The sequence below is a fragment of the Haliotis rubra genome, unplaced genomic scaffold (genome assembly GCF_003918875.1).
Source record: "Haliotis rubra isolate DU_JTF1 unplaced genomic scaffold, ASM391887v1 Scf1230, whole genome shotgun sequence".
Taxonomy (NCBI): domain Eukaryota; kingdom Metazoa; phylum Mollusca; class Gastropoda; order Lepetellida; family Haliotidae; genus Haliotis; species Haliotis rubra.
The window spans coordinates 106,340-178,428 of NW_025765149.1; the positions used below are offsets into that span (position 1 = coordinate 106,340).

General features: G+C 43.1%; 3 protein-coding genes across 4 annotated transcripts; all 3 read right to left on the reverse strand.

The window, feature by feature from the left end:
• Positions 1-4,853: 4,853 nt before the first annotated feature.
• Positions 4,854-15,639, reverse strand: LOC124266121. The gene is made up of 7 exons (XM_046700935.1): positions 14,945-15,639; positions 14,393-14,465; positions 12,468-12,731; positions 10,381-10,549; positions 8,038-8,165; positions 6,357-6,519; positions 4,854-5,095 (listed from the first exon to the last, which is right to left on the reverse strand). The coding sequence occupies exons 1-7, from the start codon at positions 14,960-14,962 to the stop codon at positions 5,008-5,010; spliced, it is 903 nt and encodes a 300-aa protein (XP_046556891.1). The 5' UTR covers positions 14,963-15,639; the 3' UTR covers positions 4,854-5,007.
• Positions 15,640-17,550: 1,911 nt separating this feature from the next.
• On the reverse strand, positions 17,551-27,058 carry LOC124266120 (hemicentin-1-like). Of its 2 annotated transcripts, XM_046700933.1 has the most exons (6): positions 26,969-27,058; positions 25,701-25,961; positions 22,494-22,772; positions 20,724-21,002; positions 19,646-19,795; positions 17,551-19,075 (listed from the first exon to the last, which is right to left on the reverse strand). In XM_046700933.1, exons 1-6 carry the CDS (start codon positions 27,054-27,056, stop codon positions 18,759-18,761), a joined length of 1,374 nt encoding a protein of 457 aa, XP_046556889.1. In that variant the 5' UTR covers positions 27,057-27,058; the 3' UTR covers positions 17,551-18,758. The 2 variants fall into 2 exon arrangements, with proteins under 2 accessions (XP_046556889.1, XP_046556890.1); XM_046700934.1 differs by lacking the exon at positions 25,701-25,961.
• A 22,983-nt stretch (positions 27,059-50,041) lies between these two features.
• On the reverse strand, positions 50,042-53,396 carry LOC124266128 (soluble scavenger receptor cysteine-rich domain-containing protein SSC5D-like). The gene is made up of 4 exons (XM_046700940.1): positions 53,336-53,396; positions 51,652-51,805; positions 50,751-50,914; positions 50,042-50,301 (listed from the first exon to the last, which is right to left on the reverse strand). Exons 1-4 carry the CDS (start codon positions 53,394-53,396, stop codon positions 50,042-50,044), a joined length of 639 nt encoding a protein of 212 aa, XP_046556896.1.
• Between the last annotated feature and the right edge of the window lie 18,693 nt (positions 53,397-72,089).

The following is a 72,089-nucleotide window of genomic DNA, read 5'->3' on the forward strand; positions in this document are numbered from 1 at the left end:
TCCCAGCAGGTATTGTCTGACACTCCAAAGACAATGACAAGTCCTTCTTTTTCCAACTGTGAGTAGTTTTGTTCTGTGCTGGTCAGTTTTCGAGAAGCGTATGCCACAGGTCTCTCTTCCGAATCGATGCGGTGCTGCAGCATAGCTCCAACTCCGTATGGTGAAGCATCACAGGATAGTACCAAAGGTTTATTCAAACTGTAGTGCACCAGGAAGGTATCGTTGATTAAGAACTCTTTTGATTCCTGGAATGATTTTTGCTCCTTCTTTGACCAGTACCAGTCCTTGTCCTTCTTCAGAAGATCATACAGTGGTGCCACTGTACTTGCAAGGTTAGGCATGAACTTTGCATAGTGATTCAGCATTCCCAGATATGACCTGAGTTCAGACACATTCTTGGGTTCTGGTGCTTGTTGGATTGCCCTGACTTTTTCTTCTGTTGGATGTATTCCTTCCTTATCCACTTTGAAACCAAGGAACTCCACCTGTTTCAGGAAAAACTTGCACTTGTCTCAGTTTCAGTCCTGCTTTTTTTTAGTACTCCTAGTACTGCCTTTAGGTTGGACATATGTTGTCGCTTGTTGTGGCCAGTGACACATATGTCATCCATGAACACGACCACTCCTTTCAGCCCTTTGAGAACCATCTCAATTGTCCGCTGGAAAGTGCTGGTGCTGTGCTCACACCATATGGTAAACGTTTGAACTGATAAAACCCTTTGGAAGTGTTGATAGTAGTCAATCTTCTTGACTTCTCATCAAGTTCCAACTGCTGATAAGCATGTTTTAAGTCCAATTTGGTGAATTCCTCACCTCCATTCAAATTAGCTAACAGCTCTTCCACCTTGGGAATTGGGTAAGTCTCCACTTGTAGAAACCTGTTGAGAGTTGTTTTGTAGTCCCCACACAGCCGCACTTCTCCAGATGACTTCAGGACGGGAACAACTGGAGTGGCCCATTGTGAGTACTTCACTCTCTCAATAATATCTTCCTTTTCCATTCTATCAATTTCTTCCTCCACCTTTTCTTTCAGCGCAAGTGGTACTGCGCGAGCTTTGCAGAATACTGGATGGGAGTCTGTTCTGACATCTAATGTCACTGTGCATTCCTTGAGATGTCCTAGACCTTCGTCAAACACTTCCGGGAATTCTGGGAACAGTTGACCAATGCTGTCTTGGCCCATCCCCGAAGATTTGATGTTGTGTGTTGAGAGAACACTTTTCCAAGGTTCCATGTACTTCAACCAGTTTCTTCCTAACAACGATGAGCCATTCCCGTCCACCACCACTAGAGACAGTGTTCTCATCTCCGGCTCTGTGTCAACCTTCACACTTAGTTTTCCCAATACTGGAATGTTAAGTCCTAGATATGCTTCTAGTCTCCATGTGCTTTCAGTCAATGGCATGTTTGGAAATGTTGACTTGTAGACTTCCTTATTGAATAAGGTAACACCTGACCCTGAATCCACCTCAAACCTCATCGGATTTTCATTTACCATCACAGTCTTCTTCCACTTTCCAGTACCTCCTTCCTGCAGTACAGAAGAAATCATGAACAGTTCCTCAAACACATCTTCATGTTCTGCTTCCACGTCTGGCTCCTCAACATCAATGTGATGAGTAGATTTCTTAGGATTACCCTTGGGCTGTTTCCTTTTTGTATCCTTTGTTTTAGCGCTCCGGCACGCACGGAAGATGTGTCCAACCTTTCTACAGTTATTACATTTGGCTGAAATGTAAGGACAATTTGGTGGCAGATGTTCTGTCGAGTTGCACCTTGTGCATGGTTTGTACTTGTCACCTTTATTTTTGTTTCTAGGTGGTCCAGTTCTTTGAGATGTTGACAACTTGTTGATTGAGGAGGTGCTGCCTTGAATCGCCTTGGCTTCCTTGTTGGCTGTTTCCATCGACAACGCTATTTGATAGGCTGCTTGGAATGTCATTGTAGCTTTCTCCTGTAACAACCGTCGTCTAATTGCTTCACTGTACACCCCGGCAACAAATCTGTCTCGTAACCACATTGTCAAATGTCCATCATAATTGCAATCTTCTGCAATTCTGCGCAGGTTAGCCACAAACGTATTTATGCCTTCATCTGCTTTACGAACTGTCCTATTGAATGTACAGCGAGCTGTTATAACGTTAGGAGGGGGGTGGAGATGTTGTGAAAGTTTGTCTATTACATCCTTAGATGTTTAATCACTTACTTTCGCTGGTGAAAATAAGTCACGTGCCAATTTGTATAGTTCATCTCCCATGGAAGAAATAAATATGTGAATAATTCTTTTGTCATCCACTATATTATTGGCCGTCATGCTCGATTGGAGACGTTCAGCATACGTTGGAAAATCTTCCTTCTTACCTGAAAATTTGGGAACAGGCACACAAAAAGTGTTGACTGGTGCTGTTTCTTCATTCTCCATGACGAATATCAACGCACATCCTGATAAATGATCCTTATCGTAATAAGAATAAAAAGTCCAAATCAGGAACACGTGGTTTCACTGTTTGAATGTCACACTGGCCTATTTCCACACTGCTTTGATCCGTAGATCGTTAAAAACGTTTAAAGAACTCGTAGTTCAACTTGCCGTAGCTTTGTTAGCGGGTATCCCATCCTCGTCGCCAATTATTTTGTTGTGTATTTGAATCTTATACACAAGGCCGTGGCCGAACAGAACACAAAATATCATGACTTCTACGTTGAGCGTTTACTCAGGAAGTGGGGGCTACAAGCAGGGGTCCCCAAGGGACGAAACTCTAATCAGCTTGCCGCTACCGTCACATAAGGCTGCAGGAGTTGTCTCCCATACATGTATCTGCCACACAAGCCCATACACTACATTCCCCAAGGTAGACCACCAGCTCTACGTGAACCTGTCTGTGGTGATGCTGTACCTGGTTGTCTGTGTGTTCCCCAAGGTAGACCACCAGCTCCACGTGGACCTGTCTGTGGTGGTGCTGAACCTGGGTGTCTGTTTGTTACTCAAGGTAGACCACCAGCTCGCTCCACGTGGACCTGTCTGTAGTGATGCTGTACCTGGTTGTATGTGTGTTCCCCAAGGTAGACCACCAGCTCCACGTGGACATGTCTGTGGTTATGCTGTACCTGGTTGTCTGTGTGTTCCCAAAGGTAGACCACCAGCTCCACGTGGACCTGTCTGTGGTGGCGCTGAACCTGGGTGTCTACGTGCTCCCCATGGTAGACCACCAGCTCCACGTGAACCTGTCTGTGGTGGTGCTGTACCTGGTTGTCAGTGTGTTTCCCAAAGTAGACAACTGGCCAGCTATTTCTCCGGACCTCTCCCCTATCGAGCGCGATTGGGGTGAAATGGAGCGACGTTTACGTCAAGCCCAGAATCAACCATTGACGGTAGCTGAATTGGGACAAGAGTTGGTTCAGACATGGGACAACATTCCCTAAGCTTTCTGCAATCGCTAAGTGTCATTTATGCGTCGTCGTTGTCCAGTCTGAATTAACGCCTACACACACGATATTGAATTCGTGAACTGACTTTTAACACCAGATCTCTTCAAGGGCGTGTCTCGATCCCTAGTGTCAAATCATACAGATTTCGAAATTATACTGTCAACAGTTAAACTGTGATTAAGGAAACGACCACAAATCATGGTATTATCTTTTTGCATTAAAAAAATGGCACAATATCAAATAATGCACTGTAACTTCATTCCAATAGTATACCTTGTCTCTTCACCATATGTACATGTATATCTAATTTACCGTCATGACACAGGTCCGATCTCGTTTGTCACTTAATTGTGGGTCAATTAATCTGCATATATCTAGTTTCACAAACCCAGTTGTCTACTAGTATAGAGTCGTTTATAACACGAAGGATCAGCCTTTTGAATATCTGAATATTTTTGCGATTGGGTAATAGGATACTAGCATTTCACTTATAAAACATTTCGGCCATATTTTTATTTACGTAACTTCTTTTCTCCAGGCTCATAGGGTATTCTGTACATTTTTGATCCAGTTTCGTACCAATTAGCATTGCTTCTAGAAATAATACCAAATTTAGTTACGGGCAACGATGAGGTCTCCTTGGCTTTACTTTCTATCTATTGTATCTGAGGGCTAGAAATCATCATCCAAAACGGAGCCAGAACACGTTTTGACAGGCGAGCGGATCTTCCAAATACAGCCGGGGTCACGGGGATGATGTACCTTTTAAGTAGTTCCGGAGAAGAAATAGTTCCCTCTTTAAAAGGCTGTATCTCAGTCGTTCTTGGGTCTACGTTCAAAACAATTAGTGTTCTGGAATCACCAAGGACATCATCTACCATACTGGCTCTTTTTGGGCAGAATTCGACATTTTGGGTGCAAACTACTCAGAAAAACTGAAAAGAAAAATAACTGCCAAACGGTACGTTTTAGCGACTTGACCCGTCCAGGCAAAATTGTTGGGTATTCGATTGTGCATCTGTGCAAGAAATTTGGATGTGTCGGAACAATTAGTTTTTGAGATATTTGCTGTCAAACGTTGAAATTTTGGAATTAATTTTGAATTATCGCCCCTTTGCTATTGGGCCAAGAGCCTAGAGATTTTTAAGGGGAATATCTACACCTCGGTGCGCATCTGTGTGATTTTTTGTAAGTGATTCAGAGCATTGGTTAAGGAGTTATATTTGGTACAAAAATCGTCGGAATAATAATAATAAATAATAATAATAATAATAATAATAATAATAATAATCCGAACGATTACAATAGGTCTCCTGCCTAGAGGCAAGGAGCCCTAATTATTTAAATTTTGTCACATACTATTTTGCTATCACACCAGAAGGAAATCCTTATGACCCAAAAATTCGTAATGTCCCGTAGCGCATTGTTTTATTTCTCATAACAACCCATAGTGGTGCACAAATAGGACTTGGTAATACACTGTGTAGGATACACGATGACTTTAAAAAACTGACGAAATCCTTCATTGCTTTCTGGGAGTAGAGGAACAGTCACACTATTCCCGTGCAGCTGGAAAATGTCAAGAATATTCCAAGATGACACCAGATTCAGATTTTCTTCCGTCGATGTTTGTCCTTCCTGAAATCTTTCTGTCATACAGCACTCCCCTGTGGAAGTAATTTTCGCTGTTTAATATATGTCAACTTTGACGCCGACTTTCATAAACGTGTTGCTGTACTGTATGGATTATTGACCCGTTTCTCTTCGCCTCTTTAATGAGATAAACCTGGAGACCTGGGCCTAGATTATCGAAGTTCTCATAACTAATAGTGAATGAGTTTAATTTTACGCCGCACTCAGCAGTATTCCAGGTATATGGCTGCGGTATGTAAATAATCGAGTCTGGACCACACAATCCAGTGATCAACAGCATGAGCATCGATCTACGCAATTGGGAATCGATGCCATGTGTCAACCAAGTCAGCGAGCCTGACCACCCGATCCCGTAGTCGCCTCTTACGACAAGCATGGGTTACTGAAGGCTCATTCTAACCCGAACCTTCACGGGTCTCATAACTAAGACAGGTCGTGAGAAGTTATGTCAACAGTTAAAATAATCTCAGCGCGATCATAAGAGCGATTTCCTTGAATAAGGTAAGGTGTAACTATAAGTGCGCGCAACCTTAGTTACGACAGGTATATACCTATCTTAGATCTAAGCTAAGATATATTAAGTTTTACGATCGTTTCGAAAATAGCCTAAGACAAAGACAGATGCAACTACCTATGAAAATCTAGATCCAGAATTAGTATGTTTCTTCAGGAATCATGCTTGTCGTAAGAGTGAGTGAGTTTATTTTTACGCCGCATTCAGCAACATTCCAGCTATATTGCGGTCGTGTGCGAATAATCGAGTCTGGAACAGACAATCCAGTGATCATTAGCATGAGCATCGATCCACACAATTGAGATACGTGTGTCAACCAAGCCTGACCACCTCATCAAGATAGTCGCCTCTTACGACAAGCATGAGTTGCTGGAGATCAATTCTAAGCTGTATTAGGTGTCAACAGACAATGACAATTTGTTGTGTAGTTCACTTGATTGGGTATCATCCCGTAACACCACCCAATCTATTGCGTTACATGCTGTATATCTCTTAACACCCAGCACAGGTTGCTGGAAGAAACCTCATTTGTACAATTTCGAACAGCTGAAATTTCAAAAGGCACACACTCACCAATTGTCTGATGTATATACAAAGTCCACCGAACGGCTAATGAGTTGCGGAAACAAACAGATCGGTTTTGTCTGTTTCCTCATACCCACAAACCAGGGTCTTAGTGGGACACAGTTAGTAGTGGCGATTCTTTTAACGAAACGTTTCATTTAAAAATTTATTCAATATGACTTTCTATTGTTACTTACGCGTTTCTTCCAATCAGTGCAAACGTCGTCAAACCGATCAGTATGATGTTAGGTTGCATTCCTCCTGGGATCATATTCGCTCTTTTTGCTGACCCGTCCGAAAAGTCAAAGAAGTACACAAGCTGCTTGCCCATGTCAGTGACCAGCCCATATACTACATTGTCTGGAAAAGTCAAATTATTATAGATTTAATATCATGCTTACAAAACACAGCTTGTCCCTACGACAAGCAATGACCATTTTAATATAACCTCCCAGTCACCTCAAAATAAACTTAGAAGTGAAACCTGAAATTGACAGATAGGAAGTGAGGTTTGTATGGTTAGGTAGGTTGGTTTAATTAGTTAGAGTGGTTTGGTTAGTAATTTTGTATGGTTGATGAATATGCTTTCATAAACTAAATGGGTTTAGTTAGTTAGTTTGGTTTCGTTAGCTAGGTTAGTATGTTAGGTAGATTAGTAGGCTTGCTTGGTTAGATAGGTTGATTAGTTAGTCAGGTAGATTAGTAGGATCGGTTCGTTAGATAGATTGGTTAGTTAGTTAGCTAGGTAGGTAGGTTCGTCACGTCGAAGACCCGGGTTCGAATCCCCACATGGGCACAATGTGTGAAGCCCATTTCTGGTGTCCCCCGCCGTGATGTTGCTTGAATATTGCTAAAAGCGGCGTAAAACCAAACTCAGTCAGTCAGTCAGTAGTAGGCTTGGTTGGTTAGAAAGGTTGGTTAGTTAGGTAGATTAGTAGGCTTGGTTGGTTAGATAGGTTTGTTAGTTAGGTAGATTAATAGGCTTTGTTGGTTAAATAGGTTTGTTGGTGAGGTAGGTTAGTAGACTCGGTTGGTTAGATAGGTTGTTTGGTTAGTTAGGTAGGTTAGTAGGATTGGTTGGTTAGATAGGTTGTTTGGTTAGCTAGGTAGGTTAGTAGGATTGGTTGGTTAGACAGGTTGTTTGGTAAGGTTGGTTGGTTAGTTAGGCTGTTTAATAGGTAGCTTAGTTAGGTGAGTTAGGTTCGGTAGGTTAGTAAGCCTGTTAGTGTGTATGTATCAAAGCTCATGATGTTAATCATTAGCTTAAGTCTCATATACTTCGAGAAAACGAAACCTCTTCCCCTGCCCGATGCGCAAACGTTTCTTCTAGACAGAACTAAGTCATGTTATGGCGGATCAGTGGCGTCTCCATCGCCCTCGTTGACAACGGACAAGCTAGCCATTAAACGTCTTGTGTGTAACATCAACACAAGTCCCCGGCAGATGGGGGATATTTGTGGCCTCACATTTGCTTGTGTTAGTCAAGTTGAATCTAAGTCGATGTAACACGTGTTCTGATAGGATGGATACAAGGGAGATAATTCGTGTTGCGATCTTTTGCCGCTAGGAGATTTTACGAGAACCGAGAAATATGGCCGTATTAGAACAGAGGTTCGTAGGAAGATATGACAAGTAACCTCTATGGGAAGAGAATGGAGAACAGTGGCATTTAGGAGCTGAAAAGGAACACTTTAATGATAACTTATACTTGTTAACGTTGTTACGATCAACACCGCACTTGCAATGGACAAGTTGTCTATTCTCAAGAAGTGTTAAATTTCAGAGAACCGTAGAGTTACAACCAGCCGAGGAACTGACGATGACATCATTGTGAAAAATGATGTCTGCAAGGCCAAGACATACTGCAGTGTAACTCACCTCTCGGGTCGTATGCCAGTGACGCGGGGTATTGTCCAGGTAGTCTGATCTTGTCGCACACCCATCCTTCGTAATCCACTTTCCCCACATAGGCAGTGTCTGGCCACGTGTAGGCGATATACAACTTCCTGGAAAACGTCAACACTGGTCTTAATGCAATATGTCAAATCATATGTTTGTATGGATTGAATTGGTCAGATTCGTTTGTATCATGGCATGTCAGTTGACTGACGTCGTCATCACCATCATCACCATCATCATCATCATCATCATCATCATCATCATCATCATCATCATCATCATCATCATCATCATCATCATCATCATCATCATCATCATCACATTCATCATCATCATCATCTGTATTTCCTCCTTTTGGGGATAATAGGTATATCAGACAAACAGTTAAAGAAAACGTTAGTAGATAACAAATAGAGAGGGTATTTCAACTTCATACAAGACAGCATATTGTAGCGAAAACGTTCAGTTTAAATGTCACTTTTCGTGGCAATGCAAGTAAGGCGTTGATACACCTTCACGGTGTGTGTCTGCTGATAACAGGTTTGATATATCGCCATCCAGTGACTACAAATCCTGCACACACATCATGGAATCTGTTACTTGTGTCTGCATCAAATTGTATGTCACATTGTCTTTCAAGTATGTACTGGAGTAATGTCTCTTCATCTGTAGTGCTTAAAGTTTCAAGATCTCAATTGAAACTACCTGTAAATGACGAGAAGGTTTGATCATAGCAGTCTCTGAAATGGTTGCATGATGTTAACACATGCCTGATTTCATCAGAGTATGGATCCCTGCATAGTTCACACATTGTGATGGGTCACAGCCAAATCTGATTGTAGTCAAAGGTAGTAAGTATTGCAAATAAGTCTGAACGCTTCAGATTATCCGTTGGCAAAACAGTCCACATATTCAAATCTACTTGTCAGTAAATCATCTGAATATTAACCTGAAACCTTCATTAATTACGGTCATTTGATTGTTAATTAGCTTGATTTTAGGTCTCTGTCAGGGAAAGGTACTTGTGTGTGAGATAGTAACACGAATGTATTCTGGGAGGTAGTGTGGGAGGTTGTGGGAGGCAGTGTGGGAGGTAGTGCGGGGGTTAGTGTGTGAGGCAGTGTGTGAGGCAGTGTGTGAGGCAGTGTGGGAGGTAGTGTGGGAGGCAGTATGTGAGGCAGTGTGGGAGGCAGTGTGTGAGGTACTGTTTGAGGTAGTGTGGGAGGCAGTGCGGGTGGCAGTGTGGGAGGTAGTGTGGGAGGTAGTGTGGGAGGCAGTTTCGGAGGCAGTGTGGGAGGTAGTGCGGGAGGTAGTGTGGGAGGTAGTGTGGGAGGTAGTGCGGGAGGTAGTGTGGGAGGAAGTGTGGGCGGTAGTGTGGGAGTAAGTGTGGGAGGCAGTGTGGGAAGTAGTGTGGGAGGTAGTGTGGGAGATAGTCCGGTAGGCAGTGTGACAGTTAGTGTGGGAGGCAGTTTGGGAGGTAGTGTGGGAGGCAGTGTGGCACGTAGTGTGGGAGATAGTCCGGTAGGCAGTGTGGCACGTAGTGTGGGAGGCAGTGTGGTAGGCAGTGTAGGAGGTAGTGTGGGAGGTAGTGTGGGAGATAGTCCGGGAGATAGTCCGGTAGGCAGTGTGGCAGGCAGTGTTGGAGGTAGTGTGGGAGGTAGTGTGGGAGGCAGTGTGGGAGGCAGTGTTGGAGGCAGTGTTGGAGGTAGTGCGGGAGGCAGTGTGGGAGGCAGTGTGGGAGGTAGTATGGGAGGTAGTGCGGGAGGCAGTGTGGGAGGCAGTGTGGGAGGCAGTGTGGGAGGAAGTCTAAGAGATAGCGCGGGAGGTAGTGTTGGAGGTAGTATGGGAGGTAGTGTGGGAGGTAGTGTGGGAGGTAGTATGGGAGGTAGTGTGGGAGGTAGTGTGGGAGGCAGTGTGGGAGGCAGTGTGGGAGGCAGTGTGGGAGGTAGTGTGGGAGGTAGTGTGGGAGGTAGTGTGGGAGGTAGTGCTGGGAGGTAGTGTGGGAGGTAGTGTGGGAGGCAGTGTTGGAGGCAGTGTGGGAGGTAGTGTGGGAGGTAGTGTGGGAGGTAGTGCGGGAGGCAGTGTGGGAGGCAGTGTGGGAGATAGCGCGTGAGGTAGTGTTGGAGTCAGTGAACAACATATATCCTTGAACTGATGAGGTGCATTATCACACAGGTTCCCGTAAATTCCTTTTGTCTTGGAACTAATGATTTTGACTTTGTGATTGTCGTGATTGACAGATTCACTACATGTTTTAATAAATGCACACACTGTTCTGTATTATACCTCAGAAAGCGATGACGAATGGTAATATATACGTACCTGTGGGCCCTGTCGACATCGACGCTCCCATAGTGATACATCTCCAGAAGGATGTTCTTAGAGATCTCTTTGTTCTTGAACACAAGAAGTCGACACTGTCTCGTGTTGGTAACGCTCAAAACAAATATAAGTCCAGCACCATCATCGACAGCCATTTCGACAGTTAATTCTAGAAATGGCAATAAGAAGCATTATGAAAATGCTTTCAATGTATACTTCTCAAATGAAGTAACAACACGTCACAATTTAATTCTGGACTCAGAAAAGTCCAGAAACTCTCCGCACTGTGGGCACTTTCTGACAAGGGGTTTGACCAAAGTAAACAGGCAGTTGTTATGAATATATGCCAAGGATGAATAATTTGAAAAATAATAATTCGAAAACTTTAAATTTAAATTCGTCCATGGGCGAGAATGTTTAATTTTGCTCAGAATTCATGTTATGGAGGTTGTATATGAATGAGTGTATGTTTATAAGCATCATTTCACAAATTTTAACTCATTTTGACTTAATTCGACTAACTTAGAAAACGATATTAAAAAATCTTGCCCATGGGAGAAAAATATGTTGGCCAATGGGCGAGAATATTTACTTTAACTCAAAATACATGTTTTCCATGTTTTGGAGGTTGTAAATGAATGAGTGTATACTTATGGGTATCATGAAACAAAAGTCAATTCATTTTGACTTAATTCGGCTAATTTAGAGCGATATTAAAAAATCTCACCCTTGGGCTAGAATATTTACATTTACTCAGAATACATGTTTTCTATGTTTTGGAGGTTGTAAATGAATGAGCGTATGTTTATAAGCATCATGACACAAATTTCAATTCATTTTGACTTAATTGGGCTAATTTAGAGCGATATTAAAAAATCTGCATTATTTACGGTACCATGGGCGAGATTTTTTAATATCGTTCTAAGCTTGAAAACTCACACTGATTATGCTTTGTATCTGGAAAATGTATCGGACCATTTCAATGTTGTAACCAGTGTTTAATTGTGTGAGAAGTACAATAGAATTATAGTAGTATCCTTTATCACTTGTTTTCCGTAGGGGTATAATCTGGGCTAGGGGGATATACTATGGCCTAGTTCAGAATATACCCCGGGGTATAAACTAGGCTAGCCCAGATTATACCTGGGGTATAGTCTGGGCTAGCCCAGTTTAACTCTGGGTATAGTCTGGGACAGGGGTATACTCTGGCCTGTTACACCGGGCGAACGGGGGCGAACGAGTTAACCACTATGCTACCCCATCAAGCATGTTGTTTATATTGATTTGTTAAACTCGATAACATATTTCACAACGGGAGAGATGTTTCACACTGAATTTATCTCAGAATAGGTTTCTAGGTTAACAATAAGATTAGTATTAAGAATGCGTGAAGGAAATGGTTTATTGCTAATGCTTTCAGCAAGAGGCGTGAAGTGAACCGATTAGTTGGTACTGATACAATATTCTATCTCTGTTTTTTTCATATATGATTAATAATGCAATAATACAAAATCTACGTAAATTCACCCAAAGGCAAAAACCTGACTAACTGCTCGGTGTCTTTGAGAGGTATTTGAAAGGGATACACCTGAGGTGAGAATGTATGGATGTCAACTTCATTTCATAATAAATAATTTGACATCCATAAATTCTCTCGTGCAGCTGCAAGAAATGAGAGACATCCATATGCTGTCACTTATACCTGGTCAGTGTTCCTCATTTGTTTCGGGGGCGGAGGGGTAGCCTAGTGGTCTCACGCCTGTAGAGCCCTACATGGGTACTTTGTGAAGCCCTTTTCTGGTGTCCCATGACGTGATATTGCTGGAATATTGCTAAATGCCGCGTAAAACTAAACTCACTCACTCTCTTTTCTTCAGTTGACGTAGGGGGGTGGGGTAGCCTGATGGTTAAAGCGTTGGCTCGTCACACCGAAGACCCGGGTTCGAATCCCCACATGGGCATACTGTGTGAAGCCCATTTCTTGAATCCCCCGCCGTAATGTTGCTGGAATATTGCTAAAAGCGGCGTAAAACACAACTCAGTCAGTCAGTCAGTCAGTTGATGTAAATAAATGTCAATGCAAGTACCTAATCTTCCATGTCCCACAATCGGTGTTGGCTCGGTAGGATTGCTGCGGCTGACGTCGTAGTAGCTGATGTTGTAATGATGACCGTCAGTAGCCAGATAGTAGACTCTCGAGTTGTCATCCCCACCTGCTATTTCCTTAACATATTCCCTGGTATTTTGCCGGTGTCTCACAACCCTCCATGACCGTATAACTGGTGCATATACAAGTAGTTCACTGTCTTTCAAAAGATATATGTGGGATTCCGCGTTCTTCCGAGTCCCACCTGAAAGGTACAAACAATATTAACTCTCAGTATTCATTTATAAGTATTGTTTATCACTGGGTATATTCTGGATTTAACATCTGTGTAGTTAAATGTCGTTTATCATATATATTGTGTAGTGTGTGGGTTGGGATTAGGTTTGTTATCGTTATTGAATGTATATACTGATGGGCAAAAGAAACTTTCTGTTGCAAAATCTTTGTACTTAGCACGTGCCTATGTCATTGCTTCACAGATAATGACTTGCAACCTTCTATTTCTTGTATTAGTATAATCAAATTGAACGAGGAGAAAGTTTATTTTGCCCGTCAGTATATGTACGCGTGAAGATCCGGGTTAGAATTGATCTTCAGTAACCCATGCCTGTCGTAAGAGGCGACTTACGGGATTGGGTGGCCAGCTCGCTGTCTTGGTTGACTCATGTTATCATATCCCAATTGCGTAGATCGATGTACATGCTGTTGATCACTGGATTGTCTGGTCCAGACTCGATTATTTACATACCGCTGTGATGTAACTGGAATATTGCTGAGTGCGGTGTAAAAGTAAACTCATTCAATCAATATTTAATGTATGTATTCTGACGTGTTTGAGTGGATAGGAAGCCTTTATCTTCTTGTGTACTATAGACACGCCTAAGAATACGCCTCCAGCACGCCATTGCTGGTCCTGGGTAGAAGTCGGGCAGCACGTATGTGGTGGAATCCGTCTCTGTGTTGGCAGAGACAGGGGGTGACACCATTTACCCCAGCTTCACGGAGACAGGTGCTAGCATGGACATGGTTCTGTCAATCGCAAATTCAACCTTTTCTCATCACATAACGTTTCATCTAGATGTTATCGGTGTTTAGAATCATATTAGCTAAATGTTGGACATGTGTTTCGAATGTTACGAAGTGAAACATAGTTAATCAAACATTAACGACGAAGTCTCTGCATGATCTCAAGCAGTAGTAAATATGAACGGTCAATGCCCGAAGTGAGTGAGTGAGTTTATTTTGACGCCGCTTTTAGCGATATACCAGCAATATCACGGCGGGGGACACCAGAAATGGGCTTCACACGTTGTAGTGAATGAGTGAGTTCAGATGTACGCCGCTTTTAGCAATATGCCAGCAAAATCACGTTGGGGGACACCAAAAATGGGCATTACTCATTGAACCACGTGGGGAAATGAAACCCGATAATCGGCGTGACAAGCGAAAGCGTCAACCGAATATAACCAGACTTGATTATGTCAGAGACAAATTAGCCATAAACATTATTGGAACATATAACTGTACATAGGTAATGACATCTTCTTGTCCCGAAACTTTGGCCATGTCTTGCCACCATCGACCGTCAGTTACACCATTTACATAACATTCTTAGGCGTTTTGTTTGCCTGACACTTCTCTTCCTGTAACACCCCCAACCCACCCACGCACGCGCACACGCACTGTAAACACACATACACACATTCACTCACTCACGAACACAGGCACGCTTATTGAAGTCACCCTATTCTATTTTCAAAAATGTAACTACGTCAAAACCTATAACAAAACAACGTCTTGACCCTACAAAAACTGCGTAAAGCGTTCAGACAACTTGCAAGTCATATTTCTTCATTTACTTCCGTTGTATCATACGCAGCGCTTAAAGAGAATACGTTCACCTACCAGGTAGGGTGTCGAATCTTGGATTCCTGGTCCCAATGGTCTTCTGTCGTCGACGGCTGTCAGGGCAATGTGTCTGAGATACAACAAAAGATACATGCTGTATAGGGCAACTCATAGCAACATGTAAGATCTTTATTTAGTATAAATCACTCTATTTCATCAACTTTAAAAGGAAACATTCATCCGGAGACACACAGAAAACTTATGCAGGTCCTACACATTCACCAGTCTTTTACGGGAAAATACTGGAAGCAACGAAAAGATAATTGAAATAACGAGGACATACAGGAGGCAACGAGTATATTCAAAATGTAAAATGAAACTTGACGTAACGAGAACATACTTGAAATTTCAATTTTTGGAGAGAAACTTGAAGTAACAAGAAAATAATCGAATCAACGAAAAAATAAGTGAAGTAGCGAGAAAATACTCGAAGCAACGACACATTTGGCTCAAAGAAATATTTTATACTGCAAAAGTGACAGCATTATGCTTCGGTATATTCTCACCTCACTTCAAAGTTTACGTTTGACAATAATAACAGTGCTTTACCTCATTCACGATGATCATATACGTTGCCGTTGAATTCAGTGGTCGACAACTGTATTTTTAAAATGACATGACAAGTCATGGGTGACTAAGATTGGAGAGCGACACTTCGGAAGTCTCTGACACCACTCGACACACAGTTTAGGACCAAACGGAGCTCGAACATCATCAGCGTCCAGCGTTGCAGAAGATGAATGATTATGGATTACTATTAGCGCAACACAGCGGACAATTGCCTTGTACATGTTTCCTCATCTACATTCAAACAATTCTCGAAACCTTGGGTGAACTTACTTTGAGTGACTGATACCAAGGTGACCAACATACCAGGATAGCATTATCTCTATTATGTGTGTCTGGAAAACTGTTTAGACCACTTGTGATAGATATTATCCACATATTAAATGTGACCTCAAAGGCGGAAAATGTCATAAGCAGCAACGTGAACTGATACACATTGTACATGTTTTCTCTTATGGAAAATAAAGCTAATATCTTGATAGAGAAAGATATAGTTGGCAACATAAAAACGTATATCGTTTCCCAGTTGTGTGATCGCCAGAATATAAACTGTCACAAAGGCAAGAAGCAAGAAGCAAGCTTGAATTTTATGAGATTCCTCGTGATTAAATGTTTTTACGCTTCTATTTTCATCTTTAAGAGATAGTATATCTGACTTGTCAATCGATAATTTCATTAATGAAGGGCGGTGGGGTAGCCTAGTGGTTAAAGCGTTGGCTCGTCACGCCGAAGACCCGGGTTCGAATCCCCACATGGGTACAATGTGTGAAGCCCATTTCTGGTGTCCCCCGCCGTGATGTTGCTGGAATATTGCTAAAAGCGGCGTAAAACCAAACTCAGTCAGTCAGTCAGTCATTAATGAAACATCACTTACGGGTTCGTAGTCATGCTTTCGAAAAGAACCCTTTTACTGACTGCATTAGCCGTTTGTTTTTGCGTAAATATCAGATCTAGGACAGGGCGCGACACCGATTAGAAGCAAAAGCAAAATACTAGGGATAAACTGGGACAAAATGGGGACGTGTTCGACTAAATGAAGGCATCACGCCCAATATGAATAGTCCTGTGTGCAGAAGAAGAGACACCTAGGCTTTCTAACTGAGTTCTCCGAGAGCACAAAATGTAATGTACTTTGACTGAGTAAAACAAATATAAATTAAATGCACGCCAATTCGTTGACATTGAAATGCATTAGGTATCCAGTGTTAACATTAGGAATATTGCTGCAGAACTCATACATTTAGTTTTCAATATATTTAGGTAAGTTAGCAATTTCTTTTATAGCCACCGAAGCTCACACAGTTTTTAAAGGAAGTGTCTGTAAGGAAACAATGTGTTCCTTTATCCTTGAATTTAAGGCATCTTTGAGAGAAACATGTATTGTTTCATGGTTACCCTGTTTAGGAACACATAACTGTGTGGAACCCAAAATACGCACGTTATGGTCAAATAGTCCACGTTTTTCATGAATATGATATTAAGTTTGTGAATCGTCTTTGGTGACTTTTATGGTTCACATTACCACGTATTTCAAAAGGGAACAATTATATATCTGTTTGGAGGATGAAGGAGCTTGTGAAATAACGAGAAGACGATGCGTATTGAAAAGAAACCACAAACAATGCATATTTGATCGCTTGTTGTGACTATGAAAGCTTTGGCTCATATCTGAAACGTTCCTCATTCAATGCATATTATTACACGCGTGCTTGCAAATCAATGTTAGTTCAATGGCAGGAGCTATCTGCGAATTGACATCCGAGTCGTCCTTCACTTCATCCATAGAAGGACGTAAGATGAACATGGATGTACGTCCTAGACCATCACTTCATCCATGGAAGGACGTAAGATGAACATGGATGTACGTCCTAGACCATCACTTCATTCATAGAAGGACGTAAGATGAACATGGATGTACGTCCTAGTCCATCACTCCATCCATGGAAGGACGTAAGATGAACACGGATGTACGTCCTAGACCATCACTCGATTATGTACAGACCGCTGCCATATAGCTGGAATATTGTCGAATGCAGCGTAAAAATAGACACACTCACTCACTTCTTGTCAGGGAACTACGTTGTCAGAACATTTCCATAATGTTGTCACTGAATGGAAAATATACGCGAACAGTCAAATAACCTGAGACAAAGGTATACAGGTCTGTGTGGCTCCAGCCACCGATGATCATGGGTTCAATTTGTTCGGCCCTCTGTTCCTTGTGCCTTCAACACTCCAGCAACATTCCAACAACATTACAGCAACATGCATGTAATCAATGGTGGCCTTGAAAAACCATCGATTGACAATCTGACAAACAATCCACACCGTTGGAGAGAGCCTGCAAGTCAGACCACCAACCCATGTCGCCTCTAGCGGTAAGCAGGACATCTTGCGACCCTACTCTAACCTGGAAACTCACGGGGCGGTTGTACTCTGTGGTCATCACCGATTGTGTTTCTACGTTTGTCATCTCCATCACCCATCTTGTGAAGCTAACCTGTGTAACTTCGGGCTTTCATCCCATGAGTGCCAGACCGCAATATGACTGATTCAAAGCAGGGTACGGAGAAAGAAGAACAGTGGAGTTGGTTTATAGCTTTATTCTGTACAGATAGGTCAGCGGCTCCTCACGTGTTGAGTGAAATGTGATGTGCAATTCAACATCAGTAATAAGCAGGGATACATAGATTCATATATCTATCACAAAACACGAAGGCAATAATATACATCGAATACACTGAAGGCACCGCACATAGAATCGAAGACATAGACAAATCTTCACTCGTGTGTATACGCTATTTTCTCCTTTAAATATATATTCATCACATATTCATCAACATACTGTAAATCACGAAATTTTTGCGTCATGATATTTTTGCGATTTGTCCCATTCTCAAAAATGTTATTCACTGCCAAATGGTTTTCAAACTAAAACACACACAAGACAAAAGTGAGTGAGCGAGCAAGCATCGACTTACGCACTTAAGATACGATGCCATAGCATACAATGGTTATTGAACGTAACCACACAATCGATTAGCCGTCTCTTACGACATGCATAAAAAGGGTCACGATACATTTTGAAAAGAAGCTTTAAAACCATTTCAAATTTAGGCGTATCGTATCTAGCAAAGATGATGATGTAAAGCCATAATAGACTCCACACTCATTAGGTCCACTCGTTTGTCAAATACACATGCACAAACACCATGTTCGGTTTAATTAATGTCTATAGACATGAGGAAACACACATGAAAGTACAAGAAATGTTGCAATGTCAAATGGAAATATCCGACTATACACTTGCATCTCTATCTGCCCATCATGGTGTTTTCTGTTTTCGCATCCCACAGTAAATCTAATGACCTATTTCCGAGTATTGTTGCCAGGTCATATAATGCTGACCTGATGAATCGTTGCTTCCTTTTAAGTGATGACGAGGTTTACAAGTTTTCTGGAAACTGCCAACGCACTGTACAGGATCGGATTCATTTGAACTATAAATCTCCAGATGTCTCACACATGAGACATGTTATATAGGATCAACAATGCCATTGTCTAACATTAATAAAAATACCTTTCCTATATTATTTAATAATCAACGATCCCTCAGAAATTTCGTGTTGGGAAACCCGCTCACGGAGACAGTGGTGTTCTGTGTATAATGTTCGGAATAAACACATTTGTTAACAGTATAAACAGGAAAGTAACAGAAAAATAAACAGAACCACCCTCCCAAATGCTTCCTTTTTGACGAATGCAAGTCCAATGTCGACACATCGAATTTGCTGATTTACAAATTTACATATTCATGAGAATGAGTTTCCATGACAACGTCATCGTTACCATAATAACACGTATTCTCGCCTTCCTGTACAGTAACATTGCCATAGTAACCTGACTGGTTCTCAGGGAACACATTTCCATAATGTTGGGTGTCAGCTGTTACCACGTTACCATAGCAACCATCATCGTCAGCGTGGACCTGCCTGTAGTGATGCTGCACCTGGTTGTCAGGGCTGGGTTTATCGTAGTCTTTCCTGTTATTTCCACCGGTGTGTATGCTGTGACTGTCACCGCTCCCATCCACTTCCACGGGTACATCATCCCCTGAAACACACGTGATGGAGCAACTGTAGCAAGGATACTGATGCAGGTGCTTGACAGTTGTGTTTTATAGAAGGCGCCCTTCTGATGTAACCGGATTGCTGTTCAAAGCGGTTTGGAACCCAACTCATTCACTCAGTACTGGATATTCGTAGCCGTCATAGGTTTAACACTTTGTGGATCTGCTTCTCTTTGAGCTTCCCATCCACATCAAACAGACAGGCCGGGACAAACTCCTTTCCCTAATTTCTTCACCAACTCACTCACTCACTCCTCGGGCTTCTATTCCACATCAAACGACAACACCGTGTCAATCCACATCAAACAACAACGCCGTGTCAAAACCTTTTCACTCACTCACTTACTCACCAACGCTTACTTACTCACTCACCAACTCTCTCACTCACCCACCTGTTCAATCACTCAACAACTCTCTCACTCACCCACCCGTTCAATCACTCAACAACTCTCTCACTCACCCACCCGTTCAATCACTCACCAACCCTCACACTTACTAACTCAATCACCCACAACTTCATTCATTCACTCACCCACTACTTGACAATAACGTACCTTTACGTTTAGACCTTCTCCGAATGCATTTGACAACATCCACGACGACAAAAGCGAGAACGACGGTCCCAAGGCTAGCAGCTATGAAGTGGATTTTGTAGAGATCAAAGATGGAAGTTGTTTCTGGGGCTGCTCCGTCTGACATATTGACTGTACAAGAAAACAAGATATACAGTCTATAGGAATATTACAAAGATTACTGCTATATATACGTTTTGGTAAATTTGGACTTGATGTACAGAAGTTGATCTCGAGATTTTACGATAAAGTGAAGAATGGGTAACTTATATAAATAGTGCAGGTGATGTGTGTTGTTCGTGCGTGCGTGCGTGCATGTGTACCTGTGTGTGTGCACGTGCACGTACGTGCTTGATTAACATGAACCGTATCGTGACTTCATACACTGCTCTGCCGAGAGACGGACTGTGCACGTGCCTATCAACGGCGGAATTCGCGTTCTTAAAATTAATAGTGCACTGAGATCATCAAGGAACAAATAACGCATTCACGTGACCCAGTGAATAGTTGCATAGTTGGCAATAATACGAATACTAGAACCCTGCATTCGATTCTGAACTAAGGGCCGGTGGATTAGCCTAGTGGTTAAGGCGTTCCCTCGTCACACCGAAGACCCGGGTTCGATTCGCCACATGACTACAATGTTTGAAGCCCATTTTTAGTGTCAACCGCCGTGATATTTCTAGAATATTGCGAAACAGCGGTGTAAAACTAAACTCACGCACTCTAAAGCGTTCTCAAAATTTATGGTGGTGAGTTCGAATCTGTGTTCCTAGATTTGTCAGCAGGAAAACCGTTCCTGTAAATTCAGTCAACGTGGTAAATATTTAAGTGCTTTAAACGCATGGCAGAAACCAAAGATTGTGGGTCCGAATCCCCGTCATCTCCGTGACTAGGTTTGTCAGCAGTGTACCCGTCCTTCTGGGTTTCAGCAAACTGGTAATTGTTTACAAACTGAAACACTTCGGCATTTCTTCCTGTTGACAGATCGTGATTGAATTGAATAATTACAACTTGTTTTACACACTCACTCACTCACACATCAGAAAACGTTTCCTACCTTTGACGATGACATGTATGATGCACGAATCCTCCTTCTTGTAGGTTCTGCCTGTGTAGTCGCTGATGGTGTTGGACGCCGTACAGGTGTAGTTGCCTCCGTCCGACAGCTGTGCATGGGGGATACGGAGGGAGGAACCAGTCTGTGGTAGCGCTTCATGGCTTCCTTCTCTGGACCAGGTGATGTTCGCACCCGGGTAAGCATCTACGTGACACTCCAACACAGCCGTGGTGTTCTCTACAGCTGTGTAGTTACTGGGGCACATCACCTGAGCACCATCTTCAACAAACACAATTCCATCACAAATAGGCTTTGTTGGTTTGTTTCTAGTTTTAACGCCGCACCCAGTAATATTCCAGCTATATGGCGACGATCTGTAAATAATCGAGCCTAGACCAGACAGTCTAGTGATCAACATCATGATAAAACGGAATTGGGATACGATAATATGTGTCATCCAGATCAGCGAGTCTGTTAGTCGCCTTTTACGACAATGGTCACTTAACGAGTGAGTGAGCATGGTTTTACGCCGCTTTTAGCAATGTGCCAGCAATGTCAGGGCGGTGGACATCAGAAATGGACTTCACATAATGTACCCATGTGGGGAATCGAATCCGGATCTTCAACGTGTCAAGCGAACGCTTTAACCACTAGGCTACCTCACCGCCCCTATCGCCAAATGAGCTGGAGCATATTGCCTAATGCCCCACTTAACCCAAACAACCCGGCAACAGCAGAGTGAATGCCGCTATACGCTGCAGACGATGTATACATCACGCCAGCTGTAAATATCATGTCTAGACCAGGCACCTTGAATTCATGGACATAATGTCATGAGGATGCGAAGGAAAGATAAAAGTAAACTTTTTTCTTTTGTTTTTGTTTAAAAAAAAAAAAAATGTTTTTTTAACTTCAGTTGGATACAAACGTTCAATTATGCGAGCTTAAAGTGAGAGACAACATGCATAGAAAGAAACACTCACATATTCAATTATATTATGTGCTGGGACTAGTAGACTATATGCAAGATAGTGGAATCACAGTGACATGCAAGTACTGCATCCTCGTAAGATGAAGTCAGAACAGTGACAATGCTGGTGATATTACATCCCATTTTCTATTAAATGAATCCGTGTTGATATTTTTCGAACAAATATACTTTTCAATTTGATACACATCTTTTAAAACAAACCCTTTATGTTCATTACATATATATGGCGTTTGGCCAATGAAATCATGTGGTTTAGTTGGTGGTTGCTTTTGGCGCAAAGGAACATATCTATAGTACAAAGTTCATATGTTATGTTCAATAGTCTATTAACAAGATTGATGAACTCTTCCCAAACAGTCTAATAGTTGGAATTCAATATATACATGATAGATGTTCTCACTTACCGAACCACACGATGAACATTAATCATTATCAACCAGTTTCATTTTAAGCAACTCCCTTTCTGTATAAATGGCTTCATATATAAATTTATATTGAAACTCTAGGAGTTTTGTGTCTTTGTTAGATTGTGTATACATTGTAGAAATATAGTCTTCCAATTTAAATGATCACTCAATTCGCTGTCCCATTTATGACAGACTTTGGGAAAATCATTTTCAGATATGAAATTATCATAAAATAATCTCGAGCCTTTACTGGGGTTGCTCAAATCATTCCAAGGGGAACATATTGACAGTTTTGATTTATTTGGATGTTTTGTCGTTCGTATAACCTCTTTCCATTTTTTGGGAAAAAGTTGATAATAAAAGTATACTTACATGATACCAGCAAGCGGACAAGCTGCACGCCTGTACCAATCCTTTCTTCTTTGCGAATGTTGTCAAACATTGTGTTCTTCATGACAAACAGATAATCTCCAGAATGGGATTCATTCACTGGACGAAGACGACAGTCAGAGGTTATCCACTGTGACGTCACACCGACCTTCTTCCACTTGACGATCCCAGGGGGCGGGTTGCCACTAATCCCATGACAGATGCTGACGTCCTCACCCCTGAACACACGATGCGTCCTCTGACTGAACGCCTCGGGGGGATCTACACACACAGAAAACTCATAGATTTGGAGAGCAGTCGGAAGTTTACCTTCATGGAAGCAATGACTATTTTCATTTCATTTCATTTTATACTTGACAACGGTACAAGAATCTGTATCGAAACGTCGCACTCATGAATAATAGAAGTTGTTATCCATAAAGTTTGCTCTATAATGAATATTTTTTCCACGAAATACTTCACACAGTGGATATTCCATGGCCCATCTGCTAGTCTTGTCGAGTTATTTATTGTTATACCTACTGGAGCAGTATGTTGCGTTCCGAAAACTATTTTGCAGGACGTGAAAACCTGGAAAATGTGTGCTTTGAAATAGCAATCATTGTGAAATTGATCGATTCTTGTTTTCTTATTCAGGTATATTGAAGTACTGATTAAAATGGTATTTTCATGAGTTCAGCAAAACCCCAACCCATTCTCTGGGCCTACTCCCTCCCTCCCTTCCCCATCTCCTGAATATCAAATGTCCCGACCTAAGAGAACAGATGCCCGATACAACATACATACAGTTAAGTACGGTTATGACGAACGTAAAAGCATCACTCAGTTCAGATAGTTCGTCATAACCGTAGTTGTCTACATTGGGAATGAAATATACAGCACGTGGCATGGACAATACGTTCGTTATATCCGTCAGTTTGTTAAGACAGTGTTTGTCATAACCGTAGTTATCTACTTTGAGAATGAAATATACAGCAAGTGGCATGGACAAGAATTTCGTTATATCCGTCAGTTTGTTAAGACTGTGTTCGATATATCCGTAGTTGTCTACATTGAGAATAAAATATATAGCACGTGGCATGGACAATAAGTTCGTTATATCCGTCAGGTTGTTAAGACTGTGTTCGTCATAACCGTAGTTATCTACATTGAGAATGAAATATACAACACGTGGCATGGACAAGAATTTCGTCATATCCGTCAGTTTGTTAAGACTGTGTTCGTCATATCCGTAGTTGTCTACATTTAGAATGAAATATACAGCACGTGGCATGGACAATAAGTTCGTTATATCCGTCAGTTTGTTAAGACTGTATTCGTCATAACCGTAGTTATCTACATTTAGAATGAAATATACAGCACGTGGCATGGACAAGAATTTCGTTATATTCGTCAGTTTGTTAAGACTGTGTTCGTCATAACCGTAGTTATCTACATTGAGAATGAAATATACAGCACGTAGCATGGACAAGAATTTCGTTATATTCGTCAGTTTGTTAAGACAGTGTTTGTCATAACCGTAGTTATCTACTTTGAGAATGAAATATACAGCACGTGGCATGGACAAGAATTTCGTTATATCCGTCAGTTTGTTAAGACTGTGTTCGTCATATCCGTAGTTGTCTACATTGAGAATAAAATATATAGCACGTGGCATGGACAATAAGTTCGTTATATCCGTCAGGTTGTTAAGACAGTGTTCGTCATAACCGTAGTTATCTACATTGAGAATGAAATATACAACACGTGGCATGGACAAGAATTTCGTTATATCCGTCAGTTTGTTAAGACTGTGTTCGTCATATCCGTAGTTGTCTACATTTAGAATGAAATATACAGCACGTGGCATGGACAATAAGTTCGTTATATCCGTCAGTCTGTTAAGAATGTGTTCGTCATAACCGTAGTTATCTACATTGAGAATGAAACATACAGCACGTGGCATGGACAAGAATTTCGTTATATTCGTCAGTTTGTTAAGACTGTATTCGTCATAACCGTAGTTATCTACATTTAGAATGAAATATACAGCACGTGACATGGGCAAGAATTTCGTTATATCCGTCAGTTTGTTAAGACTGTATTCGTCATAACCGTAGTAATCTACATTTAGAATGAAATATACAGCACGTGGCATGGACAAGAATTTCGTTATATTCGTCAGTTTGTTAAGACTGTGTTCGTCATAACCGTAGTTATCTACATTGAGAATGAAATATACAGCACGTGGCATGGACAAGAATTTCGTTATATCCGTCAGTTTGTTAAGACTGTATTCGTCATAACCGTAGTTATCTACATTTAGAATGAAATATACAGCACGTGGCATGGACAATAATTTCGTTATATCCGTCAGGTTCTTAAGAAAGTGTTCGTCATAACCGTAGTTATCTACATTGAGAATGAAATATACAGCAAGTGGCATGGACGATAAGTTTGTTATATCCGTCAGTTTTTTTAAGACTGTGTTCGTCATAACCGTAGTTATCTACATTGAGAATGAAATATATAGCACGTGGCATGGACAATACGTTCGTTATATTCGTCAGGTTGTTAAGACAGTGTTCGTCATAACCGTAGTTATCTACATTGAGAATGAAATATACAACACGTGGCATGGACAATAATTTCGTTATATCCGTCAGTTTGTTAAGACTGTGTTCGTCATATCCGTAGTTGTCTACATTTAGAATGAAATATACAGCACGTGGCATGGACAATAAGTTCGTTATATCCGTCAGTCTGTTAAGAATGTGTTCGTCATAACCGTAGTTATCTACATTGAGAATGAAACATACAGCACGTGGCATGGACAAGAATTTCGTTATATTCGTCAGTTTGTTAAGACTGTATTCGTCATAACCGTAGTTATCTACATTTAGAATGAAATATACAGCACGTGACATGGGCAAGAATTTCGTTATATCCGTCAGTTTGTTAAGACTGTCTTCGTCATAACCGTAGTTGTCTACATTTAGATTGAAAAATACAGCACGTGACATTGACAATACGTTCGTTATATTCGTCAGTTTGTTAAGACTGTGTTCGTCATAACCGTAGTTATCTACATTTAGATTGAAATATACAGCACGTGGCATGGACAATAAGTTCGTGTTATTCGTCAGTTTGTTAAGACTGTTTTCGTCATGACCGTAGTGTACTCTACGTGTATTCAGGTGCTGTACTCACACTGTACACTAACGGCTACAGCTGCACTCCCGTATTCGACATTGGAGCTATTCCGTACAGTGCACGTCAGATTTCCATCGTCGAACCTGTGTCTGTCGGCTCTCAGTAAGATCCTTGATTTCCTGCCGATGATTTGTTTCCCGATGGACCATTTGTACCTCCATGTCGAACTGTCTTGACCATCCTTTACGGTACAAGAGATTTTGGCTGGAGTTTTCTCTATTATCTTTATAGGTGCAACTTGTGGTTTGAAAATGACAACTGAAAATACAACCATGACACGTGACCAGACAAAGACGTGAGCACACGTCGGTGGTGTCTAGCGAGAACACCATTCGGTGTCCCCTTGCGACAACCATTGGTTGCAAACAGGCGGGTGGTCGGACTACAGTTGGTCCCAAACAGCCAATGCTGCTAGGTTGCGACATAATGGTTAGGGTGGTCAATTCCATCAACTGGTTGACGGTTCACGGCAGTGAACCAAGCACTGGTTCGTATACACGCTTACCTGACCACCCGATACCGTTAGTCGCCGTTTGCGATATTCATGGGTTGCTAAAGAGTCTAAGACCTATTCGGCAAGTATGTACTCTGAATTCGGTATAAAAGAACAAATAATTGACATAACGAGATATTTCGGTTCATAAAAATAATTTAGCTACCAAAGTCACACAATCAGACTTTCGTAAGCAGCTGCTAATTCAGGCTACAACTTGACTGGGCTAACTGTTGCGATGAACGGGCACGCAGACAATGCCCTCCCACCATTTTGGATGTAAGCTGGCTAACAACAAGAATAAGTATAAATATAAGTATAAGTATAAGTATAAGTATAAGTATAAGTATAAGTATAAGTATAAGTATAAGAATAAGAATAAGTATAAGTATACGTATACGTATAAGTATAAGTATAAGTATAAGAATAAGAATAAGTATAAGTATAAGTATAAGTATAAGAATAAGAATAAGTATAAGTATAAGTATAAGTATAAGTATAAGAATAAGTATAAGAATAAGTATAAGTATAAGTATAATTGAACAACTAACAGGACATGGAATGTTAGGATTAAGTAAAACAAATACGACATGTTATAAACAACTGTTTTCAAAAGGATATGCATGTACATTTTACTCAGTAACATAGAAATCCTTTACACTTTTAAGAAAATTATTACAAAAGCGCCATGGAAAACGAACCTAAACGAAAACAGAGACTTGTGTATGTAAGCATATACTACACATTCCAACGATAAGGTGGTAAAACTTACTTTGCTCCGAATAAACAGCTGTGATCAGAGCTACTGTGCACACAGTCACCCTGTCCATTGTCAGACTGTCATGTGGGCTCATAGTCATTGTTTAAGCTTCTTCCGTTACACGACGCGGAACCGGGAACAACACGTACAGCTCATTAAACATAGTAGTATATACAATGGGGGTTCTGGATCACTTTCAACCAAAGCCTCTGCAAAGCCTTATTTGGTAAATAAGGCTTTGGCCGGACCCTTAGCTCTTGCTACCATTACCCCTACTATGAAAAAGTTGGGGGATACGAACGCACCTTCTAGCCGAGCTACTGAGCTACCCCCATTGTATATGGGGGTTCTGGATCACTTTCAACAAAGCCTCTGCAAAGCCTTATTTGTCAAATAAGGCTTTGGTTGGGCCCTTAGCTCTTGCTACCATTACCCCTACTATGAAAAAGTTTGGGGCGATAGCGCCACCGGGGACATGGGTCTATGCCGTGTTGACTGGAGGTAACACTGTGCCGTACGGTACGATCAATAATTCCGCTCTTACAAACCCCCTACCTGGCCCATCCCTCAAGTAGTACAAGTTAGGTTCGTCTGCTTTGATGTCCACTTTATCTATGTTGTAAGTTTTGACTGACCATATAGGATCGGTGGCTCGCTTACGGCTATCACCCTCGTGTTCCCCCGACTGGTATAGATACCTCACTAGGGCCCTATCTGGTATCTGTTTCTCCTTCCCACGCAATGGAGCAGCCGGCTCTGCAACTATTGATTTTAGTTTGATAGCGTCTGCCGGTTTCTTGCCAGTGAGCCGGGTTACTTCATGGTTGATTGCCGACACCACCTTGGGTAACCTCGTGACCCATTCAGTCGATCGTTTTCCTGGGGTGGCCATCTCCCTGGCATACTGATGTCCGAATAAGCGCTCAGCCAAAGTCCTATTAAATCTCTCAACTATGGCTTGGCTGCGATGGGCTCCAGCCGTGCCACGCCTGACCTTTGTATCGTGTTTGGCTAGCAGTTGTGACACGGCACCCATGAACTCCCGTCCGGGGTCAACTTGAAGCTCTGTTGGCCACGTCAGCGGACTGCGTTTGTATATGCGTTCGAATCCTCTGGCTACCTGGGCCGAATCTTTCGCGGTCAAGGGTTCGGCTTCCTTGTAGCGACTGGCTCACATCCACGACAGTTAAGGCATACTTGTACCTCTTGTCGGGGGGGGGTAGGAACAGTAGGTCTGCCTGGTGAACGCTATTAGGTATGTTAATACCGAACCTCCTTCTAGGCACGTAGCGTGGTGCCGGTAAATAGATCTGCCACAGGGCTTGTTTTTCAAGCCACGCTTTGGCTTCCTCCGGGGGGTACTCGCGCCATTTTAGCTAGCTTATCTACAGCGCTAGCTCCTTTCCAGTACCCACGCGGGCTGTAGTAAATAGCCTCAAACTTTCTTTGGTTCCGTGACATGTCGTCCCGATATTTATATCTAAGTTCTTGGTTCAATTTTCTCATGCCCGTATGCGTACGTGTTTATCCCATCAATAGCTATCCAACGTTTAGTGTCCATAGGCGACAGGGACGTCTTGTTTATAGTCAGTCCGTATATCTTATGCCCATCACTTCTAAGTGTGTTCATTTTATGCCTAAAGGTACGGGTCTTGAACAGGGCTTCCTTGAATCTGGCGTGTTTGATGTGTTGTTTCACCACATACTTCTTAACACCCTTAGCCTTCCGGATTTCACCATTGTCGGCCTTCAGTATGGAGTACATCTTAGGCCTCAACCCTATGTACTCGGCTATGGGCGTGCCAGCACACTCGTCCTTCATCTTACCTAGGACCTTTTTATTTACCGTACTGTGTATGGCATGGTCCTTAGGGTAGTCGCTGGTGTCATACAAATCGAGGTGTTTTTTTCATGTCAACGTACACGTCCTCGGTTCGAATCTCCATCAGCAGGGAATCCGTGTCAGTGTACAGAACTTCACACCTGTCACCGTACTGTTTCTTAAGTTCGTTGTAGTAAAAGTCGTACATCAGGTGTTTGGATAAATCGAGGATGCTCATCCCCACGTAAACAGGCCGGTTGAATTTTATGTGGCTTTTCTTCATGTGTAGGGCAACTAGGTCATCGGTGAATATCTTGCTACGGTTGAATGCCGGACTGGCTATCAGTCTCCTGAGCTTGTCTTCCTCATTCGACCGAACCAGCTTCACGGTCACGCGTTTCCTCAGGTTTTCCATAGTCTTACCAAACACCGAGTTGTTCATGAGCTTGTAGAGGTTTTTCTCGAAGTCACTGGTGGCCAGCTTTCGGAGGTCTGTGTTCATTCTGATGTAGGGCTCCATCCAGGGGCTCTGATCGAACACGAGCACCCTGTGTATTTTGGTCAGCCTCATACCCAACGACAGGTACAGCTGTAGGTTGCGGTAGTGAACGATGTACTTGGTCTTATTCATTAAGTTGGGCACAAGTTTTTCAACGTCCGTCACCCGCCTGCCTAACAAGTTATGTTGGTACTCAGACATCCAGTCCGGGTTAACCCTCATACGTTCGGGGGCTAGGGGGTAGCTGTTGTGTGATGTGTGTAATGCCTTGGGGTATTCCAAGTCAACCTCGAGGATATAACCTTTGTTCGAATCTGGTGCGATGCTCATAACATCAATGGGTGACGCCCATTCGAATCCCCCTGTGGGTAGATACTGACTCATGGCCCAGCCGTACAGGTTGTTGGCGTCGAGGTAGAGAATGTGATTGGTTGGCTTGCTAGGGTCGTAGCCCTTAACGTATTGATTATTTGCTTTCGCGTATCGTTTGGTTGCCATGGAGATTCCACCTCGCAAGCCTTTCTCAATGAATAGGTGCATGTCATAATCTGTAAGCAATTCCAACTTAACACCAGTCTTTTTAAGCAAGGCATCCCACGACAGACCTGGGCTGGTGTAATACCATGCGGGGTCGAGTTTATACTGCTTGAAACACGTCCGCCTAAACGTCTCAAACACGTCAGCTAACAGCAGTACATCCGTCCTCAAGTACAGGTCGTGATAGTCACCCAGATTCTCACAACCTAGTTTATTCCATACATTCATAGCGTGGGAGTAATCATCTTGGGATATTTCCGAGTCGGTCAGATTGCTGTAAAATTCTCTGATGGGGGGTAGTCTGGTCTCGGTGAACTTGGCCCAACTATCCATGTACTCATAGGGGTACACACCCTTCCTCATAAGCAGGGGTCTAGTCTCGGCGTCTGTGTATCGGTCGGTGATAGGGAAGGTATCGTTGGCCTTGACCAGACTGTCTAATGAAGACAATAGAAATTGTACTGAATCTATGAACCTAAGGCCGTTTAAGCTGAAGGAGATGTATCTCTCCATGTTGTTGGGAATGCACGTTATATTACCATCGATTTTCGCGATGGCCTGCATGATTAAGTGAGAGTCGTACCCTCTCAAGTTGTGAAAGACAACGGGGATGTTTATTGTCTTAGGGTTGATTCTAAGCTTGAGGTTACACGTGCTGTGAGCGGCGCCTCTATACTTACCGGTTACGTGGCAGTGATCCCTCACCGAATCACCATTCAGTGGTGAGTCACACACGTGACAGTTAGTGCTACAGGCGTGAGCTAGCCTGTCGGCTCGGGTCATACGCATGGGAGCGACTCTATACAGTGCATTCCTAATAATTTTTTCTTCCTCCTGCAAACACTTTAGAAACCTTTCAGCCGCGTCAGGGCCCCTATACACTACGGGAGCTTTCGTTTCCCCATCACAACGGACGACAATGTATCCAAACCCACAGGCTTCATGCTCTTGTGTTTTGAGTGTGGTTGAGCCGGCGGCAGCCTCAACTGGTTTAACCAAGGCTTCAAAGTCGGCGTATATGATATAAGGCACAGACATTTGGTTCTTGTGGTTACCGAATTTTAGGATATTGTCACCTTCCTTAGGCATGTCGCACTGTATAGCCGTCTGCCTAACAATCTTTGGCAATCTCCGTGTGGGATTCTAATAAATCAGCTCGTGTGAAGCCATGTAGGCACCGTTCGCAGAAGTGGGTCTTTTCTCTGTGTGCCCGATTGGTCATACAACAGCCTGCTAAAGTGTTTTATCCAAGCGTAGTGGTACTTGTCACCTCGCTGGATCATGAATATATTGATAAGTGGGTTTCAACACGTTTCCCCACCACTGGGCTGACCCTGTGCACTATTGTTGTGTTACCTTCGTGCCCAAAGACATTTATAGCTAGATTATTCTGTTTTTCTATTTTAGTTATCTGGGATATGGGGTGGGTTCATCTATACCATCCCAGTTGAGCCCATCGTCTTTGGGATAACTAGAAGGCCTGTTCGAATTAGTGTCAGCTGGAAACAAGGCTGACCTGATAGCTAACCTCAAGCAATCGTCTCCCTCTATTCCTGACGTTGACTATGGCATGTTTTTTCCTATAGTAGGGAGGCAAGTCTAGGTATGACCCGGCCTGAACGGCGCACGTAGTTAGCTATGTCTAGATAGACATTATCGATTTTATCTACAGTCCACCCGACCCCAAGTGTGTGTAGCGTTCTAGGTATTCTCTTATCTGCTGAAAACTAGTATCGATTGATGCGTCAATGGTCTCTATATGGGTCACGACCTCTTGTTTACCCCGGAAGTAAGGCTGAACGTACTCAGTGACACCTCCCCCCACCTGCTTATCGAGTGACATTTTAACTGTGATTTGAAATTTGATACTTCCTAGACTGGTTAGTTCCTGGTTGACCTTATCAGCTATCAGAGGTTTGATATCTGCGATATCTATGTTCCTATCAACATGCATGCGCCAGCCTCTCAAATAGTTGCCTACAGCACCAGTGCGCACGAACTGTAGGTCGACAGCTCTATTCTGCCGTAACAGTTCTACAAGCTGTGGCTTTCTCATTCGGGAATATCCCCCTAACCCCAAATCACGTGCCTGAACTTTCAATTGTTTTACAGTGGGAGGTTTTGCTACGGGGGCATGTGATAACAATGCGATTAACCCGGCTCTCCCAGGTTTGAATAACCCGTGAATCCAAGCTGTTTTGCTTGAGCTTTTAATTGTTTTACCGTAGGAGGGGCTTCTAAACCTAGTAATTTCAACAATGCTGGCTTCCGCATTCGAGAATACCGATCACACCTCTGCCTGGCGACCCGCTTAAGTTCACCAACAGTGGTCATAGTTAGTATTACACCTAAGAGAACCAATGTCTAATTGGGTCACAGTAAAGGTAAAAATCAAGATACACCTTATCGATTATTCCCTCAACCCACCCGAATATGCGCAGCATAGTAGGGTGTTTTGTATTACTTGCAACGAGTCCCCAACAAGTATATCTATATCCCCATGCACATCTACTCGCCCACCATCAAAGTAATTCCAAGTGTGCCCAGCCCATGGCACATCAAACCCTACTTTTACCATGATTGTAAACGAGCACCCCTTATATACTTCACTAATAATCATGGGTTTGAGGACACTGATATCTATACTTTTCCCCACATCCATCTGCCAGCTTCTCAGGCAACCTTCCCTGGGCTCAATTTCCACAAACATAGCTATACGTATGTGTGTATAATCTCTAATTGGGATCTATCTTGAGAAGTCGCCTACGTTCTTTTATGTAGGTCTTTTATTCTCGTAGATGAGGTGATGTCTGACCACGCTCGGCCCCGTGAGCTTTACATAGACAGTAGTGCCCTTTAACCCCTATACCGCACACAGAACACACGTGAAGTTAGGGCTTCCCATGTGGAAACAACAGTACCCCTGAGTCCTGCATTTCCTACCACAGGCCTCGGTCTTCCCCATAAGTATGTATTCGCGATCGGTATGGAGCAGGTCTCATGTTTAGCATACTTATATGGGTATTTAGTCTAATTGTTTCAAGCAACCAATGCAGTCGCTGCTATACCCAGCGCTATGAAGCCCAGTTCACGGTCCATTTGCCCTTGGATGGTGTGTAGTACTGAGCGAGTGTTGGCTTCTGGTAGTGGCTCCAATCGTTTACCAGTTAATAAGTAGTATTGTCTCGCTGCGTCATCGCACATCGTGGAATGTTTGAACGGCATGGTTTTCACGCCTGAGTTGTTCGTTAATGTAATCGATCCTCTGGAGGCGTTGTTTAGCCGCACTCAGCCTGTGCTGTTTGTAAGTTCTCAATAGCGAGATTATGCTGCCTCTCTTCCTGTATTTCAGCTCGCGTGTGACTCTCGTAGTTTCGAGAAGAGGAAATTACTCCTCGAAAATGCTAGGGCATTCACTAACGCCCCACCGACCATCATAGCTATCGTGGCCATCCTATATTTACTTCATAATATTTTCAGGTAGTATCCCTTGTTTTACTAGGATGTCTTTGTGGCCATCGCCATACCAAGGTTCATTATGAGCATACCCATATCCTGCAGGTTGAAATCTAGCTTGATAGTTGGTTGTTTAAGCACCATTTTGGTCAACCGAGCGTATCCTACGGCTAGACTGGCGACCACTGTGGCGTGGTATGCGTCGTTGACGAACGTTTTCCCCTCAGACATTATGTATATGATATAAAATATTAAATTATAACATGATATGCGGGTCGACCTCTAATTGGGGGAGAGGGTCTCCCTCACTGGGATTCCTGTGTGGGTTTCCCTTCCTGTGTCGTGTATATAACCACGAGATAGCCACGGCAGCAGTTGCACATACAACTAACAAGAGACGCTCCGGGTGAGTCACCCTGATAATTTTATGTTGGTTACACCACCGTTTTTTACCGGCAGCTACTCTCTTAGGATTCTTCTGCCTGGTTACTGTTTCCCCCAACTTTGGGGTCTCCACCGCCACCTGTGAAGGGGTCTCCTCCAGTTGGGGTTTCCCCAACGTGGGAGGTGGGGTTTCCTCCAGTTGTGGTGTCTCCTGTGCATCCATCTATACTATTATTATTATTTTTCCTCTCAAATTGACAATGCTTTGCTGTAATAATCGCCGCCGTCACTGGGGCTAACAACATACCATATTTGTGGTACAGCTCGCAGCTAATAGAGCTCAAGGCGTGTTCAATAAAAGGGTCTTTCTCAAGGTCTTCCCACAGGTAAAGCCGACGCTCTGGGGGAATGGGAAGGAAGTATGACGCAATACCAGTGTATATCTGGGTCATAGCCGATCCTATTGTCTTTGTCATCTCTGCTCCGAGCCGGGACTCGTATCTAGCGTACAGTTTATCGATTTCTTCGGCTGACATTTTGTGAATTTTATCATGAGTGTACTCCCCAAAGTAATGTTTGGCTTTGCCACCAACAGCCAACGCCACCAGTTTCTCTCGCTTATCATCATCCACCTGGGGTGACTGGGGTACCAACAATTGTTCAAGCAATTCCTCACACTCCATCTTATAATATAACAAGTAAGATTTAGTTTTAACTATATAATACCCGATGCAGGCAAAACACAGGGAAATGAAGGTTAAGTTGCACACGACGAACACTTCAAATACCATAGCTATAACTAAATGCTAAGCATTATACTAAGCATTTGCTAAGCTTTGCTAAGCATTGCTAAGCATTGCTAAGCTTTGCTAAGCTTTGCTAAGCTAAAACACCCTATATGCTACTGGTTGGTCGGTCTTGAGCACGAGCTTAGCATGTTTAGTTTCAGCGAAGCTGTTTCTTCACCGTTCCCGTTCTAATTTGCTCATCACATCGTTCTCTCTCAAACACTCTCTCGGCGAATCCCTGTCCTTGCAGTGAAATAAGGCCACCCATCGCGTCTGCTCCTGAGGTCTTTCAACACCGAGTTGAACTTCTGCGTCAGTACCCATACGCTGTGATTTGCGTGTCGGCCGGAGAAGGCCAGGTACGATAGCATGTCTCTCTTTTTTGTTATCTCACGATTAGCGCTGCAGTCGTCCAGTATGAACAGCGTCGGTTCCCCTTTAAATTTCTCGTGAAGAGCTTTCAACCAGTCCTGTAGGCGTGTTCCCGGGTCGACTTTGTGTACGTCCGGGTCCGTCATCACCCAAGGTCTTTCCGTGTACGTTTTATTCATGCTCAGAGTAGGGCACATGATAACGATGTTATCAAACACATCCTTGTAGTAACCCTCCAACATATCCAACATGAAAACGGTCTTCCCACAGCCCGTCTGCCCGCACACTATGGCGCAGTGTGGGTCGCGGGGTAGCAATAGCTTGCTGGCAGGCAGTGGCCTAGTAGATGGCTTGCACGAATCTCCCATTGTCTATATTAAGTTGCGCGTCCATAATAACGTACAGATATAATTTCAACTTACCAGCGGGTTGAGCCTTCTTGGTAATCTGGATAGTAATCCCCTCGCTGCCATTGTCTATGCGGCGGCCGCTACCATGCAGTTTATCATCATCTGTGGATCGCATGTCCAACCATAGGGCATACTTGGTGGTCAGGTATTCACCGATCTTCACGGAGGATAGGTCCAGGTCCTTGGTTATGTGGTGTTGTTTGGCTGGTAGCTTTTTTATCTCATCCCACTGCTGGTATGGCCTCATACCATGACTGAACAGCTGGTTGGGCACGCCCTCGATGGTCACTTCCACCTTTTCAATCTCGGGGTTGAAAAACTTCTCGCTGTCCCTCCGGAACGGGTCGTAATCCTCCACGGGGACGACCAGGATGCCTTTCATCGATCGCGCCGGCACGTTCAGGTTGATATTCACACAGTGTCGCTCTTATCTCGCATACGACTGATCTATGCCTCAGTATGCGATCGTACAGGATGGCCATCTTCCCAGAGTACTGGCTTCGAACCTGCCTGGCCAGCTCCGGGCTAGTGACCATGTCAAACTCCAGAGAGATATTGTCTATGGCGTAACTGGCCTCATCACCGTTCGGGCGACGCACTACTTTGCTGTAGTGAGTTAAACGTTAGCTCGTATTCAAGCCTATCACCCAGCGCGGCCTGGTAAAACGGCGCGTGTCCCGTGAGCAACTCGAAGTCGAGCGGCACGCAGAACCGGTTCCCGTACGCTTGAGCGATGGCCTTTTCACCGTCCGTGATCTTGTCTAGCTGGTCTTTATGCGTGAAGGCATACCCTATCGCGCCGCGACCGGTCGATTTGCTGATACCCTGGTACACGTCATTGACACGTTCTCCTCGCTTTCCAGAGATCCCGTAGCAGTGAAACACGCCGCTGTCGTCGTCGATGCTCAGCACCTCGTTACCGCTGATCTTGATGGTGGTTTTCTTGATGATGGCTCGACCTACGTTCCGCACTAGCTCACGTTTGTCGTTGGTGGAGGTCAACGTGAGGTTGAACGCAAGTCGAACCGTGCCTGGTACAATGAGGTCATTCTCACCAAGGTTTGGGAATCTAACCAGCAGAGTTTGATTCTGGTCTATCTTGCTGGGATTGTTGGTGATGGTCACCGACTGGCGCACGGCTCTGGCACCTAGAGGCTCTCTTGATCTTCTGAAAGGATCTAGTTTTCTACCGTACATTGTTATATAAATGAAATATATTTTAATACTAAATAATGGCCGAGGACATACCTATGGATGATATGTGGGATGATAGTGCCCAGGCATTCGATGAGCAGGAGACTTCATTCACTACCCCCCTTAAGTACTGAACTTATACAGCCAGCTGTCAACGATTATTACAACGCAGTTGAAAATAGAGACAACATCAAGCCGTTGGGAAGGGACTATTCCAAGTTTACAGTCGATAATAAGGGCACGCTGCGATTGAAGGCTTACCCGGAGATCGATCTCATGAATAAGCGCACGAGAGAACCGCTTGCTTTGTCAACACTCACCAGTCGCCATGGGGGTCAGCTGATCCGTGATGAACTAGGCTTCATAGATTACGGCGGCGCGCGGCCAAAGCTTCCCCCAAAGGCCGTCCAAGATCTGCAAGCAGCCAGGGCCAATACTGGGGATGCTAAAGAAACGTCGGACAGTATCGAAAAACTATTGACCACGTACCATGACAAACCCTTGCCGGGTCTCGAATTTCCCCTGAGGGAACTGCGAGGCCTAGACGAAGCCTTGAAACATGTACGCGGAGAACTCGTGAACAACATGGGGAAACTTAATGAAATCGATGAGCACATCGCTCGCGAGAAAATAAAACTCACCGAAGCGGATGGTGATATGAAACGGCGTATTGAGGAGAGAATAAAAAACTTGGAAGACGAGAGACGGACTCGGTTGGAATCCGCTTCCTCTAACCGGGAAGCCCTTCCGATCCCAGATCAGTCGTGTACGGGAAACCATCGATCGAGTCCTAAATGAAGACACCACGCTAGCTGACAGGATTCGGATCCTGTTCCGAGAGCAAGGCATCACCATCGCCAGCATTCTGACTGCATTGGGCTTCATCATATCAACCCTGGTGGTGTCACTGAGTGGGGGGCCCACACCCCCAAGTGGCGGCACACCACCAAGTGGTGGGGATGTTAAAGACTGGATTAAAAAACTCGGGGAGGCCCTGGCTAAACTGGCTGGTAAGGCTGCCGAAGCCCTGCCCGGCATCCTGGGTAGCATCGTCTCGTGGTTGTTGGGCGCTCTGGCTAAAACTGCCACGTGGCTTAGTCAAAACCTGTGGGCAGCCATCGTCGCCGTGGCGGGTCTGGTGTACGTAGCGGCTAAGGAATTTTTAACCAAATAAGTCCCAAAGCTACCCCACCAACCACCAGGGCCGTTTTACGGTCGATGTGTTGCTGTGCAGGCTGGGGTGACCCCACAGGGGGTGTTGGTTGTGGGGTCACCCTAGGCTCCGGGGGTGGTGCCACTATACCCGTTTCACCGGTCGTGGGTGGTGGGACGTGGGGGATGTTGACATCGAGGTTGACGCCCAACTTTTGGTCCGCCGTGGCTACAACTATTTTGTTGTTGTAGCCCACTACTTTTTTTACCCTCAGTTGCATATCACTCGGAGCCATGTACAGTCCCACGTCGAAGACGTAGTCGACTTTCGACCTGGCATATTCCAACACGTCTTGGTAGCGTTTGATGGCACTCGGGAGATCAACTGGAGCATTGATAGCATCCTCAACGTTAACAACGAACTGTTTCTGAGCGTCGTAAGCAGTCCCCTTACCAATAATACTGGAACGCGTTTGCGTCTGCGCGCCCAACAGCGCCCACACGTACGTTCGAATCGAGTCGTTTAAGCGTTCAGTGCCGGCACGAGTGAACCCTTTCGACGTGTCCAGCATGAACTTTTTCCAGTCATCCGCTGCCCCTTGCTCGAACCTCCAGACTCGGTAATCCTTGCTGTTGTCGAAAGCCATGTAACGGTCATCCCACTCGTTGGTTGTGAAGAGATGATACGACTTGTAACCCCAATCTTTCACCAGCTGTTTACTGGCATCCACGAGGTGCATGTTATGAACGATGGGGATACCCAACCCGTGGTTCGGTCCCGGCAAACGCCAATCTGTTTTAGTGTCGATTCCGAATTCGTTGCAAATACGTTCGTAGGCCCGTCTATCGTACTGGTTGTTTACTGCATTCCACGCCTTTTCCTGTGGGAGCGGGGCGCTGATCTCTTTGAGGATACGCCTGACCTGGTAGTACACGTGAAACGTGAACACAGACTGACTCAGCGGTCCACGCCGAGTATCGGTCAATGTCACACCACACCCCGTTGTAGCGCACCACACGGCGAAGTTGAGTTGATTCTGCCAGAACTGCATCGGATTGTTGAACCAAGCGTGAACTACCTTAACGTTAGTCACCGAAAATTTATACAAGCTGAACACATCTATGAACTGGGCGTTGAAATACATCCCATCAGCGACCACGATCTTCATGGGTGAGAAGTCTATGTCCAGTTTAGGGTAAAACACTCCAGGGGAGTAAGACACTCTGAGGAATACATTTTAAAACTATTATATAATGAGCATATATACTCTAACATGTACATAACACTTCCAGGAATAACGAGCGGTGAGGCCGTTCAGCTGACGCACGCGATCGATAATACGTCCGGTCAACTCGAAGTCGCACTCTGCGATATCACCTACCTACCGCAATGGACTAACATCAACGCCAGCAACAATAAGCTGTTCGTTAGTGGAACTCGCAGCCAGATAACTGACGGCTACTACAGCGTGTGCTCTCTAAGCGATGAGGTCTTCAAACCCCTGGGAGCCGAACTCAAGATGAACGACTCAAACGGCACAGTGGTGTTAATCAACAACGGAAGAAACTCCTTGAGGCTCGGCCGTCCATTGGCGAGGACACTCGGTATGTCACCTGACGAGATAAAACCAACAACAACCGTCACAGGCGCGAAGTTACCCGACCTAGTACCGTGCCGAGAGCTGTACATTCATCTAGGTCAGGTGAGCACAACGCATTACAACATTCAAGGGGGTCACCCTTCCACTATACTGAGAGCCGTGCGGTGAAAACGGAGAAATACAACGACGGTAGAACCGAGTCGTTTTCACCGCGGCAGTATAAGAGGTTGACTCAGGGCAACATACCTGAGCTGATAATATCGGTGTTAGATATAAATCATAATCCCGTGAATATAGGATACCTCAGCTTAACGCTTCACATAAAATGACCAGCACACAAGGGCCGGGGTGAAAAAAATGCGTCAATGTGGGGATCTCCGACCTCGGGGGACACCACAGCGGTTTCGGCGCTCCCGGAGTAGATGGTAAATTGTATGCGCCTTGCAACTGAAAAACAACATTTACAAACGCGTTGAAGTCCCCTCCGGTGGAGCCCTAGGTGATATAGTAGATACCTCAAGAGCGGTCGTCAACACTAAGTACACCCTAGTCAACACCGGTGATGATAAATGGGTAATATACCCATCGTTCGGGGGTAAACTGTTCGACTTAGACGATGTTGAGAGCACTACCGTCGCCCGAAACAAACCATATACGCTCGTCTTCACCGATGAAGACAAGTGGGTGTTGATACCAGATAAAGACGACTGGTTTCTCAATATTAGGCTCGGCTCCCCCTACGTGTTCACGGATAACAAAGACAACCACCTAAACAAAGTCGTGAACAACGGAACCCTGCTCGTGGCTTACGTCCCGGCTCAGAGACGTAGCGTAATCATCAGCCCAGTCGCAAGTATGGCGGCCCATATGCTATCGAGTAAACCGCGGGAGAGCAAGACGTGACATTGCGGTTGGTGTCTGAATTCGAAGGCGTGGCCAGGATACTGGAGAGTCTACCGGCGAACTCAACACTGATCATCAAAGTCTACCTAGGGGAACCATCGGGGAATAATGTCGAGATCGTGGGGGGGATCAAACTCGGGTGGGTGAAACGACACCAGTATCACGTTTGCACAGTTTACGTGCGGGTGGGTGCCGACTCAAAACCAGTCTGCAGGAGTCAGTCACAGTGGTTGTGGAAAACAGGATATCACTAGCCAATATATTCCTACCCGACAACATACACTTTATGGGGATGAAGTGCACCCCTGAACTATTATCAGAAAACCAGTTGGAAATTATCTCGTAATAGTATTATAGCAATGACCAGTCATCGCCCCAACACCACGCTTAACGACCTAGGGGACACGGAGGGGTTTGATCAGCTTGGTGAGCAAGACACCTTATACATCCTGCACTTCAAAGACAACGTGTACAGGCGGGTGTCGTTATCAGATTTTAAAGAGCCTGAATGGTTACTCAACTTAACCATCACTGCACCTTATATCACCTTGAGACAAGATGGTACTGTCTCCCGAGCTTAAGAACAATGGCATAATTATAGGATCGTTCGTTCCGGAACCCCCAGACCCAGAGTTCGAGGGATTTGTATTTCCAACACCTAATATATATATCACACCAATACCAGACCACTCGGGTAACATGTTAACTTCCAGGGAGAAGGCGAAGATAGGGCTCAAATTACTTGATCACCAAGAGGTCTTTAGAAATATCTCGGGAAACTACACATTCATTCTAGACGTCTATCTCGGAGATGCCTCGTATCCTGAGCATCTTAACATTATAGATGATATAACGATACGGTGGAACGATAGGGCTAGTAACCAACGTTGTCGTATTGTTAAGGTATCGGGAAAATACCCTATACCAAGTATTGAGGGGGTTTATCTCTTTGAAGAACGTAGAGATAAGACCCCGCTTTTTTACACGTACGCTAATCTAAGTATTATCGGCTTTAAATACATTAATCAAAGGTTAAATAAACCCCAATTAAAATACATCACGGGATTGAAATATATCCCTGAACTAGTTGGAAAATAGATACCCAATTAAAAAATATTTTCCCAGATATATTATAGGCACACAGGATGGGTCTGTACCCAGTCGTAGAGGACGTAGCGAAAACCCTGGAAACCGTGGCGGGTTCCGCTTGAAGAGGCAGTTATGTGATGTGAAACGCCAACTAGAACAAGACCGCGACACACGTAAAGCACTATGTAAAAAGTACCATAGAGCTTGCAATATCGTGGACGAGGGCTGACACTGCCCTTATGACAACCAGCATGGGACTAGGTGCGGCAGGTGTTGGGTTGTTAGCTACCATCGTGGCTGCACCTATAGTGCTAGGCATTGAAATAACAGCTGGGGTGGCAGGGGTGTTAGGGTTGCGCTTAAGTTAGCATCACGCAGACTGCATCGTAAGGCATTGAAACACGACCAGATCAGGATTCTGGCTGAAGCAAAGCTGAACACAGTAAGTGAGCGTATTTCTACGGCACTCACTGACAGTAAGATCTCAGAGGAGGAGTTTAGTTCAATCCTCTCTGAACTCACAAAATATAACAAAATGAAACAAGAGATTCGATCCAAGTCTCGTAAGTCTACTATCAGCGAGGACGAGAAAAAAAAGTACATAGAACAAGGGGTGAAAAAAGCCCGGCAAGCCTTTATTACAAACACCAAGGAGATCATAGGCGATTCACATTAAACTGTTTCATCGAGGTAAACATGGCATAGCGGCACGTTAGACACAGCCCATGCAATCCCAGGATACCAACACACTCCAGCCATGCCCCCGGCGCGGCTAGGAGGTCCCCCAACTTTTGTAGTAGGGGTAATGGCAGCAAGAGCTAAGGGTCCGACCAAAGCCTTACTTGTGAAATAAGGCTTTGCAGAGGCTTTGGTTGAAAGTGATCCAGAACCGCTATCGGCCCAAACTTTTTCATAGTAGGGGAAATGGTAGCAAGAGCTAAGGGCCCGACAAAAGCCTTATTTACCAAATAAGGCTTTGCAGAGGCTTTGGTTGAAAGTGATCCAGAACCCCCATTGTATATACTACTAACATCATAGATAATGGCAGTAGCTGGTAAATGTATATTGCTGGGATGCACTGTTAGGCCAGTGTCTCTCCTAATATTTTGTCACCGAGACTGCAAGGTGATTCTCCCAACTTGACAGTCCAAATACTAGAAGATTGTCCCAACGTGACAGTCCAAATAATAGAAGAAGATTCTCCCAACTTGACTGTCCACATACAAGAAGATTCTCCCAACTTGACAGGCCACATACAAGGAGATTCTCCCAACTTGACAGTCCACATACAAGAAGATTCTCCCAACTTGACAGTCCACATATAAGAAGATTCTCCCAACTTGACAGGCCACATACAAGAAGATTCTCCCAACTTGACAGTCCACATACAAGAAGATTCTCCCAACTTGACAGTCCACATACAGGAAGATTCTCCCAACATGACAGTCCACATTCAAGAAGATTCGTCCAGTTCTGTTAGTTTTTTCATGAGGTAAATACTCTGGCTACAGTACTCAAACACATTTATCTTTATGATATAGTGACTGAGTCACAATCAATTTTTTTGTAATATGGCATATCCAATATTAAATAATACTTGTGAATGCGTGAGTGAATCTTAACCAGTATCCCACCGAGTTAGTCAAGGTGTTAAACCGAACTCGCATTTCTGGTCCTGACTACTTATTGCGATAAACAACACACACCCAGAAATAAGAATAGTTAAGTGTACGACGCAACAGACCAGCTGATTCTATACCCTTCAGTGTTGTCTGTGGAACATATACTACCCATCAAAAGTTTAGACTCACCTAAAGCACTCACTATATGATATACATACACATGGCTACATCAAAGATGAATTTCTCCACTAACTTGGGGGAACCAACTGCAAACCTTATGCAGATGAATTGCACGAGGATCATGCATTAAATTGCTGAAATGCATGTGCGAAATTTGTGTATGTGAACAGCTGCGTTTTGGTGTAAAGTTTGTTAGGAATTCGCCAATTTTCACCGAGTTTCACCACTTCTTGAACTGGTGATAACAATCTTTTCAACGTTACGAATTTGTTTTACAATACGTCAGTTGGTGTGTAAAACAGTATGGAATATTTTGTAAACTCTAGTTTAGAACAGTTGCCTGAAGTAAGTGGCGACTTTACACTGCTGAGTCTAAACGTTTGGTATAGATATATATATATATATATATGTATATATATATATATATATATATATATATATATATATATATATATATATATATATAAATATATATATATACTATATATATGTATCTTTAGATATTAGAATTGATGTTCAGTAACCAATGCTTGTAAGAGGCGACTAACGTGGTCAGGCTCGCAGATTTTGTGGACACATGCTATCTTTCCCGAGTGCGTAGATCGATGCTCATACTGTTGATCACTGGATTTTCAGGTATGTCTATTATTTACAAACCACCGCCGTATATCTGGAATATTGCTGAGTGCGGCTTAAAACTAAACTAACTCTCTCGATCACTGTAAGGGAGAAGGTCTATGTCCACCAGGACGCCATTCCATGTTTCCGTTTGTGGGATGTCATAATGATGTCATCTATTAAGTCAAGAGGTTAAGTCAAGGAAAGGGAAGCAGCTGACAGAAATAAAGATGCAGCACAAAGAGAATCGTGACGCTCCTGAAGCCTGAAATAGCGCAGATGGGTCGCACCCTTCCTGTTTACACGCTTGTGTGTTCAAGAGGTCAAGTGGGGTTTTCAGCTGTTCTGTTTTCATATTTGGATGGTGATTGTCTTTGTTCCCGTGTAGCTGTAATATCATTCATCTGGGTGTTCCCATTTGGATGATAACTTTGGACGTTCTCTCTTTGATGTGTGGATGTTCAGTGTGACTCCGGGCTGATATTACTTCCGTGTTTCAGCTGGCACTGCTTCTGCCGCGGGAATTGAAGTTGGGTGTTGCATTCCCAAGAACTTTGCCCCATACCAAGAGATATTGTCACGTGGTATTGGTGTTAAACTGGTGCTAAGGAGTCTGTATCATTTGTCTGGATTGTTTTCTGTTTGTGCATTACTTATCGGCTCTCTGAGCAGTATTCTGCTATACGGCTGCGGGGCTAGGTGCACATGTTGAAACTGAAACATGGCAGCCCATGTTGTGATCAAAAGACAGAGTCTTATGCATGGTCCAGACTATCAGGATCATGTATTTATTAAACGTTAGCAAGTCAGGGTATATGTCGGCATGTTATTTGGTGTTTAGTACCCCTCTCTGTGTGATCTTCATGTCGTTTGGTGTGTGGGTACCACTCTTTGCGTCATCCAACACCATGTTTGGTGTGTGAGTGCCATTTTCTGTATGATCCAACACCATGTTTGGTGTGTGAGTGCCATTCTCTGTATGATCCAACATAATGTTTGGTGCATGAGTGCCATTCTCTGTATGATCCAACACAATGTTTGGTGTGTGAGTGCCATTCTCTGTATTATCCAACACAATGTTTGGTGTGTGAGTGCCATTCTCTGTATTATCCAACACAATGTTTGGTGCATGAGTGCCATTTTCTGTATGATCCAACACCATGTTTGGTGTGTGAGTGCCATTCTCTGTATGATCCAACATAATGTTTGGTGCATGAGTGCCATTCTCTGTATGATCCAACACAATGTTTGGTGTGTGAGTGCCATTCTCTGTATTATCCAACACAATGTTTGGTGTGTGAGTGCCATTCTCTGTATTATCCAACACCATGTTTGGTGTGTGAGTACCATTCTCTGTATTGTCCAACACAATGTTTGGTGTGTGAGTGCCATTCTCTGTATTATCCAACACAATGTTCGGTGTGTGAGTGCCATTCTCTGTATTATCCAACACCATGTTTGGTGTGTGAGTACCATTCTCTCTATGGTCCAACACAATGTTTGGTGTGTGAGTGTCATTCTATGTATGGTCCAACACAATGTTTGGTGTGTGAGTGCCATTCTCTGTATTATCCAACACAATGTTTGGTGTGTGAATGCCATTCTATGTATGATCCAACACAATGTTTGGTGTGTGAGTACTACTCTTTGCGCCATCCAACTCAAAGTTTGGTGTGTGCGTACCACTCTTCAGGTGATCGAACTCGAGCGTATGAGGTAAGAAATCTTTGTGAGTTACTGTGATGTTTGGTGTGGGTGTGTATGTGTGTGTGATGTGTCTGTACCCCTCTCCGTGTGATCAAGCATGACGTTTGGTGTGTGAGTACAGCTCCCAGTGTGATACAACATAATGTTAAGTATGTAAACTTTAAGAAACGTTGAACTATTTATTGCTTGTCAAGTCAAGTCTTTTATTGTCTATAGGCCACAGGTCCGTAAACAACATTCACAAAACATTTACATTCATTTACACATGTATACAATAACAAAGGTTGAGTTTACAAAACATAGTTATAATGATGCAGTACATGGAGAAATCATACAAAAATATATATCTTAATGAATTGGCAAATATTTTGATTCTCTTATTTCATATGCATAGTGTTAATATGTATATAAGTTTCTTAGAAGTGTTTCCTTATGAGTAGTTAATATGGATTTCAACTTGTGATAATTAAGTTGGTAGGGTTGATCTAAGTGAACGCTCATCACGTACCGCACGTGCATTTGTTTCACTGTTCCATCTACTATGCTTACCCCCTTGTAATACAAACCAGTAATAGCGAATTGAATCTATGATCGTTTGTTAAACAACTTTTATCCTAAGTTGAATAAAATTCTGAGATTTAAATGTTCATTTGGCAAGGTAAAATTATGAGGATTCGTGATATTAATTTCACTTAATTTGATTTACTTTTTTGTTTAAAGTGAAATTCATCGGTATGTTTTCTCTGGAAACAGACTATACCAGACTGGATCGCCTGTGTCAATGCCAATAGAGAAACCGACCCATTGTATTGTCATTACTTGTCATGTAATAAATGATAAAATTTTAAGTTACATTTTTGGTTGTACTCGCAAGCGTAGGCACTGGAACCATTTATTAGCACAGTCACAAATTGCAGATGTCTGCATTATCAGTTTGGCCTAAGATCCAGTACCTCTTGACATGAGATTCTTGGCATTCTAAGAATGTGTCTTTATGATCCATTATTTATGGGCGTGTTGGTCAAGGTCAACAAAAGTAATTTCTAAAATCAAATATGTACACATAATTTCATTCACAAGAATTGGATTGGCCAGCCGAGTGATAGAACCGGGTCCTTTTTGCAACCCGCCGAGGATGTGAGATGGGCTAAGGGACTACTGTTCCTTGTCCAAGGCCCTCAACCAACCGTCTGCTCTCGTCCACTGACACAGGAATGTTAAATGTAAAAAGTCAGTGGAAGCGGGTTGCCTAAGTAAATAGAGTCTGGCAGCATGGTGTGGTGAAGACACATCTACCCAGGGTGCCAGAGACAATGTTCACTACACGGTGATTCTCGAAGCGATTGTGCCACCCCGACTGCTTTTCTATATAAATACCCATAAATGTGTTCGTCTACAACTACAGATAGAAAAACCAGCCATATGAAACTTTGGACTTTTCACTTCAAGATTGCTTACCTTTATTTTGGTCTTGACATTTGCACATTACCAGTTTTGAGATTACTAAATGAGCACGTGACACATTGTAAAGTTAGGGAATTATACCGTTACAGATGACAATACTTTGATATCTTGAATGTCTTGAAATCACGAAGTTACAATATCGTTCCGCTTGGTTCGACATAATGGCGTAGACCGTATATTACATTTTTTTAATAAGATGCAGCTTGTTATGGCTAACTGATCGGACATAGGCCTGCAAAGCAAGCATCCAAGGCAAGCTGGGTATATAGTTACAACAAGCCATACCTTATTGGGAGCATAAAGCAAACACAAAAATGGAAATGCTAACTCCAGACCTGTCTGTACAATACTTAGCAATACTAGGTTTACATACATAACATTCGTCCCAGAAACGTCGAGTTCTTTTGCACGCGTTCAGCAGCAATGCAGGGCCTCACCCTTGAATACATGACCCGTTATATGGATTACAGCGTCTTTTTATTCTTTATACGACGTTTCAGAGCTAATTCGTGCTCCCTCATACTTGCTCTATTACACAATCTCATAGTCATGAGCTTCCATCAGTGTTTCTAACTCAATAAAATGTGGCTCATCTCCGTGTTCATCTACAGTGTCATGTGGCTGACAATGTTTGTCGCTCCTACTCACATTCACGGCTGGATATTCGGCACGGCTACAAGAGTTGTCGCACGTGGACAGAGAAAGGTTCTTCTGATCTCTGGGTACACAGTGAAGGTAGTACTGGTTGGTGCAATCTTGGACCATATCTCCTTCAGTGGACTTCTTTTCTGAAGTGGATCAAGTTAAGCCTGATTATTTATGTTATTTTTGATCCAGTGAAAAGTTACTGAAGACAAATATAGCATTCCGATGAACACTGTCATTTATAATTAAGCACTGTTGTAAAATAAGCAATTTGGGCATCTTAGCAACAAACATAAGATCATAAGAGTTGGTTGGCTGGTTGCTTAACGCCGCACCCAACAACATATTGAATGTGGACCAAACAATCCAGTGATCACCAGCATGAACATTGATCTTTACAATTGGGAACTGATGACACGTGTCAACCAACCAGACCACCGTTAGTCGCCTCTTACGGCAAGCATCGGTAGCTGAAGACCAGTTCTAACCCGGATCCTTACGGATCAGAAGAGTGAATGGGATTGACCATTGTATTCTAAGACACATGCGAGGGAATGTTGGAATGTAGAGAGGCCTTGTGGACGTGTGGGCATCCAGAAGCGTGCGACTGTGAGAGGTTTTATGTTCACTTCAGCAATATTGCAGCAATGGGAGGACCCGTATTGTACCGATGTGGGTGATAGACTCTGGACCTTCAGCGTGACAAGCAAATGCTTTATCGCCGGACTACACTTTGAACACCCTACGTGGAGAATTAGTCCACGGTTAGTTTGTGGGAATATTGCTGTATGTTAACTTACCTGCTGATGGATTATGTTGTCTGATTAGCATAAGTAGAACGAGGCCCATCAGAGCCAGAACAATAAATCTAAGACTACCTCCTACAATGTAGGTTTGGCGGATGTGTGAACAGGATGATGAAGAGGTATCGGCCAACGAAAGTTCATCCGGCTTTTCTCGATCTTTGTAACGGAAATAGAATGATTCGTAAGAGTTTGTGGTTCATTAGACAAAATACACAATTTACAAGAAGCGAATCATAATTGATTTGCGATCCTTGCAGAGACTTTTCTTTTTTTCATTACTGAAACGGCGGTGTTATATGACGAGAATCGTATACACCTTCATGTAACTATTGTGTCTTGTACTTCTAATTGTGAAAGGCAAAATGTTATTGTGACATACACACAATACACAGACTCAGTGTTCAACTTTTTTCTGTCGCGAATGAGATGTTATTACATGGAAAGACAAATGTTTGAAGCTTTGGTAACGATTAACGGTCCATATGAAGAGCGCCCTGACATTAGGAAATGAGCAACAACACGAACACGAGTTTCGAAGGAAGATTTACACGATCAGTAGCAGTATCTTTGCAGCGCAAGTGTGAAACCAGGACATTTGTGGATAGTTGATATATCTAGCGAGCCCCACCCTGCCGCCGCTCCGGAATATTAAATGGTCGGACCCCGAGTTACCCACGATTTTCCGTTCAAATTAAAGACACATAACTAAAATAAATGCTTAAACTGACATAGCACCCAACTAACTTGCTGACTCTTTATAAACCTCCATGACGTCACTCTATTGTCTCCTTTAACAGAGTAAACCTCTACAGGCAGTTGTGCGGGTATTCTCCATGAATTCCCGTGGATTTTCTACAGAATTGCCCGGATCCCGAGTATTTTCTGGAGGGAAACAGCCCTTGTCTTTGAATTAATACTTGTTTCGAAGATAGATATTACTTTGTCTTGCTGTCACTGAATACGAGCGTAAAATATCACATTATTGTAAACTTCCAGGGATATAATGGAAATGGATGGGGATGGGGATGGCGGTGGCCTTTAAATTATCAAGTCTGGACCAGACAATCCAGTGATCAACAGCCACGTGTACCCGATCCCGTTAGTCGCCTCTTACGACAAGCATTGGTGGATGGAGAATGGGATGGCGGAGGGTGGGATTGGAGATGGGATGGCGGAGGGTGGATGGAGTTGGGGATGGCGGATGGAGATGGGGATGGCGGAGGCAGGGATTGGAGATGGGGATGGCGGAGGGTGGATGGAGATGGGATGGCGGAGGGTGGATGGAGATGGGGATGGCGGAGGGTGGATGGAGATGGGGATGGCGGAGGGTGGATGGAGATGGGGATGGCGGAGGGTGGATGGAGATGGGATGGCGGAGGGTGAATGGAGATGGGGATGGCGGAGGGTGGATGGAGATGGATGGCGGAGGGTGGATGGAGATGGGGATGGCGGAGGGTGGATGGAGATGGGGATGGCGGAGGGTGGATGGAGATGGGGATGGCGGAGGGTGGATGGAGATGGGGATGGCGGAGGGTGGATGGATATGGGGTATATGGAGATGGATAATATAATTATCTTTTTTGCTATAACTGCAAATTACGTTCACAACTGTTTGTTCAGAATCTGACTGCATCCAGACTGACGCCATACTGAAAACGTCATCACCACAAGAACATTCTATTGAGCACAACACGCTAGCACAGGCAAGACACAAGACTGTAGAGAGGTGTCTTAAATCTCTGCGTTTTACACAGAAACTGTACAGCCATTACTTCACATTTGTAAGATATAGTAAAATATTTTTTATAAATAACAAGTATGACACCGGGTGTTATTTCAGCGTTCTGAAATGTACTTACACTGTACACCAATATTCGCTGTTGAACTACCAAGATCGGAACCATTAGAGATAATCAGAGTGTCAGGGAGTCGTTGATGAACACGTGTATCCCCACAGTCAGTAGAGTGCTGGATCCCGCTAAACCAGTGATATCGGAATGGCCTGCCCATATTGCCAAGTGCAAGACAAGTGAAATTAACTTGGTCCCCATCTGACACCAGGACAGGGACATTTGTGGGGGTTACCATCACCTCATCTAAAACAATACAACAGATATTACATGCCTGTTCAGTCAGTGAGTCAAGACACGTTTTCATTAACACAAATTAAAGATATCATGACAATTGACTTTCCATCAACCGCCATGGAGCACGCACCAGAAGGCACCAGATGTTCAAGCGACAGTCTGTAACTAATCGAATCTGGACCAGACAATCCAGTGATCAACAGCATGAGCATAAATCTGCACAATTGGGATGTGATGGCGTGTCAGCCAGGTCAGCGAGCCAGACACCCGATCCCGTTAGTCGCCTCTTACGACATGCATGGGTTACTTCACGGGTCGAGATAGTACAGAACTATAGTGGAATACAAAGTAATTACTAAGAAGCATATGCAGGATTCCATATGTGAAGACAGGGTGTGCAAACGAACTGAAACTCTTAGACGGGACGAGCAGACTGTTACATTCCTCCAAAGTCTCACCGTCAGTGCAAATGACGCCAGTGTCTTCACTATGTTCACATTCATGGTCTCCCCAGACATTGTGAAGACAGTCGTCTAAGCTCTCCTCGGTTCCATGACATGCGAGGTCATCCAGCAGTATGGACCCAGAACCTGGTCCAAAGTTCCATGGAACGGCGTATTTACTGTTAAATAGTCAATCCGAATATTGGTCTATATTAAACATGACATCTGTCTACAGACAAACAAAATCGTTTAAGACACTTTTCCGCATGTTTAGATGATTTAGCAATTACATGGCGGGGAACACCAGAAATGGACTTCACACATCCTACCGATGTGGCTACCTAACCATTCAATTTCCCCCCGTACCCATGTCAACGAGTCGGGAGTTGACATGGAAGGATTGAGTTTCAGGGTTTCAATAATGTATAATGACATTGACACACGCTATATTTCAGCCTAAAATTATGGTCGAGCGAGTATTGATTTTGAGTTTTTCAATTATTTTTCGTCATGTTTTTATCCTTATCAAATGTTCATGACAACTGCATGTTCAATTTGATCAAATCCTTTGTCAGAAAGTAGCTACAGTGCGGAGAGTTTCTGGACCTCTTGGTGTCCAGAATTAAATTGTGACGTGTTATAGCTTTTGGTCTTTTTGAATACAACAGAAGAGAATTACAACCGCTGTCTGCGATACGGACGTAAAAGGTTGATACACTCTACACTAACACTATACATTGATTGAGGAGCATACCGTTAACGAAGTAAGTGGAATCTAAGACCATACGCAGTGTATCGGCATGATTCGGCATTATTCGGCATGATTCATTGACACAGGTATGTCCCCAGATAGTCATTCCCCAATGGGATGTATTAAAATCTCAAGTAAACTGTATGTAAAGTTGTACACAAGCACCTGTTTATTCCAAGAGCTCTGCAGGCCACTCTGGCATCTGGGTTACCAAAGCTGTCATCACAGACCGTTCCCCAAATTCCATCATGAAACACTTGAAGGCGCCCCCTGGTGTTGCCATGACCTGGTTCTACCCTGATCGTACTGGAGGCAGCTTCTGTAGGACATACAACCAGATAAATGTTACATGCGGTGTCGCGTTATTATATTATACTTGGCTCCACGCTCTCAACCACTCGTTTATGACACCTGTCAGAGACTTCATATCTACTTTATCTCCTGTATATCGCAGGGTAATGTTTCGGTTGGTTTGATGTTTAACGCCGCACTCAGTAATATTCCAGTTATATGGCAGCGATCTGTAACTAACCGAGTCTGGACCAGACAATCCAGGGAGCAACACCATGATCATCGATCTACTTGATTGGGAACCGATGACAGGTGTCAACCAAGTCAGCCAGCCTGACCACCCGATCCCGTTAGTCGCCTTTTACGACTAGCAAAGGTTGCTGAAGACCAATTCTAACCCGGATCTTCAGGGGTGTAGGAAAAAATGGCACTGACGATTAACATCGATCTACACAATTAGGATGCGATGACATGTGTCAACCAAATCAGCAATACTGACCGCCCGAACTCGTTAGTCGCATTTTACGACAAACATGTTCAGCTTGACAGGTGCGACATTACACCCAAAGCCCGAAACAGTTCCATCCCCGATCACAGGTTCCTCCTCTCAAACACGTATCATGGGTCAGTCTTGACATCACAGTTGACCTCACATATTCCGAGTGCGTATTATTGTTAAACATAAAGTTATAAGCACTTCCGATTTGATAACACCACTTTCTTGACATTCCCAGTACTGTACAATTTTCAACCGAAAGATTTATACCTTTCTTCATTGAATAGCACTTACGAATCAGCTGACCTGGACCTTCAATCTAAGAAATCAGCAAGTTAAACATAATATCTGTCACGCTTCATCTAATTCCCATTATTAGTATCTATATGTGAGATATTGGGTGCGGAAGCTCTATTTTCTCACTTCGACCTTCTCCGATGTCATCGAATTACATGTGTGAACGGGTTGTGTTACCGGTTTGAAACTTTCATATCACAATGCCAATACTGCCCAAATGAAACTATTTGAAAAAGTAATTTCATAGGTGAATGACCTTATGACACATGAGATGCTTTATAAATGTGAATCATGTTTCACATTTGTCCTCAAACGACCTAATACTCGGGAAGATCCGGGGTAGAATAGGTCTTCAGCAACCCATGCTTGCCATAAAAGGCGACTATGCTTATCGTAAGAGTGCGGCGTAAAACTAAACTCACTCACTCCATCTGGCACAGTGTTTAAGTGTTCTGAAGGTTTTACTCATTTCAAAGAAGCTTGAGATTCATGTGCAATTTTACTGTACAAATAAAGCATGGGAAGGTTACGATATCAGGGGCGAAGTCCGAAAGGATAGGGGCTCCTCAGGGAAAATGTTTTCGTTGGAGGATGGGGGTGCCGTAGTCCGCCCCTGGATATCGACACATCCGCCTATCATCCACATACGTTCACACTACTTACGTCTTGCATCCTTTCACAGACACAGCAATGCCGCGAAGCTATGTCCAAGGGTAAAACCAGTAAAGGAATACATCTATTGAAATATATTCAGCGGTATCTTACCTTGTAGCAGTAAAGCCCGCACCAGGATAGCTGCTGTGCAGCCAAGGACCACCCTGTCCATCACAATCTACTGTGTTCACGGATCTAAATACAGCGGTCGTCTACCCTCTAGTTGTACGAAGTGTGGCCGCCTCACTCTTCCTGCATGACTTTCACTGGCTGCCAATCAGACAGAGACTCATCTGTAGGATCTTGTGTCACGTTTATTGATGCTGGTCTGTAGGTGAATATTGTCACCAGTGTCTTTATTGCTGTTCCCACTGACTCGGTATTACACTGCTAGGAGTGTAGGAAAATGAAGTTAGAAACGGATTTGGGATTGGGGATTCGAATCCCGAATTTGAATATTTTGTTCACATTTGGGATTCGAATCCCGAATCTGAATTTTTTTTTACATTCGGGATTCGAATCCCGAATCTCAATTTTATGTTTAGAAACGGATTCGCATTGGGCATTGGGGATTCGAATCCCGAATATGAAAAAAAAATCAGATTTGGGATTTGAATCCCGAATGTGAACAAAAAATCATTCAGATTCAGGATTCGGATCCCCTATGCCCAATGCGAAACCGTTCCTTATGAATGTGTACTGCCCCTCTAGTTTGTACTGCCATTATGAAACATTTGGTGATTTGTATTATGCTAGTAAAGTACGGGCTTTTCCACAGCATTCTCGGGTATTTATGGCTATAATCATCCCTGCACTTCCTACAAGGGAAAATGTATACTACGATTAAAATTACGGAAAATGAAAAATACTTCAAATGAAGTGGCACTTACATACCCTCTCCGGGGGACAATGATATTACACAGCGTCAACCCACTTTGAAGAAATAGCCACTAACAATGAAAGTTATTTAGTCATTCTCACAAATTAAAATTCATATACTAATTACAATACATATCTAGATTTATCAATTGAATTCATTTCTTTCAAAAACTCAATGATTAAATGAACATGTACATTATCTGAAAGTTCCTTCATCGTTTTTACATTGAAATAGTTATCCCTTGTGATTGAAAAATCAACTCAGTCAAGCAGAACATGCTTGACCGTGATTGTTTCATCACCAGGGATGCAAACGGAGGATCTTCACCTTTTAACACGTATTCATGGGTATATCGAGAGTGACCAATACAGCATCGTCTTAAAATGACCTCTTCAAAGGAATATTAAAATCATCCACAAAAAGTGATCCATCGACTGAATCATTAAAAACCTTTGATAAACTATTGATCTTAATACTAAACAAGGTGACAGACAAAATACTGCCTTGTGGGACACCCTGATCCTGATTATAATGATGAGACAGGCTTGAACCCACTCTGGCCTGAAATTGCCTGTGATAAAAACAGAGGAAGACAACCCCCCAAACCAAAGGCATGTACATCCTTTAAAATGTCATGCTTCCAGGTGGTATCGCATGCTTTCTCGAGATCAAAGAATACTGCATGTTGTTTAATTACTATAGCAAATAACAAAGGATTTTAATCGTACCAAATGATCAAAGGTACTGCGATTTTTCCTGAAACGACATTGCATATTTGTTATAAGGTTATTGGTTTCAAGATACTAAGTTGATCTATTATTTACCATTCGTTCCATGGTTTTGCAGTCACAACTCGTTAAAGATACTGGTCTGCATTTTGATGGATCAGTATGATAACGGCCAGGCTTTGGTATTGGGACTACAATGACATTATGTCACGTAGGTTGGAAATTCCCAGAAGTCCATGGTTATTTTATAAAAAATATCTTAACGTGTTTCGTGACATAATTCAGGTAAATGTTTCAAGAGCTGATAGTGAATATTATCAGCCTCTGTTGCTGTATCATGAGCTTGCTCAAGGGCGGTATGTAGCTCATGTAATAAAAATAATTCATTATAGTCTTTTCCATTGCCTGAGTTAAACTTAATTCTTTTCTGCTCCAATTGTTTCTGATATTTCTGAAACTCAGGGGCATAATTGGATGAAGACGAATGCATGGCAAGAGTTTCACCAAGATTATTGGCAATGTAGATCAGTTAATGAAGTATCTCCATCCTTCAGGTGGTGAACAGTAGATTTTGAACGTTTGCCCTTTATTCTTTGTATCACGTTCCACACCTTTGAAATCAGTGTTTCTCCAAGACTATTTCTCCAAGACTGACGCTTATTTTGCTTAAATGGTGATTCTTGGAATTTAAAATTTCAACTTTATTTAAATCATGTACTAAAGGATGTCTCCGAAAAAAAATTTCGACTTTCTTCCAACATTTTCTGGCATGTTTACATTGTTTATCAAACCACGGTTTACGAATGTGTGGAGGTGCGGAGCACTGTGGAATTGTTCTGTCAGCAGCGTCATTAAATACATCCGAAAAAGATTAGTCTGTATAGGATCTTCCCTCTTCCTGAATAGGTCATGTTTAAAGTGTTCAACACACAGTCTCACAAAATGACCAGTCAACCCTGGCGAGGTTCCTTCTTGATGAACGTGGATCAGCACCATTGACGATTGATTTGAGAATGGTGGGGAAGTGATCACTCCCACATAGGTCATCATAAAACATCCATTAAACTTCACTGTACAAGAGTCAGCGAGTGACAGATCCAGGGAAGAATAAGTTCCCGTAGCTGGATGTAAATAAGTGGCAAACAGGTTGCCCAATTTGGTCGTCTCTTACGACCAGCAATGGGATGCTGTGGACACATTCTAACCCGGGTCCACCCGGGGGAAGAGCTATTAGCGTTGCCCAGCACTCACCACGAGGAAGATGCTCTTCACGAGACCCTGTACAAGGCGATCCTAGCACTAGGGTGATTGTAACTCCGATACCATAACATAGGCTTGGGATAGTCGAAGCTGTAAGCGGTAAGTTTACTTTGTAGAGCAGCACCCTGTGATACAGAGGAACGTCTCTGTTTGCCAGTCCTTACATGGCGGTATGGCAGAGTCATTAGCAATGTTCAGTAATCAACGTTTGGTTTTCTCATAAGTTGGTATCAACAATGAAGATATTGCACTGCGTGCTGAGGCTACACGGAACTCCACGTTCCAGTCACATTTGCACTGGTAACTCCATATGATCTACAAATCTACTTTCAAGATCAAATTTTTTCCATCAAACCCAAAGTATTGGATACGATCATCTGTTGCAGGATTTCCCGTAACATATATCTACCCATCTCATGAACATACTATCTTCCGCAAAGCTGACTTGTGGCATTTTGGTTCATTCCTATAACTTCCAGGTTTAGGTTGTGCCGCGAGGGACGAGTTTCAGCAGGATATTCTCTGACATTGACGCCTCATACACTCTTCAGAAAAAGAAACGCACAAGTGATTTTGAGAATATGGGACTCATGTAACTGCGGAAAAACAACACAAATATACTATTTTCTTTCACAAACGTCATCTTTGTGTGATTGTAAACAGATTCAGCGCTCAAACTGTTTACCTTTTTGCCTTGTTTTACAAGCGTTTGAAGAAATATTCGCCTAAACGTCACCAAGAAAACATGCAAAGCAAAATGCACGTGCAAGTAAGCGGAAAGGCATGCGGTATCAATCACAATAAAAAAGCTCAACGTTGTGTTTGATTTTACCATCCGCCCGGAAAAGAGGGATCATCATGCCGCCAATCGAAAAATCGCCATAGGCCGCCTTGAAGGTGGGGAGTCGCAGTCTGCAGTTGCCCGACGTTTGAACGTTCCTCACAGCACCATATCTCGCCTTTGGGATCATTTCCTGCAGTCAAATTCCGCCCAAGATCGCCCGCAATGCGGCCGTCCAAGAATTACCACCCAAGCCCAGGACCGCTACATCCGGGTTGCTCACTTGCGTCATCGTCTTGCCACAGCCGTGGAGACTGCACAACGCATCAATGGTTTTAAGCATTAGAGATATTCAGTACGTCAATGCGTCAATGTCTTGCCATGGCTTCCCCCATCACCAGATCTAAACCCGATAGAACACACGCCTCAGACGCTTCCACTACTGGTCATCGCATTGCAGGAAGAGTGGGGAAAATTTCCGCAAGAGCGACTTCGTCGACCTATTCAGTTTGTGCAAGACCGTGCCGAGCAGTAATTTCTGCCAATGGTGGCCATACAAAGTACTCACTTTGACGCCATCTTGTGGACCCACAAGAAAACAGAAACACAACAATAATGGCTGCAGATTGTTGACGAACTCTTCGTCTAAAGGCGTGTGAACTTTCACGTATATACATTGAAATTACATGAAATAACTGCTTTTAAACTAACGCAATACATTCTCCTAAAATGTCTGACCGCCTCCGTGGTGTAGTGGTTAGAGCGTCGCGGGTTCGATCCCCGACCGCGTCATACCAAAACACGTTAAAATATGGTACTTGTTGGTCCCTGCCTGGCGCTCGGCATTAATGGGTACAACAAGGACTGGTCGGCTCGGAGTCAGTATAATGTGTCTGTGTGGGGTATTCATGCTTCACTGCGGCATGGTATCGCAGTGGGCTAGCACTATAAACCCAGCTTAAGTCTGGGCTAGTACAAGCAGCCACACATACACATACACACGCATGCACGTCGTCATATGAGCGAAATATTCTCAAGCACGACGTAAAAAAACAATTTCACCTCACCTCACCTCACCTAAAATGTCTTAGGTGTTTTTTTTATAAGAGTGCATGACCTCTTATCAATATGTTAATCATACATACCTGTATCTGATCATCTTCCTATGATGGATACCGAATCCAATAGGTAACGATTCTCCAGAGAATCCCTATAATGGCATACCATGGCGTGTCGGTTGTCTCGGTATCATTCACCCAAAGTTCAAGAAAGGTTACCTAGAAGTGTTTAGTTGTACTTGAAGAAACATGTACAAAACAAGAGTCTCATTTCCCTTGCTGATGGCGACCCTATTCTACTTATCTGCACAGGCGGACAAAGGAAGAACGAAAGATGAAGTCCGGCTACCCTTCGGTCCTAAGATGTGTGTCCAGTGGTGTCAGAGTCTACGGGCGTGTAACTCTCCCATCTATGTCATGCACGACTTGTCATGCCACGTGGACACATACAGCACACGACAGGCTAACTCTACAGGAACGTATAAGCTCAGCGTCAATAAGGTAAATCTGTTCAGAAAATCATTTTATCGGTATTACTGTTAAAATATACGAAAACCTACATGTGAAGAGCCAATTCAAACATGCGTCCAGAATCTTATATTTTGACAACATTTGCCACATGGAGATATACTGCTTCAAATTCCAGGCATATGACTGCTTCTTTCAAATGCAACCATTTGCTGTATCCAGTGATAATGTAAACCTTTGTGGTTAAATCACACACCCCGCCCCCACACACCCCAACATTGCACTCTAGACTGACCTGATCCTAGATATGATACGAACTGCCCCCGGATGAAATCCCTTTCCGGTCAGGAGCAAAACATAAACACAGAAAAACAGAAAAACACAGAAATACCCACAATACACTTCTGCTTGGTGTGGGCGGTTATTAGCGCTGGTGCATGACTCTAGTGCATCTATATGAAGATCACTCCTCTCGTTTAGGCTAGCCTAATGGTTAAAGCGGTCGTTGGTTACGCCGAAGACCCGAGCTCGATTTCCGACATGGGAACATTTCTAATGTCCCCCGCCGCTATAGTGCTGGAATATTGCTACAAGCGGCATACAACTATACTCACTCACTAGTTCCAGTACGTATAGTTTCTTCTTCTGTGCTATTATGTTAACACGTCACCTTCATTTGTTCACAAAACATATTTAGCTTTATCCCTATGCTCGTTATCTGGGTCAAAGACAGCACAATGAGCAATGTTGACAGCTGTAAGAAAACTACACGATTAATGGGCACAACGACTCACGCCGGCGCTGCAGATATGATCTGTGGGGGATGTCTCAACGTCATGGGGCTACAGGTATGATCCGTGGGGGATGTCTCAACGTCAGGAGGCTACAGGTATGATCCGTGGGGGATGTCTCAACGTCAGGAGGCTACAGATATGATCCGTGGGGGATGTCTCAACGTCATGGGGCTACAGGTATGATCTGTGGGGGATGTCTCAACATCATGGCGCCGCAGATATGATCTGTGGGGGATGTCTCAACGGCATGGCGCCGCAGATATGATCTGTGGGGGATGTCTCAGCGGCATGGCGCCGCAGATATGATCTGTGGGGGATGTCTCAACGTCATGGCGCCGCAGATATGATCTGTGGGGGATGTCTCAACGTCATGGCGCCGCAGATATGATCTGTGGGGGATGTCTCAACGTCATGGCGCCGCAGATATGATCTGTGGGGGATGTCTCAACGTCATGGGGCTACATGTATGATCTGTGGGGGATGTCTCAACGTCTGGATGCTACAGGTATGATCCGTGGGGGATGTCTCAACGTCATGAGGCTACAGGTATGATCTGTGGGGGAATGTCTCAACGTCAGGAGGCTACAGGTATGATCCGTGGGGGATGTCTCAACGTCAGGAGGCTACAGGTATGATCCGTGGGGGATGTCTCAACGTCATGGGGCTACAGGTATGATCTGTGGGGGATGTCTCAACGTCATGGCGCCGCAGATATGATCTGTGGGGATGTCTCAACGTCATGGCGCCGCAGATATGATCTGTGGGGATGTCTCAACGTCATGGCGCCGCAGATATGATCTGTGGGGGATGTCTCAACGTCATGGCGCCGCAGATATGATCTGTGGGGGATGTCTCAACGTCATGGGGCTACATGTATGATCTGTGGGGGATGTCTCAACGTCTGGATGCTACAGGTATGATCCGTGGGGGATGTCTCAACGTCATGAGGCTACAGGTATGATCCGTGGGGGATGTCTCAACGTCATGGGGCTACATGTATGATCTGTGGGGTAATGTCTCAACGTCTTGATGCAATAGGTATGATCCTTGGGGTAATGTCTCAACGTCATGAGGCTACAGGTATGATCAGTGGGGAATGTCTAAACGTCAGGCCACGGGTGTCCTTTGCCACCAAAACACCATTTCAGCGCAGTTTTCAGGACAATGATGAAGTTGCCGATCGCCAACGTGCAGAGCATAAACGACAAGACAGATGGATACGGGTGACCCATCTCCACACAGGTTCCAGACTCGCTTACGTCATTACGGGATACGACCACTTCGTCCCGCCATGCTGTTAAACAGAATTGGTTAATAGGATCGAATCATACTGCCATATGGCTGTCTTACCACGGCATACTGGCAAACCAATTCATGGCCATTATTCAGCAACGATTGTAGAAAGGACTTTTTAGTTCGATTTTGTTGATTCGTTGTTGTATGGAACAGATATGTTAGATGTTTTGCAAACAAATGTGTTTTGACATTTTTAACTAGCTCTTGACCTCTCCCAGTCTAAATGTATTTGAACGTATAATGTCTTCAAAATTGCCGGGCTCAGGTAGGTGAAATGTCTGTATGGGTCTCCCCATGAAGTTGAGAAGAACTTGATTTTGAAGAAATTTCATATTGCTAGAACTGCCCTTTAAACTGTATGCACCTTATTATATTTGTATTTTATCTTAGACACTTCTCCCTGGCTGCAGTCGGCAACTGAAGACCATAAGAACCCGGAATTCAAGATTGGTAACGGTGCCTGGTAAGTGAACGTATTATCTTTAAGCGGAGCGTATGATACAACCACAGTATAATTAAGTAAAAATTACTTGTAGGTTTTCTGAATGCTTTAGTTCTTTCCGAAGTAATTTCGTTATATTATTTATGAAAATACATATTGCTAATAGGCGCGTGTTCGTGTGCATGTTTAGTCTTGCGTGTGTATGTTTGTGAGTGCGCGTGTGCGTGGGTGTGTGTGTGTCTGTAAGACGTGCACACCCTTTTCGCATAGGGCTGGAGAGTATTAGTTTCAGTAACTTTAACTGCCATTTTGCTCATGCCACCTACTGCTATCATTTTCGGCAAATAGTCGAAAGTGATTATTGTCTGGCATTGACCCATAAAGCTCTTGAGAGGCATCTAGAAGACATTTTTATGAATAACAACTTCTTTTTATTCTTTATACGACGTTTCAGAGCATCAACCTATGAAGGACCAAGAAGTGGCTCTGAAACATCGTATAAAGAATACAAGAAGTCGTTATCCAAAAAAACATGTCATGTATCCATTTGAAACACATGTCCTATATTTAGCTGATATAATTCGTAATTCCAAAGAAAGTCAGGAATGTGATACAATTTGTCCCGAGGCCCTAAATACGATCAGTCGATTGACTGAACCTGGTCCATTGTACCACACGTGTGAGTGAGTCAGATAACCCCGTGAGTCGTTATTGGTGGCAAAGTTAGGATGAACCCTGTCTATGTGATCCACCGTAGGAATGATGCACGGTTAATTACCGTGATATTATGGACATAATACGCTAGATGACCACCTTTAGGATAAACACACGCCACAATGCAAGCCATGGCGGTAAAAATGCGTCATAATGCAAGCCATGATGGTAAACATACGTCACAGTGCAAGCCGTGACGGTAAACATACGTCATAATGCAAACGTTACAATGCAAGCCATGACGGTAAACATACGTCATAATGCAAGCCTTGATGGTAAAAATACGTCACAGTGCAAGCCGTGGTGGTAAAAATACGTCACAATGCAAAAACGTGCAAAAGCAATTTAAAAAAGCTACACAAACTCATCTAACCCCTCACACTCGTATCCACACGGTTGACGACCTGTCACTTCACTACAGGAAAACTCCAAATATACACAAAGATAAAACAAAAATACAAATGAATGAAAACACTCAGTTAATACTGTTTGTAACTTTCAGGTGGAACCAAGACCAACATAAAAACATCCATGTTTCTTTTGGACAGCGTTAATCTTTATGTGTATGAACCAAGTGGACAGACATGGAGACATTTGCCAGTCAGGCAAACACCATGGTTTATAGCAAGTGGCGGTACCCCCTCGAGACTCTATTTCATGATAAGAGATGGTTCTGATTTCAACATTACCTCTTACAGTGTCAGCAATCCTACCCAGCCAACAATGGTTCTCGCACAAGGACAAGCACGTAATTACACTGATTATTCTACAACAACTGCAAGAAACGAAAAACACACCATCTGGTCACATTTTTGCTTTTGTTTGAATTTGTACAATTAATCTACTTTGCAGTCATATATATTTATAAACAGAAAGCTGATGTTGAATCGATCTTATTTAATCGGTGAACGTACGACACCTCGTTTACTGCCAGCACTGGAAAATATTTTTTAACATAAATACTTGACAATAAGACAATTGTGTGGAGTAGATTCCCAATTAAAACTATAAGTCAACCCAGAAATCTATATTTCGAACAATTCAGTGTCAAACGAACAAACAACAAATGAATCTGAATCTTTCACAATTATATTATAGAATTAAAATATTTATATAGAATTATTATAGATACAGTACACATTATTTAGTGTTATTTAAGTAATTATAATGCAGAACACATTAAAGTGGCAATGCAAAATTCAATTGCAGTATTAAAGAGCAGTGGTAAAAGCAATAACGTCAGTGATAATGAAAAGACTTTCATTGGGACTGAGATGGCAGACAGTGGGTATCCATGTAGTTGGCATGTCAATTAAGGCCACTTGGGTCACCTTGGTTCCTGCAGCTCTGTCATCAAAATACCTATCCGTAAACACCAACAGGCGCTGTGAAGGATCGTCCAAGGCCGGTGCAATCCAGGGAAGACCACTCCAGCGGAACATCTGGCCCGGTACGTAAGGCGTGTACCCTTCGCGCGGGTACTCGTTTGAACCGACTCTAATGCCCAACAGACGTGTGTAAACCAAAATCGTGTGTTACCGTCTCAAGGCTCTTGGACTGAGGTCACGAAAGGGTCATCATGCGTCGAACTCTGACTCATGAACATCAAAGGTGTTTTGCTGGACAACGCTGGAATCATAGGACCTGGAGACGGATCCATTGGTCAGACGAACGCAGGTCATTGCTTCATGTTACGGATGGTCGTCTGAGAGTTTGGAGACGCATTAGCATGGTGTATGTTCTTAGGAACATTCATCCTACTGTTCCCTTTGGTGGAGCTTCAGTCATGGTGTGGGGATGTGTCTCCCATGACTGTAAGTTGACATTAAGGACTGAACGGGGAAGTCCTAATGGCTGGCGCGACATCACGGACCTTTGTGATCAAGTTATTGTGCCTCATTTGATAACCCTCCATTGGCTACCAGCCTCATGGTGATGGGCGACAGCGCTAGGCCACATCATGCCCGTGAGTTCCTCATTATTCTTAATTTGAACCCCATCGAGCACATCCGGGATATCTTGGTCCTGTGGATAGATTCGAGGCAATTGGAGACAGTATTGCATAAGGACTAAAGTCAGTTGCCTCGAAAACGTATGCGCATGCTCACTGGTGGCGTGAGGAGAAGAGTGAAGGTCATCCATGTACGTGGAGGATCAACCAGATACCGATGTCGAACACCTCAGTAGATTTCCAAGTGACTGTACTAACAGCGACATCCGTCACTACCTGTCGGTGACAGGACAATACTTATGAGCCGCTTTTCCACAAGTCAGCAGTGTTGGAATTTGTCACGTACAGATCATGCAAATTTACATATTGTCTTCATTTTGTTGATTGTATGTCGTCAATTAATCAATCGTCCATCAGATAAGCATCCTTTACTGCTCTTCTAGAAGTATGAAAATTCTGAAACCTTTCTGATCATACCAGTGTTCTTTAACAGGGGATGCTTAATTAAGTTCAACGTGTATAGATTCTTAAGGCCATCGTGGCCTTACATCAAGCAATTCATCAATAACCAACAACCGTGTATGTTGTATATTGGACAGAAGATAAAACTACAGAGCCATTCGCTTAATAACACTGCTTGTACTTGTCCCAGGCAGCCTATGCAATTTAGGGATGCTACGATACAGTGGCATCACGATGCGATACGTATCTCGATACTTAGCTCTCGATACTGAGGTCACGATACGATACATATCACGAAACTGCATTTCCGACATTTACGGGTAACAAGCAGCCATTACCTGGATGGCAAGCTCATACCATAGCTCACCGGTATCAGCCAGGTATCCATCAACCACACTCACAAGTCATATTTCATCTTAACACAGTTTTCTCTTATAAGTTTGTTATGTTCAGTTTTAATAATGTCCTATTTGTGTTTAAGAAGAAAGGTCTATTTGAAATATCGGTGCAACATTAAAATAATAATCGATATATGTCAAAATATGAATTGATACTCAACAAATGAATCACGCATCGGCGGTTCGGTGAATCGTGACATTACTACTACACTTGCCCCTGACAGAATAACTGTAGTCATATGTAAAGTGAGTTAGATGTCGGTCATAGCTTTTATTGGCATTTCTAGGAGGAAGATATAGCTACATGGCTGTGGATGATGGGACTGGTCTTATATTTGTTGTGCCCACGGCGATGAAAAAAGGCAAACTACAGTTACAAGTTGATGTGTTCAAGAACAAAAAGATCTTGAGGACCATCCTTCTAAATATGATTTTACTTGGGCAAGTTGATCTCGACAGGATCCACAGGTATGTATATACATGCCATGTTATTTCCTTCTGAGGCATAATAGAGGACTGTCTTTTTCTGTTATTTGTACAATTAAAACACCTAGTAAATAATTATGTCAGACAACCATTCATCCAATTGTGTTGTAAATAATTTTTATCTTATTCAGTTGTTTTGTTGCCACAGGATTTTTAGTCGTTAGAACAATTGTTGCTTAACTGCTAACTCCCTTGTAAGCTAGTTGTTAGCTTTGCTGCTTTAGAACTTGTAGCAAACTAGATTCTACTTATATTTATCATTGTTTTTATTTTCTTTCGCGGGGGAATATTATCTATCTATCATGTTATGTGGCGCATACCTTAGATGAACTGCAATATACACCTTCATCATTAACCCGGAGAAGTGCGAGAAATTTTACATCACATAATGCAGATCGCCCATGCGTACAGTCGTGTAGTACCTGCCATGAATCAACATCTATAGCTTCACAGAATCGTATTATGACCAAATGTTGGAACCACGAGATCGAGTTCTTCTGAAGATTACTATTGCCTTTGATTGAAAGCATAATTTGGGAGGAAGATGTATATATAGTGCTGCACCTTCCCAATCCATCAATACCAATCTTTGAGGTTGGTAAGGAGAGTGGAGGGTGAAGGAAAGAGAGTTACATAGTACTATCCTGCTGCCAGCTTGCTAAAAGTGCCACCAGTGATTAAAACCCTGAAGACAAGTGTTAATACCTGTGTCTAAACCAAGAAAAGAAACTGATTGTTGAATCTAATGAAGATATTTCTGATGAGGAATCAGTAATTAGTTCTTAAGAACCTTCAGTTCCAACTGAGGTCCCAGTGATAGGCCAACTGAAGAAGCGTCACCAGATATAGAAGTAGCAATGAGACTACTACTGAAGAAGGGAGGGTGACTGTTCATCAGGTCGAACAGGAAGAGGACAGACCAGAGGATGGGGCAACAGGTAGAACCAGATCACGGCCCAATTGGGGGGTGTTATTTCTGAACATCCAGGATGGCATGGCCCAGCCAACTATTTTTATGTCCTTCAAGCAGGCTTTTTGTAACTCATATCGTGTAAACATATAGATTGGTCTACTTATAAAGTAAGTCCATGTTGTGTTTCCTACTTGTTTCTAGCCCAAGCTTTATTTCCATTGGTTAGTGTAAACTTTCAATTTTCTTCAAGCAGTTCTTTTAACGTATGTCTTGTAAACTTTTAGAATGGTCTACTTATATAGTAAAGGGGGATTGCGTAGTCCATGATCATGTCATTGTGTCCTCTTTGTTTCCAGGCCAAGCCTTATTTCCATTAGTTTGTGCAAACTTGGCACTTTTCATCCATCTTGCACTTGACACATCATCACATTGAGATATCAGCTGATATGGGTCATACAGATCAATGGGACAGGCTATGTCAGGACCTTGATCAAATCAAGGCCGTATTACAAATCAAATCATTCTATTTTATGAATGCTTCAAATAAATTTGAGAGATTCGCTAACTGAATAATCTTCACCTTTTTCTGTAAGCTGAATCTCTCTTGCAACAGATTAGTGAGTAAGTGAGTTTTACGCCGCACTCAGCAATATTCCAGCTATATGATGGCTGCAACAGATCAACATCAACATATCACAAAGTTCAAGAATCACGCAGAGACAAGATGCACGTGTTCACCCAAAACCCCTTGAAACCACCTGACCTATTAAATCCCTAAAAAATATCCTTGTAAGTTTTGCATTAAAACCAGTGCTTACATTTTCCAGGAAGCTGTATATTCCCTTCTCATGGGGTTCACGTACATACATGGGTGAAGTGGATTACAAGGGACGAGTGTGCAACAAGATTAGCGTACAAGGACAGTATCCCGTGCTACCTGCATATGACGAGAGAGGTAAGGTCAGCCGGAGTCTGTCTATAGATCAGTGTCACACAGGGTGAGGTCAGCCGGAGTCTGTCTATAGATCAGTGTCACACACGGTGAGGTCAGCTGGAGTCTGTCTATAGATCAGTGTCACACACGGTGACGTCAGCCGGAGTCTGTCTAAATGTCAATATCACACACGGTGACGTCAGCCGGAGTCTGTCCAGACATCAGTGTCACACACGGTGCCATCTTCACTACCTTTGAATACACAATGTCATTTAGAAAGTGGTCAAATGTAACATATGTTATGTATTTCGGGATGACATTTTGTCAGTAAAGTATAGATTTTAGTATTTTTGTTTGGTTGAGTCCCATGACATCCATGTGATGTCACAGTCGTGTCATATCACCTTTCTCCTCTGATTATCAAATGAAAACATACTTAGTAAACAAACCAACAGTGAGATGATTTTGAAAAATCGGGTGTTTATAATTTTACATAATACCTGATTGAAACAACCTGGTCAAAACGTTAGCAACAAGTTATATTTTGTACATAGCATATTGTGAATATTGTAGAGAGGAGATGATGTACACTGGTTGTATACATCATAGTGAGTGAGTGAGTTTAGTTTTACGCCGCTGTTAGCAATATTCCAGCAATATCGCGGCGGGGGATACCAGAAATGGGCTTCACGTCTTCAGCAAACATGTGACAGTGTTATTTATAGTGTACCAATGTTCTAAGTGTGGTGCATTATGTATGTGGATAGCCGATGAGGGACAGTGATGTGTTATAATTGGAGTTGTGCTATACTTAGACTTGAACAATTTATTTTGTGTAAGGGGAGTTAACTCTTTTGTCTAATCTCACATTACATCTGAAGTTACCAGAACACCAACGTATGTATGTATGCGTGCGTGTGTGCGTGCGTGTGTGCCTGCCTGCGTGCGTGCCTGCGTGCGTTATTGCCCTGCCTGCCTGCCTGCGTGCTGTGCTGTGCTGTGCTGTGCTGTGCTGTGCTGTGCTGTGCTGTGCTGTGCTGTGCTGTGCTGTGCTGTGCTGTGCTGTGCTGTGCTGTGCTGTGCTGTGCCGCGTGCGTGCGTTCGTATGTATGTAGTCAGTTATATCGCTGGTTGCGTCCTACTGAACGATACGGTTTAGTTGGTGTTACACAAAAGTGTTCTCTATATGGGAATACACGCCCCCCTCAATTTTTTATTATTTGTTGGTAAGTTCAGATTGGTTCTTCGTATCCAAATAGCAACAAAGATATCAACAGTGTTGTAACTGATATAATATACCAGTTACGTATTACCCAAGAGTGTTGAAGCCAGACATCAGTACCAACAGATTCGCCTATAACTACTACTGGTTATTTCAACATGCGCATTTCCTGTCATAGGAAAATTCGCTACTTTTGGAGGCAAAATATTAAAGCTACAATATACCGACTTTTTCAGACGATGCAATTTACGCGCTAGTTCCTGGCGAGGGCAGCATGTATCTTTACGCCTTCAACTTCAACTTTAAAGCACACGGAGAGGGAGATCCATAGAACATTCCGGCCCACTGTCCTCTTGATCAGCTGCCACTCGCTGGTTCTGATTGGACCAATAGGGTAAGATAACAGAGTTACTTATAATGTTTTAATCTTCAAACGATAATGTTAATATTTACCAGTATTGGCAGTTTTGTCAAAACGAAGATTTTCTTTGTATTCTTCTACCAACTGGTGAACGTCAATGTCAAACAGTGATACTAAACAAACAATATGTTTTTTTCCGAAGGGGAGTGATGTTCGAAAGAAATCCCGAAGGAAACGTTACCTCTCTAGCCGGAAGAAACGCCAATGCAGGAGTCATCTTTGAAGATTCTGGACATGAGGCAACATCCCCGTAAACTACCACCAGTCTCTGTATTCCTCAAAGTGATCATCCCAGTATATAGTTTAAGTATTTATTTAGTTTATTAAAATTAACACTCAATTGTTACTGGTTGTCTGTTATCTAGCTTGATATTTGTTTCGTTGGATGATTTTTTTCACGCCGCGCCCTGCAGTATTCAAGCTGCATGACGGCGGTCTGTAGAAAAACCGGAAGTGAAAGAATGCGTCAGTGGTGACTATGTGTATAGATCCCGTGGTCTCGCATTCTCATATATATGTAAACTTTTATTTTTGCCATTCGTATGTCGTTAAGCGTTTCTCATTTCCAACAAAAACCAACAAGAGTCAAATAAAAATGAAAGAAGCCATGTTTTTTACTAATTATTTTTAACTCGTTTTAAGATGTAGATCACTTGGGAATAGTCTTTATACATTTTTTTTCTGTTTAATATCATAATGTTATGTATATCTGTGTAAACTTTTTTAATGTATTGTAAATTATATGTTCATTGGGCCTGTGGTCTTTAAGCTTCATGAATAAAACAGTTTCACACATTCTTTAAACTAATTTATGATGTAGATAAAATTGCTTTGCTAAGGGAACATCTCTAAAGAATTCAGACGAAGAGATATCAAGCTGACCTGGTGTTTTTATGAGCGCACACAGGTGAGAGTATTATTTACCACATGATGATCAGGGCAGACATTTTAACTGCGGTTGGAAAGTTTGAGAAAAACGTTTATTTTTTCACGTCGGAATGAACGTTCAGGGTGGGTAGACGATGGAAAACACAGAAAACTACACGGAAAGCCTTAATATTGTAAATTCTGCGGGCACGCCGCTGACGGCTAACAACACTGTCTCCGTGATTTTCCCTTGAATCAGCATCTGTGACATTTCAAGCGCATTTTCTAAGAACCGTCCACGTGGTAACATTGGATGCTGTCACTATTAGTTTTAAAAAGATAAACATTTTATCATCTATACGTTATGTGTATTCAACATGATGTTTGCTCGAAGAAGGCTCTGTTACGTTTAATTATCAAAGTACACACTTTTATCTTTATGTATTTGTATTTTTTAGTAGATTTATCAATGTATACAGTGCGCCCACTTCAAGGTTGTATTATTGCTAATATACACCTGATATCATCTCCTTGACATGTACATAGAAAATTCAAGGGGGATAACGCTTTTCCTATACAAATATAAGCTAAACTATGAACATATATACTCAGCAGCAAAACAAACGTCAGTACGAATTCAAAATTAGATAGGCACTGTAATCAAATCATTACAGAAATAGACAAAATAAGCTGATCAAAAATATTTTTTCTTTACAATATTTTGACACATCAATGAATAACCATCTATGCAAGGAGTACACCAATCGATTGATGAAGACCATTGGCACCTCGAACGACACTCTGAGAAAGGCCTGGCGCAATAAATCGAAATGTGTTCGGCCTTGGTATGACATTATTCAGTCTCCTCTGAATTTCATTCCAAGCATGTTCAATTGGGTTTAAATCAGGACTAAGAGCTGGCCACTGCATAAAGTTGACACCGTTCTGTGTAGCTCTGGCAGTATTGGCCCGGGCGTTATCATGCTGGAAAATGTTGTTCCGGTGACGTGCGAAATGTGGTATGACGTGGGTCTGAGAGCTTGGTGGATTTAGCGCATCGCTGTGATGCCGCCTCCTCTCCTTGGACCAAGGTTCTGGAACACCACAGGACCCACTCTCTGGTTCAGGCCTATTCCACCCCATACTATGATGCTTACACCTCCCCATGAGTCTCTTTCCATAACACATTGGTCTGAGTAACGCTGGCCACGTCGTCGCATATTCTTGTTCTGCCATCTGCAGTTGATACGCAGTACCGACTCTCATCTGTGAACAGAACAGTTCTCCATTGCCTGTATCGCCAGTTTTGGTATTGTATGGCAAACTGTAGACGTTCACGCCGATGACGAGAGGTGAGGATAGGTGCATGGTAAGGTCTACGGCAATGGAGGTTCCCGCTGTTAAGACGTCGGCGTACTGTGTCAGTACTGATTGGTCCTCCGTGTGTTCCCACTGTCTGGCGTGCTGTTTCGGATGCCTGCATGAAGGGATTCTGTACATGCTGTCGCACAACATGACGGTCTTGTCGTCTTGTGATCACCCTTGGTCGGCCAGAACCGGGGCGATCATTTGTGGTGTTGGTGGCCCGGAAACGTCGCTGCAGCCTGTAGATTGTCCGAACGTTGAGCTGGAAGTGATTGGCAACGGCTTGTGCAGTGTGGCCAGCTTCAAGTCTTCATAGCGCCAGGTTCCTCTGAGCTTGTCGTGAGTCGCGGCATCCTGCTGACGTTGTAATGTGAATGTTTCAACCAGGTTTGGGGGGTGCATTTTATAGGGCTGGTCCTTGTGAACAGCACGTGCAGCATGAGTTGCATCAAAAACATGTACCATCTCCGAGATCAGGTAGCGTTTTTGAGACTATTTTCTTGGTTCCATTCTGAGTTTGGGAAGGAATGTCTTTGCTTCGGTAAGTTGGAGATGTTGTCAAAAATATGCAATCGAAACATTAAATGACTTTACAGTTATCCGTTTCTGCGAAGGAAAATTCGAAACTGACGTTTCTTTTGCTGCTTATTATATATTGATTCTGCCCAAAACACAGTTCATTGGACGTTTTAATAATATACAAAACATAAATATTGACTGACAATTTTATTATTACGTACGTAAAATCTCACAATGGAGAAACGAGTGAAAATAAAGTTAGGGTTAAAACAAAGATGAAAACTAACATGGACTTATTTAACCCCCTTTTATTTCTTAAGTAAACTAAACAAACAAAATTCCCACATAATATACTAATATACAAAACAAATAGGGGATATCGGACTTTGATGGCTGATGAGAGGCAACATGTGAAAACGGGAACGGAACAAATAATGAAGAACTGTTAAAGACCATATGAAATTTTATTCCATACATTTGATAATGCCAAAGAAACAAGGACAGTCTGAGGTATGGGTCAAACTACACCAAGGGTCAATCTGCAAATGTACCATACTGTAAAAACCAAGTCAATAATGGGTAGACCCCACTCCTTATGAGGCGTCGCATGTCATTTTCATTGAGATTATTCCACTCTTCTTACAATGCAGCGGCAAGTTCTAGGAGAGTAATGGGTCGTTGTTGACGTCACCGTAAGCGCTGTCTAAGCATGTCCCAGACATGCTCGATGGGCGAAAGGTCTGGGCTTAAGGCTGGCCATGGTAATCCGGTGATATTCTGGTGTTGGAGGTATTCAGTGACAATCCTAGCCCTGTGACATCTGGCGGAAGATGAAACGTCGGCCATGGCGTCGAGCAAATGGCTAAACGTGGGCTGCCAGGATGTTGTCCCGGTAGTACTGACCTG

Excerpts from the sequence above, each read along its gene's own strand:
- LOC124266120 (XM_046700933.1), bottom strand. The coding sequence starts at position 27,056 with ATGACTATGAGCCCACATGACAGTCTGACAATGGACAGGGTGACTGTG. Across the intron at positions 22,773-25,700 it reads TGTAGCCGTTAGTGTACAGT|ATCCCCCCGAGGCGTTCAGT; the intron begins GTGAGTACAGCA and ends CTGTGTGTGTAG. Across the intron at positions 19,796-20,723 it reads CATACATGTCATCGTCAAAG|TCAATATGTCAGACGGAGCA; the intron begins GTAGGAAACGTT and ends TTTCTTGTACAG.
- LOC124266128 (XM_046700940.1), bottom strand. The coding sequence starts at position 53,396 with ATGGACAGGGTGGTCCTTGGCTGCACAGCAGCTATCCTGGTGCGGGCT. Across the intron at positions 51,806-53,335 it reads GCGGGCTTTACTGCTACAAG|AAGCTGCCTCCAGTACGATC; the intron begins GTAAGATACCGC and ends TATGTCCTACAG. Across the intron at positions 50,915-51,651 it reads AGAGCTCTTGGAATAAACAG|TAAATACGCCGTTCCATGGA; the intron begins GTGCTTGTGTAC and ends ACTATTTAACAG.
- LOC124266121 (XM_046700935.1), bottom strand. Across the intron at positions 8,166-10,380 it reads GATGTCGACAGGGCCCACAG|GAAGTTGTATATCGCCTACA; the intron begins GTACGTATATAT and ends GACGTTTTCCAG. Across the intron at positions 5,096-6,356 it reads GCACTGATTGGAAGAAACGC|GGGAGTGCTGTATGACAGAA; the intron begins GTAAGTAACAAT and ends TTACTTCCACAG.